Here is a 72,089-nt window from a genome sequence, read left to right as displayed (position 1 = left end):
ATTGAAATATGTTGGAGTTTCTTAAGAGTTGTCTAGAGTAATTTCTCTTAAAATAACTTAGAAAAATGAGTGTCATCTTTTACAACAACTATGGGGTTAGCCCATAATCAATACAGCACTTTATGACATTCAAGAACAGGTAAAACTGATCTGTGGGGATATAAATCATAATAGTGGTTGCCAGGATAGATGGGGCAGCGATAAAATGGAAAGGAACCCTAGTGAACTTCCTAGCGTGATAGCATATTCTATTTTTCTTTTTTTTTTAAGTCTTTTTTTAAAAGTCTTTTTTTTTTTTAAAGATTTTTATTTGAGAGAGAGAGTGAGAGAGAGCATGAGAGGAGAGAGGGTCAGAGGGAGAAGCAGACTCCCCGCTGAGCGGGGAACCCGATGCGGGACCCGATCCCGGGACTCCGGGACCATGACCTGAGCCGAAGGCAGTCGCCCAACCGACTGAGCCACTCAGGCACCCCGTATTCTATTTTTCAACTGGAATTTTGGTTACATGGATACATGCATTTGTCAAAACTCATCAAACTGTCACTGTCACTGTATGTAATTATCCCTCTATAGAGTACATAAAAAGAATATAATAACTCTGGGCAGTGATATAAAGAGAAAAAGGAATGATTTTCTATGATGACTTGACAGTAATTAAATAAAGTTAACATAGTCAAGGAATCAGAGAAAAGCAGAGGCTCAGAGTTTAAAATTACCAGTGCTCTCGAAGTAGATTTAGAGAAAAGTATGTCTCACCAACACCATCGAGTTGTTAATTTCCCATCAGCAAAGTTTTCCCTGTTGCAGAGAAAGGGCATCATTACCTTATACCCAAGTATCAGTGGTTTACAAACTTCCATGCACATAAATATCACCTTGGGTGCTTGCTAAAAATGCAGTTTCTGGGTCCATACCTGGAGATTCTGATAAGGTAAATCTAGGTTAGTGTCTAGGAATCTGCATTTAATAAACACCCTTGGTAGTTTGATGTAGGAAGTCCATGAACCTACACTTTGATCAAACACTTCATTTGAGAATCAAATCATAAAACTAGCTACTACTTCCTCTAATTTCAGGCTCTCCAGGCAATCTTCTGATAATAAAGCATTTTTCCATGCCTTCACAGAAAAAAATGTTGCTTCCACCAACACATGTATTCCATCTGACATGACAGTACTTTCTCATTCTAAATATTAAACAGGCATTGGTTTTGTATCTCAGTTTGATGAGCTTGGTAAATATGGTTTGCCCCTTTTAAATGGATGTGTTTGCCATGTGATATTGAAAATCCATGCTTCTTGAATTGTGAGAAAGAGAAATACAATTTGTGCCAAATTTACTGAGATAAAGGGTATTTCCAAAATTTCCTCTTTAAAGAAATTCTATGCTTGACATTGTTACAGTGGCCATTTTTTTTTAATTAATAAACTTTATTTTGGGGGCACCTGGGTGCCTCAGTCAGTTCAGTGTCTGCCTTGTGATTTTGGCTCAGGTCATGCTCTTGTGGTTCATGAGATAGAGCCCCACAGCAGGCTCTGTGCTCAGTGGGGAGTCTACTTGGGATTCTCTACCTCTCCCTCTGCCCCTCCTCCAACTCATGCATGTGCACACATGCACTCTCTCTCTCTCAAGTAAATAAATCTTTAAAAAGATAAACTTTATTTTTTAGAGCAATTTTAGGTTCACAGCAAAATTAAGTAGGAAGTACAGAGAATTCCCATATATCCTCTATCTTCCACCCTAACACCACCTTTCCCACAATGGACCTTCTGTACCATGGTTGTACATTTGTTATGTTCCATGATACTACAATGATACATTATTATCACCCAAAATTCATAGTATAAATTAGGGTCCAGGCCACCTTGTACATTTTATGGGTTCTGACAAATGTCACGTTCTTTTAAGCAATTGAACTTAAGAATAAACGTGTAAATTAATAGTTTCATTTTAAACCTAATTCTATGGATTTTTCAAAGATTCATGTTGTGGCTTTCTGATTCTAAATAAATGTTCATTATTGACATTTTGGAAAGTGGGCACATTTAAAAAAATTACCAGTTATTCTCCTACTCTAGGCTAAGCACTATGAATATTCTAATTTTTTTAAGTCATTATTCTGTCTTTAGGTACATGTATTTATTGTGGTGGTAATGGTTGTTATTTCTTTACAAAACGGGATTACACTATATAAAGATCTCCTAACATTGTATCATTATATCATATTTTAACAGTAGTAACTTTCCTCTGATTTTATTTTTCTTCTTAGCATTTCTCACCACCTTACATAATATACTTGCCTATTTATTTTCTGTCATCTCCTGAATGACTGTTCCAGGGGAGTAGTTGTTCCATAAGAGAGTTCTGTTCACTGTGAAAACCCAGTACCTATAATAGTGCCTGACACACATTATTTACACATATTTACAGAGTGAATGAATAAATGAATGAGTGGCATTTCATTGTCAGTAAATATGCTCCAAAATCATGACTTTCAATGACTAAGCAATTTTAACAAATGTATACAACATAATTTGTTTAAACATTCTTCTAGCATTCAACAGTAGGGCTACATTCACCTTCCAATTCTTATAATTGTAATTCACAATGATATGTAAATATTAATTGTAAAAGGGAGTTCATATTTCTGAATATTTCCTTAGGAATAATACCTAGAAATAAAGTTATTATGTCAAAAATTATAAAAAAAATCTTAAAGACCTTTTCACATATTGCCAGCTTCTAAGAGTGTGTAGGGGACAAGAATATGCCACCCCAAAATATGCCACTTTGGCATAAGGATTATTTTGAGCTGGAGGCAAATGAGAATTGACAGATGCAGAAAGAAATCTACCCAGAGCCTCCCTTATCTGACTAAAAGTAGGAACTTCTGAGAAATGAGTACTGCCATAACTCTCCTCTCCCAGGGAAGTTTTATAGCCCTGAAAAAGACAGAAAGCCAACACTGAGATGGACCTGCACAAACAAACCTACTCCATTAGTTTCCCCCAAACGTTACCTTCCCATAGTATGCCACCCTAAGAAGCCTATAACCCTTTTCCTTTATCTTGTCACTTCTCTAGGAATTTATTGTGCTTTTCTAAGATGCTATACAAGCCCAAGTTCTAACCACCCCTTTGAGTTATCATCACTGAGTTCTCCTATGTATATATGCAATGCAGGTGTTATTAAATTCTTCTGTTTCTCAAAAAAAAAAAAAAAAAAATTCTTCTGTTTCTCTCTTGTTAATCTGCCTTTGGTTGGTCTAATCTGCAGGGCCCTAGCCAATGAACCTAAGATGGATAGAGGAAAAAAGCTATTTTTCTTCCCATCAGTGTAAAAGAGGAAGTCGCCAGGACTTTTAAAGGCTTAGATTCAAATGGCACAGCATCACTCTCACTGATCTACTGGCTAAAATCCTGCTTTTGATGTGGCAGGGGACTATACAAGGATGTAGTGCCAACAAGCCTTGTTCATTGGGAACATTTTTATGTAACTATTACATCACCCTTTTTGGTTTTCCAGAGTTCTTATGGCTTTTCTTTTAATCGGATTATTTCAAAAAGATTTGGAGGAGAGAAAAAAATAGTGAATTCTTCGTTTTAATTCACCATCTTCAAAGTAGAAGTTGAGTATGTGCTTTGAAAATGGCTATGTACATTATTTCAGGGTATTTATATCATTCTCTTTTTATATATATGTATTTATATCATTCTCTTTTTATATTGTGTAATACAACATTTACAATAATCCTCATTCTCCAATCCTGTCAATATCACTTAATTGAAAAAAATATTTTTTCTTTGACAATGAAATCCCTTAGAATAAGTATATTCAATTCCATAATTCAATAAACATTTTTTAAGTGCCTATTATGAGCTGGTCCTACAATTAAGGTGCCGGGTAATATTTTCAATTCAATAGTCAGTAACTACAAAGCATTTATTTTTTTAAAGTGCATTGAACTCTTGTTAAATGCATGGTACTGAGGGATATAAAGGATTATAAGACACAGCACTCTTCAAGGGGCTTTGCAATATGGAAAATTATCAAATGTAATAAAAGTGAACATCTAGTATCCACATGCAAAAGAAGGAAACTGGCCCCTCCATAACACGATATACAAATTTGACTCAAAATGGATCAAAGACCTAAACATAAGATCTAAAACTATAAAACTTTTGGAAGAAAACATAGGGGAAAACTTCATGACATTGGAATTGACAACAATTTCTTGGACAAGACACCGTAAGCACAGGCTACAAAAGGAAAAATAGACAGACTGGACTTCATGAAAATTAAAGAGCTTTGTGCATCAAAGTACACTACTATGATCTGAATATTTGTGTCCCGTCAAAATTCACATGTTGAAATCCGAACCCCCAAGGTGATGGCATGAGGAGGTGAGGCCTCTGGGTGGTGATTAGGGCATCAGGGCAGAGCCCTCATGAATGAGATTACTGCCCTTATAAAAGGGACTCCAGAGAGAGCCCTCATCCCTTCCATGTGAGGACACAGTGAATGAAAAGACTGCAATCTATAAACCAGGAAGTGGGCTCTAACCATGCACCGAATCTTCCAGTACCTTGATCTTGGACTCTCCAGCCTACAGAACTGTGGGAAATAAATGTCTTTTGTTTATAAACTGCCCAGTTGACAGTATTTTGTTATCGTGGCCTGAATAGCCTAAGACAGATACTATTAACAGAACTAAAAGGCAACTCACAGAATAGGAGAAAATATTTCCAGATCACATATCTGACTAAGGATTAACAACCAGAATACATACAGAACACCTAGAATTCAACAACAAAAAACACTCCAATTCAAAAATGGGCAAAGGAATTGAATAGACCTTTCTCCAAAAAAGGTACACAAATGGCCATGAAGCACACAAAAAGATGCTCAGCAGGATTTGAATTCTTGAGAGGCAGAAGTGATTTGCCCACCACATTGGCAAAAAAAGGAAATTACAGAGCCTATTAAGTGTTGGCTGGGGTCAGAGGAAAGTGGTCATCTCAAACAGTGTTGATGGGAACATACATTGACATGGCAATGTGGACAGAATTTTGGTAGGACCTATTAAAAATACACAATCTCTACAACCCAACAACTTTACTTCTTTGCATTTTTCACAGAAAAATTCTTTTTTTTTTCTTTTTTAGATTTTATTTATTTATTTGACAGAGAGAGAGACAGCAAAAGAGAGAACACAAGCAGAGGGAGTGGGAGAGGGAGAAGCAGGCTTCCCGCCGAGCAGGGAACCTGATGCTGGACTCCATCCCAGGACGCTGGGATCAGGACCTGAGCCGAAGGCAGACGTTTAACGACTGAGCCACCCAGGCACCCCTCACAGAAAAATTCTTAGACATGTGCACAGAGGAGGGAAACTGAAGCACAGGAAAATTAAGTAACTTGATCAGAGTCATCTCATAATTGACCTGAAGGTTAAAAGTCAATCTATTAGGCATTTAGAAAAACACCTGGGCACATAATAAGCACTACTAATTGTATTTTTTCCACGAATTTTCTGTATAAACCTTTCATGCTTTTGCTTACTTGGATCACAATGCTTTTCTTTCCAATTTGTGAGTAATTTATATATTAAGGATGGTAAATTTGTCACATGTTGGAAATATTTTCCAGTTGGTTGCATGCTTGTTATTCTGTTTACATTGTTATTACATGATGAGGTCAGGAAATCTTTATGTAGTCAATTCTATTAATTATATATAATTATATATATGTCTACATATAATTAAATATATAACTAGTTTATATATCAACTAGAAACTATAAAACCAATTTCATAAAACAATAAATACACAAGAAAAGAGTCAGTGCGACAATTGCTATCTAAACTTCAAACACTTTGGGTCCTGGGGCTCTTCTTAATATATAGTGTAACAACTCTGCAAAACACAAGCGGGCATATATTGCAAAACCAGAAATAATCAACATGGGTCCATGGAAAAGGAACGCACACTTTCCATTTAAAGTTTAAAAAAGATGTTTTTTAAATGGTTTAAATAGAGTTTCTTCAGAGAAGCCCATAGAATTGTATTAATTTATTCATAGTTTCCTTTATGACAAGATAACATTCTAATTCTAATACAATTTTCAGGACATTTGGCCAATACATAGACTAGATAACTGGCTGTGGAAGAGAGAGCTGAAAAGATGCTGAGTCCCTGTGTCCATCTCCCACCCCACTCAGAGTTAATCAAGCTTCACTGCCTTCCTGGAGCCTGCCCCAATCCCAGCACATCACACAGCAACTTGCTTGTTTCTCCTAGTAATCTCTTGAGGGCAGAGACAGCCCGAACTAGGTAGGGCCTGGCATATAACTGCTTCCCAATGAATACTGGAGGATAAATGATAATAAACTAATTAACAAATAAACATGATTTCAACAAAAAGCCAGCTATGATTTTTAGCTCCAAAGACAAGTCAGGTATACTTGAAATAAACCCATGAATTAAAATCAACTTTAGCTGGAAATGAAAAAGCCTGTCAAATGAGAAACAGAATGTTGAGCTGGGAAAAATGAGAAAACAAAAGTACCAAAACTGTTTAAACATATTGGACTTTAGCAAAAGATCTATTTCACAATTTATTGCTAACAGTTTTCCTAGTCTTGCAAAATTAATGAGAAAATCAGCTCAAATGAGAAAAAGGAATGTTGGGGTTGTGTAAATGATACTGTTTAAACATAAAACATGTGAATGCCAGGCCTTTGCCCCAGTGGCTGGATGACTACACCATTAAATCAACTTTTCAAGTCATAGATAGCTAGGCTGAGGAAAGTAGTTTTGGAGGTATTCATGCAGAGTGTATGAGAACTGAAATTTGAGAAGTTAAGAACCAGCTATATTGCTAAATGGCTTTCCAAAAGGTTGTAAACTCACTAGCAAACTATGGAAACATGTCTCCCACACACTTTTGGTATTTGGGGAGGTTACGGATTCTTAGTTGCTAATTTTAATACAAAAGTATCACCTTGTTTTAATTTGCTTTTATTCATGGGTAGCTCATTTTTCCTTTCATTATTAATTGAGTTCTGTTTCTGTTTCCAGGCACTTTTCCTGGTGCTTAAAATATGTGAGGGGGCAAAGCAGACCAAGAGCCCTGTCTTCTCCCCTGTCTGCAGGGGAGACAGACACTACACAAGAAACACAACAGATAAATAAAGTAGCATGTTAGAAGACAGTAAGTTTAATAGGGGAAAAAAGGAAAGCAGGGTAAGGAGCATGAGAATGCTGGATGGGGAAGTGTGGGGCATTTTGTCATATTAATAAGTAGGATAAAGGGGTCGGGTTAGGTTTCACTGAGAAGGTGAAATTCAAAGACTGGAGGAGGTGAAGGAGAGGGTTTATCTATCTACAGAGGAGTGTTTCAGGGAGACAACAAAAGACCAGGGCGGGAGTGGACCTGGGCAGTTCAAGGGACAGTAAGGAGTCCAGTGCAACTGGAACACAGTGAACTTGGGGAAATGTGTAGCTAACAAAGTCAGGAAAGTAATGAACAGGAAGAAGGGCATTGTAAAGACTTGGGATTTTACTGATTGAAGTGGGGAACCATTACAGGGTTTTGCGTGTAAATGAACTCATCTGGCTACTGTATTTAGAATAGACTTTAAGGATGCAAGTGTAGAAATATGATGGGCACATGAATGGAGTGACCATGGTGGTAGAGACGGAGACTAGGCAGTCTCTTGGCATGAAATCTCAGTAAGGCTGATCTAGTTACCATCACCTCTGAATATCCAAACTGCCAGAAATAGAGACCACTATTGAATTCTCAGTATAGTACTATTCTTTAAATGATCAACCTGCCACTTAGTGGGAAGTTGACTGTGTTGGGCCATTTGCATACTGGAGGGCCAATTTGTTCTCACAAGAATAGACATTTATTCTTGGGGTAGGTTTACATTTCCTGCCAGCAGAGCTTTAGCCTGTATCATCGTACAGGAGTTTACAGAGTACCTGATCCACAGACATGGAACCCCACCCATCATAGCATCCAACCGGGGACCCACTTCACAGTGGAGGTTTGGGAGTGATCCCATGATCATAGGACCTGTTGGTCTTTTCATATACCACCCTTTCCAGAAGAGCCAATCTGAGAGAGCAATGGAATGGCTTGCTGATGGTACAGCTGAAGTACCATGTCTGAGGCAATACTGTGCAGGAGGGTTTCATTCTCCAGGACACAATCTGCACACTGAATCAGAGAACCCTGTAGGGCACTCTGTCCCCAGTAGGAAGACCAGTTGGGTCTAGGAACCAAGGCACAGAAGCAGGAGTAGTTCCATTTACCACTCCCAGTGACCCACTGGGTACCTTTCTGCACCTTTGGAGGGGCACCCTACAGAAGCAATGACCTTGTATCAAGAGCACTACCAACCACAAAGAAGAATAAATTCCCTAACTTCATTCTTTTTGCTCATTCCTATCTCCTGCAGGGACTCCCCAGGAAGGCAGTTGTGGTAGGCCACATATGTCAGCCTTCTTGGAACCAATTGCTGGGCAAAGAGGGAAGAAAGAATGATGGGGAAAAGAATGAAAGCTACCTGGCACCATTCTCTGTAGCAACTTTATTTCTTCTGAGCACTACAGATCCTCTTCATGTGCTTTTTTAAAAAATACCACTTATCACCTGATAGATTAAAAATATCTTTGATTTTTAGTTCATTATCTATTTATCTACTATCCCACGAGAATATAAACTCCATGAGGGCAGGGACTTTGTTTTCTTCCCTATTGTATCCCCAATACCCAGAAGAGTTCCTGGCATGGAGAGTCTCAATAATTATCTGCTGAATGAAGGGCTTGAAGTCTGGCATTTTTGCACTAGTGTTTTCCAAGTCAGCAGTTGCTGCATCTCAGCTTGCTCATCTTCTTCCCTGAAATCATTTCACTGATTTCCAAAAACACAAGCAAAATTACTTGGCTTGTTCCCAAGTACTTGGAACCAATGACTCCCATCCGTCTTTTTATCTTGGCCCAATAGCTCTCAGAGAAGCCCAAGGCCTATCCTACAAGGCCTTGCTCACAAGTATCCTCACCTCGGTGGCCTTTGTGTTGGGAGGGTCAGGGGTGGGGTCCTATCATCTGTCATGTTAACTATGAGACTCTAGGTAAAGGCAACTACGTCTAACAAGGAGGCATAGAGCCGGTCCAACCTGAGCTATTGGGCCAAGAGTGGTTATGTCTGGCATACAGTTTTACCAGAAATTAAAAGAAAACAAAAACAACTTTTTATCCGAACACCATACTTTAGAAAATGTATCAGGTGAGTCTTTCAATTGGCATTTAAAATCTACTGTTCCTACAACTATTTGGGAGGATACGCTCTTGTACACATCTAGAATATGTCTAAAGACACTCAAAACAATTATTATTTCTAGGAAGTGGGCAGGGGGATTTATTTTCAATCGATCCCTTTTCTATACTGTTTATTTATTTATTTTGCCGTGAGCAAAAGATTTTTAAAAAAATATACACTAATATATGGAGAGGCATCTCTCACCCCCCTTTTTCTGCAGATGGATAATAGCAGTTGTAGCAGAAAAAGGTTTTAATATTATAACAAATAAAGGTATAACAAAATACATTTAATATTATAAAAATAAATTCTAATTTAATTATAATAAATGAATTAAATTTATAATAAAACTATAATAAATTATAAAATGGTTTCAGATAGTTTCTTACAACTGTTTAAATTTCAACTAAATTGACTCATTTTAATTAAAGTGACTTCATTATTTTTTCAGCCAATGTATATTAAGCATTCACATTGTGCTAGACTCTAAAGATACCATTCTGAACAAGATTGACACAACACTTGGCCTCATGGAGCTTCCAACTGAGTTGAGGATTCAGTCAACATACACTACTGAACACCTGTGTTCCACGCACTGATCTAGGTGCCTGGGAAAGAGCTGTAAGGCAAGTCCTTTAATCTCTCCTCTCCCCACAAAGCAGAGATGGGAACTGAGTAGTAATGTGAGATAGACCATAAACAAGTTGAAAAATAATAATTTCAGGTAGATCCATGAAAAAATTTAAGCCAGGGTAATGTTACACCTATCTCATGGAGTTTTGTGGGGGCTCAAGTGAGACTGTCCTTGTAAAGTGGATAGTGCCTCACCTAAAGAGTTAATATTTATCATTTATCATTTCAGTTATTAGAAAAGTTCTCTCTAAGGAAGTAAAATATGACCTGGAATTTGAAAGATGGAAAGGAGTTAGCCATTCAAAGATGTAGGAAGAGAGAGTTTCAAGTTGAAGTGACCTCAACTGCAAAGTCCCACAGGTTAGAACCAGCTTGGCCTGTCTGAGGTACGAAAGAAAGGGGGGTGCAGAGGGATGACAGTGAATAAGAGGGAGAGAGAAGAAAAGAGGTGAAGCCAGACAATTTGGCAGGAGCCAGATCATGTGTACTCTTCAAAGCCAGGTAAAGAGTTTGAACTGTATTCTAAAGTGTAATTAGGTATTAAGAATAGATGTGACATGATTTGAATTATGGTTGAAAAAGACTACTCTGACTGCTGGGGAGGCTGCTGGAGGGGAAAAGAGTAGAAGCGGAGAGACCAGTTGGGAGGCAGGTGATAATGATGGATTAGCCTAGGGTTGGTGAATTAGAAATGGTGAAAATGGCTGAATTTGGGATATATTTTGGAGAATAAAATTGACAGGACTCGATAATGGATTACATGTGGTGGGTGAGGAAATAGGAACAGAGGAGAGATTTACCACAGATGATGACTAGATTTCTGGTCTGAGCACCTGGGTAGATGGTGGTGCCATGAACTAAAATGGGGGAAAACTGGTAAAGGGGCAGGTTTCATGGGGAAGAGAGGTCCAGAGAAAAATCAATGGTTCTGTTGGGCCATGGTAGGCTTCAGCGCTTGTTACACTCTAAGTGAAGGTATTGTATAGGTAACTGGCTAACTCTATCTACAGCTAAGGCGACAGGTCCAGGCTGGAGGTATTTCAAAACAAAGGACAAGATGAGATCACCTGGTGACCAACAGTAGATATACAGAAATGCAGAGGGCAGAGGATTAGATATTGAATTACAATACAGGGACATCTGTTAGTGGAGAGGGAAGTTGGTCAGGGAAAGTTCCATGGAAGGATTATATCTGAGCTCTTAAATACAGGAAAAACCAAGCAGTGACACTGTATCAGTCAGGATGATGGCACAGAGATGTAATTGGCAATTGGTCACATGGTTAGTGATCTAACTGTAACTTTCCTTTATACTTGAACCACCTTATGTCAAATGGTACCTTATTAAGAGGCAGAATAGCCCAGCACCTAGGAGCACATGCTCTACAGTCATTCTGCTTGGGTTAAAATGCTGGATCTGTCACTTACTAGGTGGGTGACTCCAGGCACATTACTCAGCATCTCTGTGTTCCACTTTTTTTTATCTGTAAATGGGCATACTACAAATAACTAACTCTTTATGCGATTCTATGTTCCTTGTCCTTACATACATTATTCAATACCCCCCACCAATAATCAATGGAGTTGAGTGCTATTATTATTCCTACCTTACTGATGAGGAACTGGAAACACATTTACCATTCCACTAATATTTATTGTGTGCTTGCTGCCAGGCACGTTTTTCCATGCTAGAGATACATCGGTTAACACATCAAAATCCTCGACTTTGTCCAGCTTCAGTCTGGGGCTTCGAGGAAAAGATGACAAAGATAATAAATATCTGTATTATATGGTAACTGGAGGATGATAAATGCTATGGAAATAACAGAATAGGATAATGGAGCTAGGGAAGCTGCGGTTTTAAGCCGAGGATCAGGGTAGACTTCACTGAGAAGGTGACATTTGAGCAAAGATTTGAAGGAGTTGAGACAGTGAGCCACCCAGCCATCTGGGTAAAGAGGACTCAGAAGCGGGTACAGCAAGTGCAAAGGCAGGCCTTTAGGCGGGAGCAAGTGCCTAGTACCCATCAACAACCCCAAGAGCCAGGGAGAGGAGGGAGATGCGGTGAGAGGCTGGGGCTATGTATCCAGTTCCAAAAACTGTGACCTTGACTTCTCGGTGACAGGAGCCACTGGACAGTTCTGTCCACGAAGGAGTGAGAGAACTTGACCTCCTCTGTGCGTCCTTCTACTTAGGCCCAAGGTCCACCTAGGCAGTCCGGCACTGGGGTCTGCACTCTCAGGAGTAGAGAATCAGAGTCGCCACCACAAAGGCTCATCCACACAGAAAGCTCCCGGTAAGCGCCGGCCCAGGACCGTGGTTACCACGAGCCTTTCTCTTAAAGCCCGCCCCAACCTACCGCCCTCCAGTTCCCCAGCTCCAGACTTCGGCATCCACTTAGCGCGGTCTCCACTTTGCGCTTCCCCGGCTACGGGTTGCGCAACTCAGGCAGTCGGGAGGAGTCTGGACGTAGGCGGAGCAGTGGCAGGCGGGAGAACGCCCCGGCTGCAGACGCCACAAGGAAGCCCCGAGAGCCCTCCAGACGCCCACTGACTGCGTCTGCGCACGCCCGATCCAGGCCACCGACATTCCAGAGCCGCAATCCGCCCCGCCCCAATTCCGGGGCGGAGTTCTTGGCCGCGCCTGCGTACAGCCTCGCCGCACCCTACGCCTGCGCGCTTCGCTAGCTCGTTCCCATCCCCCAGATTTTTTTCGGGTGGGGGAGGGGGCGCGTCTCGGCGAGTCACGTTGATGGCGGCCACCAGCCTGTGGTGAGCTAGCGGATTCTCTGCTTGTCTCGCAGAGCCCCTCGTGCCTCCTGCAGACTCAGTGGCCGGCGCCGGGCGCGTGAGGAAGCACGGCGGCCAGAACTCGCGAGGGAGGCCGCAGTCGCGGAGGGAGCGGCGCGGCCTGGGCCCAGGGCTGGGGGAGAGGCCGCTCCGCAGGGCGAATGTGACAAGCCCCCACCCCCACCGCCTTCCTCCCGAGTGCGCGAGGAGCGCGGGCGACCCCGGGGCCCCGCCAGGCCACAGACCCCGCCCAGCGGCCAGCACCCGGAGCAGGCCCGGCAGCGGAGCTGCGCCCTGGCACGATGCTGGTCACTCTGAAGACCCTCCAGCAGCAGACCTTCAAGATCGACATCGACCCCGACGAGACGGTGCGAGCGGCGGGGAGCGTGGGGCCGGGAGGGGCGGAGGCGGCCGCGCGCGGGCCGCGGGGAGCGCGAGGGGCCCGCCGGGCCTGGGCGGGGGGCGGCGCGGCGGTTCTGTGCCCTGGGCCCGGGCCTCAGCCCCGAGCAGGGCCCGGCAGCGCGGCCGAGCGGGGAGAGCCCTCAGCACCCCCAGGAGTGCGCGGCGAGCGTAGGGCTTGGGCCCCGGGCGCTGAATAAGGCCTGCCGGCTCTGGGCACGGGCAGGGCCCGGGGTCCCGGCTCTGGCGGCGTGCGGCCCACCCGAGCCTTCGGAGTTGCCCGCGGGCTTTGTGGCAGTAGTAAGGGAAGCGGTGGCCGGACGCCGAAGCCCTGGGTGGCAGATGGCGTGGAGCACACGGCCGCGGGGCACAGGAGGCCTGGACCTGAGAAGCTCTCGGTAGTGGGGCCGGGGGGGAGGGGAGGTCAAGGCTTCCTCGGTGATGGAGTCCGCCTTTATGGGTCCTTAGGTGCGGGAGGGAGATGTAGGCGTCGTCACTACTCCTGAGTGGACCCGGTTAGGAGCTAAAGTCTAGGAGGTGGTAACTGGAGAGAATGAGCTTTAAAAAAAGAGCAGGTTCCGTCAGCCCCAGAGTGAAAGGTGAGTGGTGAGTGGAGAGGGGTGTTGAAAATGAATTATTTGCCCCCTCCTCCCCAGAATTGGTGACCCTTTCATTCGCATATACTATCTTGAATCCTGTAGCCGCAGTTCTCCCGCCACCGAGCCCACACTCATACGTAGATGGCACTTCCAGGCCTCTTCGGTGGTGAAGATTTTTTGTGTGTTAGAGCCCTTCATATCCAGGCTCAAACTCACCTTCAGATTAAAGACTCCTCTTGTGTTAGAAGTCCTGTAATGTAGGTACTTACCCTGCATTCTTCCCCCAGCACCCAAATAATAGCATTTCAGGGGAGAAAAAAAGAAAATAAAAACTTTGAATCTTTTCTGCAGTTAAACCCTCGAACACTTCAAAAGTCCACGTGGTAGATTTTCGTGCCATCTTCTGTATTTGTGACTGCAAAAAGAGCCACTGTGTTGAAGTCAGTACAACTTTATGCCAAGAATCTAAATATGCCACCGGTGTAAATCTGCTTTTCTTTTGGAATTGTGATTCTGTACATCATTAAGATTGTCATGTTTAGTTTAAGCCAGCTGCTTTCTCCTCATCTATTTTAAAAAATAGTTGATTCTGGGGGCGCCTGGGTGGCTCAGTCAGTTAAGCGTCTGCCTTCGGCTCAGGTCATGATCCCAGGGTCCTGGGATCGAGCCCCGCATCGGGCTCCCTGCTCAGCAGGGAGCCTGCTTCTCCCTCTCCCACTCCCCCTGCTTGAGTTCCCTCTCTCACTGTGTCTCTGTCAAATAAATAAATAAAATCTTTTAAAAAAATAAAAAATAGTTGATTCTGGTTTTGGTGGAGATCAGGGGTCTTGGTGTTGAATAGATCTGTGACTTATTTGCTTTGTACCTACCTGCCTTTCAGAGATGTGAGGATTAAATGGTATTTAATTGGTGGTCAGTAAATGAAATCAGTCGATAACGAACAGATACCTTTGGGTGAGGATATAGTGTTAGGTTTTACCTGTCTCATTTAATCTGAAGTTTTGTGCCTCTTCAGTTATTTAAGAAACATAGTTCCCAATCTTTTTGGAACTGTGGCACAAAATAATTTTATTGCAAGAATATGTGAAAGTATGCTTTGTGATAAGTTCTTAAAGGTACAGGAGATACCAATTATAGATGAGAAACTTTTCAGTGTTGTCAGAAGTAATTGACAATGCCCTGTGGATTGATGTAATTAATAGAAGTCAGATTTTTCTTGAATTTTTCTTTATTGCCAAGCGTGTACTAATAAGTTAAAGGATGAAAGATTAAAGTGCAACTGTTTAATGTTCCCTCAGACAAAACTTTTCATAAAACGTCTATTTGGCTTTGGTTCTTTGCAGTAATATTGGTGCGGCAGGAACTTTCCCAGCTTACAATATTCAGAATTAACTCCAGAATTATTGAAACCTAAAGGAGTTTTTGTAAATACCTGTGGGTTTATTGAAGTTATGCAGTAACTTTTCTACATTTCCGCTGAATGTTCTATGATACTTGGATAGCTCTTTAGGCACTTTGTGCATTGATTATCTTAGAGCCAATATTGTATTTGTATATACTCAATATATTTGTTGTTTAGTAGTTTTTTTCCAAGGAATGTCTTGAGTTACATGATTTATAAATATACTTCTAAAAGTGTGTGTTCAGAAAGAACATTGTTACAGAGAGTGGCTTCAGCTTCTTGTTCCTATTTGTCTAAATATATTTTTGTTCTTATTTATATAAATATAAAAACTACTAACATTGTTAGTCTGGAGCAAGAAATGAAGACAGGAGCATTTACATTAAAATGACTTGTTGGATTTCTTTCTTTTTTTTTTTTAAGATTTTATTTTTAAATAATGTCTACACCCAATGTGGGGCTCTAACTTGAAACCCGGAGATCAAGAGTCCTGTGCTCTACGGGCTGAGCTAACCAGCCGCCCCTTGTAGGATTTCATTTTACTGGACTTAAATTTCAGAGATGTTTATAGTGGGGTTTTTTGTTTTGCTTTTAAGGTTGTATTTATTTATTTGAGAGAGAGAATGAGAGAGAGAGCACATGAGAGGGGGGAGGGTCAGAGGGAGAAGCTGACTCCCTGCTGAGCAGGGAGCCCAATGCGGGACTCCATCCTGGGACTCCATCCTGGGACTCCATCCTGGGACTCCATCCTGGGACTCAGGATCATGACCTGAGCGGAAGGCAGTTGCTTAACCAACTGAGCCACCCAGGCGCCCTTTAGTGGTTTTTTTAGTATCTATTTTGGTTACAGTATTTAGGTAAAATTTCTGTAAGAAAAGAAATAATTAAAGTTATAATAATATAAGGAGACTCTAAGTATCCTGTTGTGAAAATTTATTGTGAAAACTAGGTAACCAAGTATGTTAGAAATAGATCTAAAATAAAGGGGAGAAAATAGGATTTTAGTGAGACCTGTAGGGAGATCCACATAAAGTGAAGAACAGTTTTTGCTCTCAGAGACCTTGATTTTGGCTCCTCAAAGTTTTGTCCTTGTTTGATTTTTACCTAGAAGGAACTAAAAAATTAAGTAATTTGAAATGGCCAGCATAGAAACTCGTGAGCTTGAGATGAGCAGGATCAAAAATGAATGCAAGAAAAGACTAAGATAAGAGGAATCATGGGAGTGATTCATTTGTTGAACATGTATATGTTTAGCTGTCTTTTGAGTGTCAGCACTGGAGGAATACGGGCACATGTGGAATGTGGTGGGTCTTTTGGGAACCTTATTGACCTAGTTCTCAAAAGCTATAGAGTAGATGTACAAAGTGGGGAAAGCCGTGGAATTTGTATTTGCTTTAGTTTTTGAATGCTTAAAGTCCTCTCCCCCTTTTTCAGATACCAAAATTTTCTTAACACTTACTAGCCATTTTGTATCATTTACTTGACCATTCCCATGCACCACCTTTAGTGTAATCAGTGCAGGTCTTTTTACTGTTACGATAGTAATCTGTCTCCTCTTATAGTCAAACAGTACAGAAACAAAATGAGAAGGTTGGATGGGAAGACCATTGCTAAAAGAGAATATTCTTAATTGTGTGGTTTTATTTTAAAGATATTTTTTATTTAAAAAATTGGAGAAATTTAATCTATATAAAGCATTTTTTGATGTCTAATAGACTACTACTTGAATAAAATTTTAAAAATTCTGAAAGTTGGTGATGTGATGGATGGACATATAGAGGAAAATGGAGTACACTTTTTTTTTAAAGTTCAAATCCAAAGGCACTTAATTTTGTTTTGCGGTTACTTCAACCCTTAATTAAGAACAAATATATTAAAAAACAAAAATTGAGATGATTGTAGTACATTGCAGGTTTTATTGTATCACTAAAAATGATAAGAAAGTTATGTGATAGTCATATAATTTTTCAATATGCTAACCCTTGTCACTGTAGTGTGCTTTCAATAAGTGGAAGAACAATGCTAAGTGTGAGATTAGACTTTAAATGAAGAAGCTGAAATGCAATTATAATAGTACATAAGTGACATCAAAGCTGTTGTTGGTATATGTTGGAAATTTTGGATAAAAGAACTGTAAAGATATAGTTTTAATTGTTATAGATAGCACATTTAGTGTACTGTAATGTGTAAAGAAATACTTGCTTTGTGGTTTATTTGTATAATATTGGTGATTATACTGTAAAATATTGTTTAGTACTTGTTCTGTATATGGTATTTGTTAGCCATCATTTATTAGCAACTTGTTCCTGTTGTGGTTTATTGTATTTTAATATAGTTGTGCTGGAGATAGTACTTTATTTTAGAAGTTTCCTAGATTATTAATACATTAAGAGTGATAAATGTATTAAAATACTGTATTACGGGGGCATCTGGGTGGCCAAGTCTGTTGAGGGTCTGACTCTTGGTTTTGGCTCAGGTCATGATCTCAGGGTTTGGGATGGAGCACCAAGTTGGGCACTGTACTCAGCGGGGAGTCTGCTTGAGATGCTCTCTCTCTTTAAAGTAAATAAATAAATCTTTAAAAAACTGTATCACAGAGATGAAATGAAGGTTTCTTGGCATATTGGTAAAGCATAATACGGGAAGTACCTGGAAAATCAGATACGGTTTCTGCCAGACTTTTGCTCTTCCTATACCTGACACATAGTGGGCATTAATAAACATCTTTTGAATGAATTGAATGCATTCTTTTAGTGATCCCTCAATATTTGCATGTTGATTTTTATTTAATATTTGTTGAGTACTTACTAAACTTTCCTACTGTCACGGTGCATATGTTACAATGGAATCAATCCGTTAAAAAAACAAATTTTAATAATCAGATAATGCTAAGAGCTATGTAGAGAATTGAAATAGGGTGAGGTAATGTGATAGTGTATGACTGGGTGGCTACTTTTAAATTGACTAGTCACTGAAGGCCTTTTTGAATACAGTGACATTTAAACTGATATCTGAATAATAATAAGTACTCAGATGGGGAAGAGTGTTTTCTGTAGGGAAAGACCTTTAAGAGTGTGTTTTGGGACTCAAAAAAGGCTTGTATTGCTAATCTAGTAAGTGAGGGAAAAGAGAGGTAATAGATCAGAGTTAGGCAAGGGGGGGGTTTCAAGGTAAAATAAGCCTTTGGGGAATTTTAAGCAGAGGAGAAAAATTTCTTCTTTGATTTTAAAGGTTACTTTGACTACTGTATGGGAAATGGATAATAGGATGAGCAAGAGGGATAGCAGCGAGACCAGTTAGGCTTATATAGTAGTCTTAAACAGTCAAGGCTTTAACTAGGGAAGTAGGAGCCACAGATATGAAGAAAAATGGATGGATTTGAGATGTGCTTGGGAGCATAGAGTTGAGAGAGTTTTTGATGGGTTGGAGTGGGGAAAATTGAGAAATTGAAGATTAAGCCTAGATTTTGGTTGTATAAATTGTGTGAATACTTACGATCTTTCCTGAGATGTGGAGGGCTGGGAAGGGAGCAGGTTTGGGGTTGTGGTGGGAACTCAAGACTTAAGTCTAAGATGCCTATTACGTGTTCAAATAAAGATGACAAGGAGATTTGTTAACGAATCTCAATTCCAGAGAGAAGTTTGAGTTGGAGATAGAGCCCTGACGGTAGGCAGCCTGTGTGGTTGACTTCAGTCCATGGGACCAGATGAGATCATCTAGCAATCTTTTTCAGTGTCCATTGCTTGTGTAATTTGAACCCTAAATTATCCACTATATGTAATTAATTGTATTCTACTAGAATTGAAGAACCATGGTGAGAATGTAGCTGGGTAATAGGATGGGGCCTGAGGTTGAAGCCTGGATTTGGAGCTTGAGTAGTGAAGAGGTCAGTCAAGGAACAATCTTTGAGGTAGGAAGAATCCAAGAAAAGAAAATGTTTCAAGGAGAAGGAAAGGATCAAATGTGTCTACTGCTTGAGAATTCAAGAGACATGCCCTTTGGTTTTGACAGCTTGGAGATTATTAGTTACCCTGACAAGTAATTTCCATGGAATGGTGGAGCCAAAAGTTAATGTTTAAGTGGATTGAGGAATGAATGGGAGATGAGGAAATGTAGATAGTAACTATGGACATATATTAGTTATCTTGACATTGTCATTTTCCCTGATGTAGCTGCTTTTATCTTTGTGTTTAAAACATGTGACAATGATCACAATTCTGATCTTCACAGCATGTGATAGACATTGTTTAAAAAAGACATCCACACCAGAATTGTGGAAAATAATGTATTAGTGTATGTTCTAAAAAAAAGAAATGAATGCCAGTGTGATTAGTAACTTGCTGCCATCACACAGTCAGTGGCTTCGGTAGTTTCAGTATCTATGAAGGATGGTTTTGCTCATACCCTGGTCTTGTATTCCTTAATCTCTCATCCAGTGATATTTCCTTCTACACTACCTCAATTATTCAGTCCCATGACTGGTAACTAGATCTTATTGCTAGTAACTGTAGCTATTCCCCCATTCCCAGTAATCTGTTTTTAGTAACCTACTTTACCTTTCTTCTGATTCCAGTTCTAATGAGACCTATAATTCTTTTGATCCACACTTCTTTTTGCTGGCCCTCCCTTCATGTTATTGCTTCCACTCTTGCCCGGCTAAAAGAGGGTCAGTGATTATAATCACTCTCTTGCAAGGGTCAGCATAGCACGTCTCTTGAGCCAGGCTGCCTGAGTTTCAATCCTGGCTGTAGCACTTGCTCTGTGACCTTGGGCAAGTTACCCAATAATGCGTCTGTTTCCTCATCTTAAAATGAGAGTACTGCCACTGGAAGTACTAACCTCACATGGTTGTTTGGAAGGTTTTACGAGTTTGAGAGCATACACATAAAACCGTGACCATGCTTGACAACATGGTCCCAATCTCACTTCATTGTTTTTTCTTGGAAAACCCCAAATGTGATTAAATTCAGTTTTGTTTGTACTTGCACTTGTGTAGCTAGAAGACAAACACATAGCCACATTGATTTGTCTCACTTAAAGTTCATGAACATTAACTGTAATTGGGTCCTTTGTACTGCCTGTTAAGTGTACTTCACAAGTGTACACTTTACTAGTCCATCCATTCACTCTTCCACTGTCATAAGCAGATTTCATTGAATGTCCTCATTTTCAGCCGATAACCCTAGCTTTTAGATTTTATTGAGATTTTAGATTTTATTGAGAATATAGAAACAGTCAGGACAGAACTTTTGCAGAGTCCTACCAGAACTTCCTACTTCCTATAGTCCCCTTTTGTTGGGGGTTGGTATCTATTAGGGGTGGTGCTAAGGCTGGCGCCTCTGCTTTTCCACTATACCCTGTACTTGGTCGTCTGTGAAGGACCTCACTCCATCTGTTCTTTTCTCTTCTGCCTCATTGATTTTTCCATTCTAGAATATTCAGACATTTTCATCTTAAACCCCCCCACCTTGTCTCCGTATCCCTCTTTGGCTACTACCTCATTTCCCTGCTGCTCTTCATAGCAAAACTTAAGGGTAGCTCTTGAGTCTGTTTACTTGTTTTTACATCTTGCTCGCATTCAAATACATCACACTATGGCCAACCTAGGGGTGAGTTTTTTCCCATTTTGTATTTGTCCTGTGTCCTTGAGCACTTAAATCTTTTTTCTCCATAGTAAAATAGGAGTAATAGTAATTTGCCTGCCTTTTTGAGTTGGTGTGAAAATCAAATGAGATCATGGATCTGAAAATTTTTAGTGAATTGTGAAATTAAAAATAAAAGTATGCAATTTTTTTAAACAAATCCTGCTTTTTCAACGGTTTTCCATTATTTCGATCAATGCTTTCACTATCTTAAAAAGGTTTGTATAGATGTGGTTTCCTCTCATTGTGTCAACTTGATATAATCAGCAATTTCAGTTTTTTAAGAGTGATCTGCCTTTTTTTAGTTTGGAAATTGTGAGATGATTTGATAGGTAATGTATAAAATTTCTGTTACTTTTGGAAAGAAATGTGCTAAAATTGAGCCTGTCATAGCACAGAATCCTGCTGAAGGACATCACACCATCTGGTCCCTGTAAGTTTGGATAAATTCCTTATGTAGTGTCTCCAAGAGCTAATTTTATAACTCAGTGAACTTTATAAACCCTTTAAACATTACATAAACCTTTTCTAGCAGAGGAGGTAGACTGGCTACAAATGACTAATATATATGAACAGATCCTAAATACTTCAACAGGTGGATAAAAATTGTGTCTCTCCCTCTCCTTTCCCCCTCAAACTTTTGGTTGAATTAGGTAGGTGGCTTTTTTTGTAGTGTGTTAGATCCATTCTCTGCCTATCTAGAAACTTTAAAAGTTATAGGTATCTTGAGATTTCTACTTCTCTACTTAGTTTTCAAAGTCTGTGTCTGTTTTTATCTTGTTGAAATCATACTGTTAAGAATATATTTTGGGATAGATTAAATTGGCATGAATAGCTTGGCTTAGGAGCCTAAATATCATAGTTTCTATGGGAAAAATAGATTCTGGATTTCAAATAGCATTTTTTTCAAAGATTATTTGTTAAGTTTATTTATTAGAGAGAGAGCAGAGTGAGATAGAACATAAAGTGGTGGGGAGGGGCAGAGGGAGCGGGAGAAGCGAGTTCCATGCTGAGTAGGGAGCCTGACAAGGATCATGACCCCTGCTGAAGGCAAAGGCTTAACTGACTGAGCCACCCATACGCCCCTCAGAGTATATTTTAAAATCATAGCCTTTTGGATCATAATCATAATTTGAGAATTGATGGCTTTTATTTACTGTCTACTCATTATTAATACTGTACTCTCAGTAATAAAAAAATCTCTTTTGCTACATTTTTCCATTCCGTGGGTCTAGTGGGAAGATTTTTCCTGTTGCACTAGAGTCAGCTGATTCTTTATAATCAATTCTATTTTTAGAATTAGCGGGAGACTACTTTGGGGGAGGAATCCAGGAAATACTCCGTGGTGCCTGCCACTTTCTCAAATGGAAGTATGCCACCCAAGGAATCCCCCCCCAAAAAAACAAAAAATGCATTGCCCACAGTGTAAATCTGTGAAACCCTTTTGCTTTGGGACTCTCCTTTTGCTAATGGCTAATTGCCAAATTTTGGTTGCTCTTATTATTTTTCAAAAATTTAGCTAGGTATTAGACTACTGCCTCAGACCTTTCTCTTTTTATTTTTCTTTTTTAAGTAATCTCGGTGCCCAGCGTGGGGCTCAAACTCAAGACCCTGAGATCAAGAGTCACATGCTGTACCAAGTGAGCCAGCCAGGCGCCCCAGACTTTGCTTTTTTAATGATGACTCCTCCCAAAATTACAGTGTATTCTTTTTTTTTTCTTAAGATTTTATTTATTTATTTGAAATAGAGCAAGCTAGGGAGAGAGGACAAGCAGGGGGAAGGGGCAGAGGGAGAAGCAGACTCCCCACTGAGCAGGGAGCCTGGTGTGGGTGGGGCTTGAACCCAGGACCCGGGGATCATGACCTGAGCTGAAGGCAGATGCTTAACCAACTGAGCCACCCAGGCACCCCAAAATTGCAGTGTATTCTTGTATAATATTAGTAAGCAGTGGTTGAGAGACAGGGTGCAATGATTTTTTTTTTAAACTTTTAAAATTTTCCCTTAAATTACTAAAATAATCCAGGCTTGTTAGAGTTAGTAAAGTGTATAAAAAAGCAGGCGGCTTTATGCTCCTGGTCCAGATAACCTCTATGGACTCTATATGCTGCTAGACATTTTTTTAATGTACGTGTAACACATAAACATAACTACACTGTGTTTTTTAAAAATCAACTAGCTTTTGCCCTTTAAAGATAATTATAGATGTCATTTATTCATATATGCATGCATTCAGTGAATACCTTGCATGTATAGCGATTGTTCTTGCATTGTATTCAAATGAATGCCTGTACAATCATGTATTTTACCATTGAAGGTTTAGGGTTTTCAGTATTATAAACAGTAGTGTGGTACACATATTTTGTTCATGTATCTTTGAAGTATTTGTGTGAACATGTCTTTAGCATTGATTTCTAGATGTAGAATTGTTGGATCAAAGGCGTCAGTTTGCTTCAAAATTGCCTGCCTGCATCAGTGCTCATAAATAATCAACTTCCACATGAGTAACTAGCCAGTGTTCAAATAAGAGATGTAGCACAGATTAAATGAGTTAAATATTGTGAAGCTCTTCATATACTGCCTGGCATGTGGTAAGAACATGGCACCCATGAGCTGTTAGTCATTCAGTCTCTGTATTTCAGGGCTACCCATTAAAGCTTGCATAATTTTTTTTTTACTACTTAATAACAGTAATAAGGAACAATATAGTTAGAGCAGAAATAAGGAAAATATACTGTAACATTGAGGAAGCTGGGTTATCATATGAATATTCAGTTGCTAACCTAATCAACAAGCTGTAGTCCTAGAAATCTTGTGCAAAAGTGCTGTGTAAGAGGACTGAGGTCCAAAACATTATGTTACTATCATGGGGATATAATTTGTAAGACATTTTGATATCTGAAACATACAACTTAAATTTGTTGAATGGAAAAGACTACTTTTAATGGTTATGGGCCTGAACTAGGGTACTGCCAGGGGATGCAATGTAATATTCGCAGGGGGAAATAATTAGATAGTAAGTTGGAACCACTGGATGAATGATTTGATGTGAGGAATGTGGAAGAGACAAGCTCCTCATGGGAATGGGATGAAAAAGGATAACTGATCAGCTTTTGTGTTGGCACTTTTTAATAGACTATTATTATTAATTGTGATTGTCTCCCTTTTGGGGGGAAAAAAGCCATATCAGCCATGTTTAATGTTAGATAAAGAATATGTTTTTCTTTTGAAATGCACATAATTTCATAAGAGAAGTATGCGGCTAGGAAAAAAGTTTGGTTTCTTGATAACAATGCTTTGTTGATGGTTGGGTTGATGATAAACTCATTCTTTAGGGGGACGTAAACAGCAAAATGAAAGTTTAGCAAAATGAAAGGATAGCCTTCGTTATTTATTGGGACTGTGGTGATCAATTCTAGATCCATCCTGTTTACTACTTAAAGAAATAGCGCTGGCATGGGGCTCAGCACAGTTAGAGGAGTCATAACTGCATCTGTTGGTGGTCATAACTTTCCCAAGACAAGCCATGTGCAGAGGTGCTACGTCTTCTTTTTTTGCCACATCCAGAAAGAAGACCTTTCTTTTTTTTTTTTTTTAAGATTTTATTTATTCATTTGAGACACAGAGAGAGAGAGAGCATGAGCAGGGAGAGAGGCAGAGGCAGAAGAAGAAGCAGGCTCCCCGCTGAGCCAGGAGCCCGATGCGGGGCTTGATCCCAGGACCCTGGGATCATGACCCGAGCGGAAGGCAGACGCTTAACCATCTGAGCCAGCCAGGCGCCCCAAGACCTTTCTTAATAAGCTGTTTTAAAGTGTGTTCAATTTGATCAGGTTAGGATTTAGACTAGACTAGTCTGTAGGCCATCTTTCAGCAAATATATTATGGTTGAAATGCCTATGGGATAGAGTTAGGTATGCATGGCTCAAGTTGAGAGGGCTAAGAAGTGACACCTGGATGGTTCTTAAAACTAAAGGAGATGGATTATCTGGGAAGTTTCCATAGAACAAAAGGCAGCCTTGGGTATAATCCTGAGGAGCACTTAAAGGGCTAGCAGAGGAAGAGGATTTCACAAAGCCGTGAACAGAGAGAAAGGAGGAAATCCAGAAGAGAACCTTACAGAAGCCAAAGGGAAGCACTGTGAACAGGAGAAACAGGTTCAGTACTGTTTAATGTGACCAGTCAAGTAAGGTAAGGAAGGACTAAGAAGTGTCTGGTTATGATTTTTGCTGAATTTGGTGATAACTGGTAAGAGCAGGCTTATGGAATCCTGGGGATGGGGAGAAAATAAGCAGCAGAATGAGAATAAAGTGCATTCTTTTGTCAGCAAGTAATAGGTACGGTGTTACCAGTAAGTTCTAGAGTGTGTGTAGTTAATTTTTTGAAAAATGCGTGAGACTAAGGGGAGGAGAGTGTAGCTGACAAGAGATATGGGGAGTTGGGAAGTTTTTTTGTTTTTTAAGATTTTATTTATTTGACAGAGAGAGACACAGCGAGAGCAGGAACACAGCAGGGGGAGTGGGAGAGGGAGAAGCAGGCTTCCCGCGGAGCAGGGAGCCAGACGCGGGGCTTGATCCCAGGACCCTGGGATCATGACCTGAGCTGAAGGCAGCCACTTAACCGACTGAGCCACCCAGGTACCCCAGTTGGGAAGTTTTTGTTTTGTTTTTAAGATGATAGAAAATTGGGTCTGTGGGGCTTGATTCCAGAGTCCTGGGATCATGACCTGAGCCGAAGGCAGATGCTTAACTGACTGAGCCACCCGGGCGCCCCTAAACACTTATAGTATTAGTCTGTGATTACTTTTTTAGCCAAATTATATAGATAGTGATGTCTGTAGAGTTCTCATTGTTATATTCTTAATACTCTTTGACCACCGATTTGGTTTCTTTGGAGCAAAACAATTGGAGGTGTTTGTTATTGTTGTTCTGCTTTTTTTTAGTCAGACATGATTAGTCCAATGTACCATCATGCTTCACACGCAGCATGGGGCTCAAACTCACCACCCTGAGATCAAGAGTCACATGCTCTACCAACTGAACCAGCCAGACACCCCAGCAGAACTCTTTAATGTTTGGCTTAATAGAAGATAGGAAGCTTCTCACCTGCTTCTGCATTCAGTCTTTTGTGGAATCACATGCTGTGTAACCTCTGGAAAACTCAAGTATATACTTGTGAGAAAATTAGAATGGAAAAAGGCAAATAATGTCTTTGACCTTGCAGACCACCTGGTAAGGTCTTACGAACCTTTATGGCTCCCTGACCATACCTAGAGAATCATTGCTCTAGGCGTTAGCATCCATAGCAGTGCAGGGATTTAATGAAATGATCTTTAAAATTTATCTTAGAAATTTGGATAGTATCTTTTATTTCCTGCTCTTATTATGAAGTGCTAGTTGAATGTATAGGTAAAATCAGAACTGTCAACATTAATTTAAAGCAAGGGCCAACTGTAGAGTTATTGAAGCTGTGAAGTCTTTGTACTTCTTTATTCTGAAGCACACATAGCAGAGAGTTTACCATATGATAAAGAACATTAAATGAAATTGAATAAGGCCATGGAATTTATAGCTTGAGTTTACTGATGTTGAGATCTCTGAGTGCTTTTTTTTTAAAGTTGTTACTTGTGTTCATTTAACCTTTGAAATTCAGAACAATAGAAAATAGTGGACTTGGATTCTTGTGATGGATTTCTACTTTGGGGAGCATCAGAATAGTGGTGATGCTGTTCACTCATTTCAGGAAGATCAGTGCAGCAAGTGCAGCAATTTATATGGTGTGTGCAAAATAACTCTGCTTTAAAGCTTGAAGTCAGAAAGCTGTTTTGGGTTTCAGCTACTACGTAGTAGCTGTGTGACCTGGGGAGGAGATTTAACCTCTCTTCTCATCTATAACATTGAGTGGATGATATTCCCATTTGTCCCAGAGTTTTAAGAATTACTTGAAATTGTGTATGTTAATGTACTTAAAGCTGTAGAAGCATTATCGTCTTTTTTTCTTTTGGAAGATACATTGTTGCTTTTTAATTGTACAAAGGGACCTTCTCTTTATATCTCAGAGGGTTTTTCATCTAAAGCTCAGAACTATCAACTTAGACAGTTTTCAGAAGTATTCTGGGAAATTGAAGGAAATGGAATTTTCCCCTTTGATTCTTGTGTCTTTAATGAAACTAGTACTCTCTCTTTGTATCCCTATCAGGCAGTCTTTCCCCTAAAGCTCAGAACTATCAACTTAGACACTTTTTAGAAGTATTCTCGGAAATAGAAGGAATAGAATTTTCCCTCTTGATTCTTGTGCCTTTCAAGTAATGAAACTGGTACCATTATGTCTTCTTGCCTCTTTTACTCCTCTACCACCCTGTTTTCTGATCAGTGTCAAGAAATTGATTGGACTCATTTTCAAAATACCTTATAATGAGCCTATTGTCACATAATTTTAGGAATCAAAGAGACCATAAAGATCATCTGTTTCAGTCCCTCATACTTTGTAGATGAGACTGATACTTGAGAGAAACCGAGCTACTTGTTTAAGATCATTTAAGTGGTACCCTGGTCCTCGGCCAAGGCTGAACTTTGGAACCACCTGTAAAGCTTTAAAAAAAAATACAGATGGTCACGCCACATCCCCAGAAATTGTTTTAATTGGTCTTTATGAAGCCCCCTTGGGTGTGATTATAATGAAACGTATCCCACTTTTAAAGTGAATCATTTGCCATTTAACATTCATATTTAACTTCTATTATTATTGTAGAAGTGACTATTTCATTTCTTAGGCCTTTGAGGTTAGAGAGTGTTTCTTTACTTTTTTACTCTGTGGGAAATAAGCCCATAAAGTATAATGAGAATCAGAACTTTCTGATGTTGAAATCTTTATTTTGAATGGATTTATTAAGTCAACTGGTAAAGTTTTTTCTTTTAATCTGTGTATGTCTAGCATCTGTGATAAAACAAAGTTTATACCTATTATGCCTAGCGATATGTATTAAGAATGAGTCTTTTAATATAATACTGTAAAGACAGGATCTTTAAGTTTTTGGAAATATTAATAATTAATATGCATAAAATTTTACCTTGCATTGTTTATTCAAATTCTGGATTGTCATTTGTTGTTTAGACTTTCTGGAAAAAAATCTTTGTTTTTCCTGTAGGTGAAGGCACTGAAAGAGAAGATTGAATCTGAAAAGGGGAAAGATGCCTTTCCTGTAGCAGGTCAAAAATTAATTTATGCAGGTATGAATTAAATATTGTAAGTAATATGCCATCTTCTTGCTTACAGTGACAGTCTTTGGTTTTAGAAATTGTCATCTTACAAATTGTGTATACAAATTGAGTCTGTCAGAAATATATACGGTGTTTGTGTTTGATATCTTTTAGTCAAATGTTAGTGCCTTTTTACCTGATTATATTTCCGTTTATATTTATCTTGGCTGATTAATGTTTTTCTTTGAGGAAAGTATTCATTGATAGAATTGACATTGGTGATTATTTTAACTTCAGTTAATGCGTAAGACAAAGGTTATGGGGATTCAAATAATGTGTTCTTTTTTTCTTAATGTACTAGGCAAAATCCTCAATGATGATACTGCTCTAAAAGAATATAAAATTGATGAGAAAAACTTTGTGGTGGTTATGGTGACAAAAGTAAGTTTGAGCCTTGTTCTGTATATCTTTATGCATGTGAGGGTTTTTGGTTTTTTGGGTGTTTTTTTTTAAAATAGTGATCCCAACTGTGTATACAGTTTGTGCACATCCATATGGCAGGTACTTAAACTGTTATTTAAAGATTTTAACAGTCTACTTTGGGTCAGCCATAAAGTTAATTATTTTATACGTTTATAGCTTAAACATAATTTTAAATGAAACAGTTGATAAAATGTCATGTAAAAATTGTTAAGTTTTGCTGGAGTAGTAAAATCAGTAATTATGTAATTTAAAGTGTGACTCTTAGTAATTGAGTAAATAGTTCTTATTTTGTGTTTTTAATAAGGGTGCCTTAAAGGGACTTGCTAAATTATGTACTAGATCTGACTGACTCCTCAGGCAGAAAAGGCATGTAAACTCATAATTTCAGTGATATTCCTTAGTTGAGGAGGGGTAGATTTTTAGATGCTAAAAAAGGAAAAGGCAGCTGAAGAAATGATAGAATGATTGTTGTGAGAAAGGTTTTGGTTTGGTGGTATTTTTTAGAGGGGAGGGGCAGGAGAGAGAATCTTAAAGTAGGCTTTCTGCCCAGCACAGAGCTGGACGTGGGGCTCAATCTCAGGACTCTGAGATTATTACAAACCAGAATTCGGACACTTAACCAACCAACTGAGCCACCCAGGCGCCCCTTGAGAAAGTTTTTTAAAGGGAATTTTTTGTGACTTGCTGGATTTAAATATATTTGGGACAGTTTATAAAAGTCAGAGTTTTTCTCTAAAGCAGAGAGTGAATTTGGGTTCTTTCAGAGGTTCTGTTATATTTTTGTTTAAAGATACATAAGCATGCAGTGGAGAGTTAAATAGGGATGTGGTGGTATTCATGACATGAATTTTTAGAATTGAGTTGTAGTCTGAGAAGAACAGTGATACTTGTGACACTGAAAATAAGTTTAAATAAGTAATTGGAAAACAGTTTATCAAAGACTGAAAGAATAAATGAGGATTTTTTTTAAGTTTAAGGTAATATATGCATAGAAAATAGTTGAACAAGTAAATTTTAATTAACTGCATATTTTTGTCCTGAGAAAAAGCAGCTAAACATAGGTGTTGGATTTAAAAGTTTTAATCCATTAAGAACCATAGTGATTTTGTTATATTAAAGCACTTATTCTCACTAAATGTTAAACTTTACATATTGAGGAACAGAATCATGTGAGGAAACTTTGTCTCAGTCTAGTATTTTTAATTGTGATAAAATACACATAACACAAAATTTACCAGTTTAACCATTTTTAATTGTACAGTTCAGTGGCATTAAGTACATTCATATTCTACAACCATCATCACCATCCTCTCTAGAACTCTATACCCACTAAATGGTAACTCCCATTTCCTTCGCCCCCCAGTCCCTGGTAACCACCATTCTACTTTCTGAGTTTAACTACATACTTCATATAAGTGGAATCATACAGTGTTTTCCTTGTGTGACTGGCTTATTTCCCTTAGCATAATGTCTTCCAGGTTCATCCATGTTGTAGCTACATGCCAGAATTTGTGTCCTTTTAGGGCTGAATAATATTCCATTGTCTCTTCTAGTTTTATCATGTATAGTACATAATGGAAAATGTGGTAGCCACATATTTGGATATGTATGTTATTGGTCTTATTTCCTTTAGTATTATAATAACCTTGATTATTTAGAACATAGCTAAGAATTATGCAGGATAGGTCTCAGAATAGATCCATGCATTTGAAGAATAGCTACTTAGAGCCAAGCCTTTTCTTATTTTACATAGGATTCTAATGATATTTCCGGTTATTTTATTTTCAAGTTAATAGAAGCCAGCTATTAGAAGGGGAAAAATTAGGCATTATGGAAGCAATGAGAAATGACCGTATTATAAAGAAGAGACGGGAAAAAGCTATTTAGATCAAAAGTAGGCAGAAAAACTTCAAAAAGTAGATGGGTTTGATACCATTTAGAATGAGGCTTAAATAGCTCTATGGCAACAGAGACCTTGAGGGCGTGGAATGTGACTGTTTATATTGATCACAAGTAATCTTAAGGGAAATAATAAATGAGCATAGTAATGCATTTAAATTTCATTTCATCTAGATTGGAGTTTTAGAACATTAATAATTTGCAGAGTATTGGCAGTTTAAAAGTTACAGGGCTAAACACAGGTCTCTTAGAATAAAGAAAGGAGGGAATGAACGCTGCTAGTGTTTCTTTTAATTCCCCTGCCCTACCTTGCACAAGCCATGCTTTCTCCCGTGTGCTCTATACCAGCGCAAATCAAACAAGAAAGTTATTTTGGTGACGCTTTTAAATGACAATAAATACTTGAAAATTATAACCAAGGAACTTAAAGTGTAATGTTTGGGGATAGTGGGACAGTAATTTTATGGTTCTTGTTCTCAGTACACATTCTGTATATTTCTGAGTAGTGGCTGATTATGGTTCTTTTTCATATTAACTTGATAACAAAGACTGACACTATTAGCTAAAGCTAATTAAGGTTGATAGATAATATATACGCTGTCACTGGCTTTGAAAGAGTAACGTTAAGTAGTGATTCAGATGGCTAATATTGATCACTTATTATGTTACTTTATGAAATTATTTTCAAGTTTGTGTTAGTGTTACGTTTGTAGCCTCCTGTAACTATACAGTCTACTTAGAGATCAGGTAATGTATTTTATCATAATCCATTGTTTTACTTTTTTAATGTGTTTAGCCCAAAGCAGTGACAACACCAGCACCAGCTACAACCCAGCAGTCAAATCCTGCCACCACTACCACAGTTAGCTCCTCCACAGCTCCAGCTGTGGCTCAGGCCCCAGCCCCTGCTCCCACTCTGGCTCCCACTCCTTCCCCTGCATCCGTCACTCCAGCACCAACGACAGCATCTTCTGAACCTGCACCTACTAGTGCAGCGCAACCAGAGAAGCCTGCAGAAAAGCCAGCAGAGACACCAGTGGCTACGAGTCCAACAGCAACTGACAGGTAAGACCTGCAACCTAGGAAATCATATCTCAACACAAGTTCATGACAAGAACTTGACGCGAGTATTTATTTTGATGATTGTTTTGATCAAACTTTGTTTCTGCTACGTTAAACTTTTTCTAACCATTGAACTGTGACTAAAACAGCATGCTTGTGCCTGTTTAAATTTCCATAATCCAGATTTGTATACTCTGCACTTTTTTTTCCCCAGGGGGGAGGGGAAAGAGGGTCAAAGTCATTATTCATTTTGTGTAGAAAAATTAAGAAATACAAATGACTTATAAGAATAAAAATAACTTGCTCTTTTATTATAGTTTGACAATATAAATAACTTGACCTTGACCCCTAACATTATTTATATTTTGATCCATATTCTTTTCTGATCATTGTCATTTATATTGTGAATATCCTTCCATGCCACTAAATATTTCCAGTTGCTGCGTAGCATTGTGTTTGGATCTAACATTTGTTGGCACTTAACCTTAGAAAAATAACATCTTTGGGTATTTTCCTCATCTGTAAAATATGGATGACATGGGGCGCCTGGGGCTCAGTTGTTAAGCGTCTGCCTTCGGCTCAGGTCATGGTCCTAGGGTCCTGGGATCGAGCCCCACATCAGGCTCCCTGCTCAGCAGGAAGCCTGCTTCTCCCTCTCCCACTCCCCCTGCTTGTGTTCCCTCTCTCACTGTTTCTCTCTCTGTCAAATAAATAAATTTAAAAAAATGTGGATGACAGTAGGACATATCTCTTAGAGTTGTTATATCTATCTCTTGTTATACCTATCTCTTAGAGTTGTTACATCTATCTCTTGTTATATCCTATCTCTTACAGTTGTTATATGGTTGTTAAATAATGGATGTTAAATAATGGATGAAAGTTGTTAAATAATGGATGTATAGGACCAGTCTCTTAGAGTTGTTATATCTATCTCTTGTTATATCCTATCTCTTAGAGTTGTTATAATTATTAAATGAAATAATGGATGTAAAGGCTGTGAAATAGCACATGTTCACAGCAGTTAAGTATCAACTATTATGCATAGTAACCTACCTTTTGTTGAACATATGGATTGTTTGACTTTTCCACTGTTTTAGCTATATTTTTGTGAACTTTTGTAGAAATTTAAATTTTACCAGTGTAGATCTTTAAAACAAAAGGTGCAGGATATTTGAGGAGCAAGAAATACTTTCTTGTGGGAAGTTGGCAGGATTATCGAGTAGTTTATGACAAAGGTTTTTTTCCCCCCAAGGATAAATAAAATAACCAAAACAAGTGCTTTGGTTCTCTTGGGTGGACTCATATAGAGAATTTCTCCTTTATCTGAGAACATGGGTTGTATTTAGTCCAGTGTGCACTGGCACTGGAGCTGTTTGTCTTTTGTGACTTCAGTACAACTTGGGACCTCAGTGGCAGTAGTTAGAGTCCTTGGAATCAGAACCAGATGGAGTAGAGATTATACAGGAATTGGAAACACTGATAGGAAAGCATGTTTGTGATAAAGACAACAATGATTAGAAAAAAATTAGTTAGGATCCTTCATTTTAGTGTTTGCCTTTATGTCTGGTTACTGTGTCTGACCCAGTCCACAGTGTTTGGAGGGGTTTGAGTCATCTGATTAATTGGTCACTTAGGGCCTCTTTCCAGGGAATTGATTCCCTGTGAGGAGAGCATAGGCTCAGGTAATAAAATACTTCCCCTATGCCTGCTTGCTGAACTTCGCTTTAGGCATTCTGAGACACTGTTGCCTAACTTGATGCTTATCCCATGTGTATTTAGAAATGCATTCAACACTCTTACCTAGTGGGAGACAACCTAGACTCAGGTTAAGCTGTTATATCAAAAGGTTGTTCATCAGTTCTGTGTATGGGAGGGAACTGAACAAATTTAACACGTTGGTTTTCCAGATCATATGAATATTGTAACTGTAATTAAATATGTCTTCATTCAGGTCAGTATAGTTTATTTTCTTAAATGTTTTCAGCTCTTTGAAAAGTTCATAGTGAGAATTTCAGAATTGATCAATAATTTTAATGTGCTAATATGATCTATCCAAATTTCTTTATTATCTCTTTAAAATTTCTTTCTGGGGGTACAGTTCCATTTACCCATTCTCAAGAGTCAGTATTACATTTTCAGACCTATAAAGGTTGCATAAATCAGTAGATGGTCAGTGATAGAGCAGACACTAGAGTTACTTACTTGGTTTGGCCTTACACACCAACTGCTTATTTTTATGTCCCCAAATTATTACCTTAGAGAAGGATAACACGGGAAAAGGAAGGATGAGAGAAGCTCAGAAAACTGGCTGCTTAAATGTGCCTTCATCCTTTCATCTGTATTGTACAACGTGGAGTGTCCTATAAAGCACGAAACTTAGTGAGATAATTGTTGATAGACATGTTGGTATAAATTTGAGGGACATCAGAAAGTTTATTCATCACCACTGGCCTGACATTTCAGTAGGCATTTGTGTCTTTAGGCCAATTTTGTTCTTTAAAAACCACCAATTACAATGCAAATTCTACTTGTTTATCTTTATCTTAGAGAAACTGCCCATGTACACAAGACTACGTTATTTATAGTTAAAGGCAAATTGGAACCAACCTCAGTACATTAGTAAGGGAATGACTTGACCTGTAATTTATTCATATTAGAGAGCAGTGCTACTCAAAGTGTTGGTAAGCAGCATCAGCGTTAGTGAGAGTTTCTTTGAAATTAAACCCCTGACCTAAATCAGAATTATCTGGGGGCGGATCCCAGAAATCTGTATTTTAACAAGCTCTCCTGGTAAATTCTTGGGCTTCCTAAAGTTTGAGAAGCCCTAATGTCCAATATTACCGGCCAGTTAAAGTATGTAGTATGTATCATATTGAGTGAATGTGGTTTCAAGGCTTTGTTATCAAGTGAGAAAAAGAGATTACAAAACAATATGGGAAATAACCATAAACCAAGCAAAAGCTACAAAACAACATCATATATTTTCTTTTCTATGGCTGTGTATAGTAATGTGTAGAAGAACAGTAGCAACGGGACAGCACACTGATAACTGCAGATGGGGAAGGAGAAGTGGTGAGGTGGAATCAAGGTTGAAGAATTGTGGTTCAGCCATACCCCACTCTTATCTGAGATATGTAAAAAGAAATTTCAAAGCAGTGTGCAAAACAGCACAAATTATCCTGTAAGAGAACTGGAATGAAGGAGATTAATCCTGCCAGGTAGTAAAGTGTATTATACGTGGTGGTAATGATTGCAATAATTTACAATGGCTCTTACTAGAAACACTGCTTAGGTAAATAGATGGTAGTCTAGAAACAGACCAGAATACATACCTGGGACCTAACGTAAGATAAAGATGTAATTTCAAACCACTGTGGGGAAGATGCTGTTGGGATTAATGCCTAGCCAGATGGAAAAGGGGAAGATGGATCACTTACCTTATACTCAGAAAAATAAATTCTAGATAAAGAATCAACATAAAAGGAAACCGTAAACTAGAGAAAATGGGAAAAATAAAAATCTTAATCAAAAAAGTCATAAAAGGAATAATTGATAAATTTGACTGCAGAAAGAATTTAAAAGTTGAGAACCAAACTAAAAATTCCCTATGAAGAGCTTGATTTGGTCAATTAAGTTGAATACTGTGTGTCTGTGGGGAAAATATGAGGTCATTGTTATGCTAACATGAGATAATTAAGTTAAATAAAACACACCCAAAGGTAAGGCATAGTCATTGTTATATAGAAACTGGTAGTAGTGATTGTTCCCTGGGTAGGGATCTTGGGCAGGAGAATTATTTTTTCTATATATAATTTTTTCAAAGTTTTGTCTTCTATATAAGTTAGCTTTACTATCTAGTTAATGAAGATAATTTAAAAATTACACCAGAAAATTAGTTTAATCATACTGGTTGTTATGATGCCAGGCACTTTGCTAAACACTTTACCAGCAGTAACCCTACATACAGAACTTTGGGATACATGGATATTACTGTTTACTTCATTGTATTGATGAAGAAACTGAGGATTAGAAAATAATTTATGAATTCAAACTTAGATATATCTCTTGCTCTTCCTATGCTACAGGTGGGGGGGGGAGTGCAGAGGAAGAAGGAGAGAGACAGTCTTAAACAGGCTGCACACTCAGTGTGGAGCCTGACATGGGGCTCGATCTCACGACCCTGAGATCATAACCTGAGCCGAAATCAAGAGTTGGACGCCTAACTGACTGAGCCACCTAGGCACCCGTACTGTGTTTTATTTGTTAAAATTGGGACAGAGGTATAAGTGTGTGTTGTGTTGTATGTATGTTTTAATCTAAACTGCTAACTGCTACCTTTACTACTTTGTAAATTTCAACTTATTTTTCTTTGGCCTACTCTTCATGGTCTTTCATAATCTTGTTTTTGTCTACTTTGTTTTCCAGACTCATCTTCTGCAGTTGCCCAACAGAAACTTAGTCCTTTTAAATTGGTTTACTTTCGGTTACAACTTGGATTTTATCACACCTCTCCGTTTTTTGCTTTTGCCATGTTCCTTGACTTGAATGTCTTCTTTCAGCTCCTGTGTTGAAAACTTAACCTATAAGACCTAACTGAATTCTGTTATGTAAAGATTTCCCAGGCCTTTCCAGCCTAATGTGGTTTCTACTTCGGCTGTTTATTGTGTACAGGTTTCCCCCACTATTGGAAAGTAGAGCATTCCTGTGAAACCTTTTGTAAGCTGAAGTGGCATAAAGCAAAGAAGCAATTACCATAAACTTATGTGGAAAAAGTTTTGATCATTCCCAGACCCATAAAATAACCTCTCAGGCTTTTCAGATACCTTAGAACACACCTTGGTAATGGAGGCACAAAATAAATTTAGATGAAGCACAGATGCTCACAGACACAGCTCAGAATTGATGCTGAGATGCTAAGTACAGTTCTGGGGAAGGAGCTTGGGGGCTGCTTTTGCTTCTCAGGGTGTGTGCCTCTATAAAGGCTTGCCGCAAAACAAATGAAACACTACTTTCACTTTTCTCATAAAAGCAGAAATCCTTTTCAGAGAAAATTCTCTTCAGATTTCTTCTAGTTAATGAAGACGGGTAGATCTTTTGTAAAAGCAAAATGTGGTGGAATGTGAACTTTGGAAAATGGAGGATACTAGTATTGTTTGGTATTTCTTCTATTGTGACTTGACTTACAGATTATTTAACCTATCATTGTAAATTCTTTTAGGGAAATAGTTGTGCATTATCTTTTTTTGTATTCCTTAAATGGTAAGCATTCTGTTCAATTGTTATTTTATGTCGTTGGACATTTAAAATGATGCATTTGCAGAACAGTATGAATATAAAGATGGAAAATTCTTCACAAGCCATGAATGTTATGGAAAAAGCTTTGGGGTTTAATGTAGAAGATGGTTTAAACACTGTAGCCAGACCTTTACATTTAATTAAAATCAAACAATCTCTTTAAAATTTGGACAGTTAACTAAACTAAGGTTTATATACTTTCTGATACACAGTTTTCTAAAAACCTTTTGCAGTACATCAGGAGATTCTTCTCGGTCGAACCTTTTTGAAGATGCAACAAGTGCACTTGGTAAGTATCTACATTGTAAATAACCTTATAAGAGATAGGGAAGAGGTTCAAATTTCACTTTTCTAGATCATGAAAATGTGTTCATTTTCATGGTTGCTTATAATCAAGCTGTTAAATGATTTAGATAATTATTCGATTAATGTTACTAAAGACTGAGTTAATGTGTTATATATTGAATCCTTTAAATTGTACTATTAGAGTTAAGCATATTCTTTGGGTTAAAGCAGATAATTTTCCAAATGTGAATTTTAAACAAGGTCTTAACAAAGTTTGAACTGTGTACAGGTTTATTACAAAATGTTTGTGAAATGGGTATAAAATGTTACTAAATCTGTCTTACACTTTATCTTTATTCCAGTTTGAAGCCCTTTCGCGTCCCATCTCTGTCTTGTTGCTTGTATGGTACTTGGAGTGAACCCCATCTTTAACTATTGGATATTGCTTTTTCATCTCCCCTTCACACTTAGTCTGTCAAAATCAGTTTTGTTTTTTTTCACTATTTTCCTCAAGAGAGCCTCACTAGCTCTCTCTTGTGTTGTCCATTGTCTCTAGTTTTCCTATGAGTCATTTGCCCTTGTACTATTACTATCTGAAGAGTATCAAACTGCTTATAGGCATTTCTTTTTGAGTTTTATAATTTAATTAGGAGGCATGATTTTAGGAGGTGTAGCTTGATGACTAGGTGTGGGAGCTCTGTACTCTGACAGCCTGTTAGTCTGTACCATGACTTACCAGCCATTGTTAAACCATGATCACAATAAACCTTTCTCATGGAGTTATTGTGAGAATTAAATGAGAAACATCATGTCAAAATAGTGTAGTTCAGATACTCCACAGCTCTTAATTTTGTTTATGTTGATGCTGATTTCTGTACCTGGGAACTAGATTACTGAAAGGGTATTGGCACTCAAGTGACTTTGTGCTAGAATCATATGAATGGGTAATTAAGAAATAAAAATACATTAACAAGTCCTTTATGGAAGGGGAAAGGAAAAGTCATTACTCTAAAGTCATTACTCTAAATAAGATAAAAAATACATTTCCTCAATGATACTTAGTTTTTTTAAAATATACTTTCATAGCTATTAAATGCCTTTATTGAAAATTTTGCAGAAAAAATTAATCATTCACCTGTACCAGGGAAATGGTGATGCAAAATGACAGGGTCCCTTTCACAGTTGAACTTTTCATTCAGACGGGGGAAATGAAGGGTGAAACAAAGTAAATTGCAAATCATGATTAATGATTTTAAGGAAACTAATGGCTTCCATAAAGAAAAACGGAAGGTACCTATACTTAGGATAGTTAGGTAATACATCTCTGAGATGTATTCTCAGTTTAAATTGAGAACTGGAGCCTGTGAAGGAACTGACCCTCAGAGAAGCCGTGTGTGTGTGTGTGTGTGTAAGTGTGTAAAGGTTCTGGAACTGGTTCTAAAAGGTATGACTTGTGAAGTGAACTGGAAAACATCAGCTTGGTTGGAGTGTGGAGTACAGAGATTGTTGAATATTGGGAGCCCGAAATGAGATGAGGTTTTCTTTTTAAAAAGCTTGCTTTTCCGGCTGGCAGAATAGATTATAGGCTTGGGGGCAGGAGAGGAAGTAGAGTGTAATCCAGATGAGAGATTGTTGTGGCCTGGTCTTCAGTGAAGGCAGTGGACAAAGAGGGAAGTAGGTAGTTTTGCACTGTAATTCAGAGATAGGACCTAGCAGATACGCTGGTAGATGAGGTGTGGAAGGGAAGGGAGAGGGAACTTGGCAGTCACCAGGGTTCCTGGCTCTTGTGCTTGGGTGGATAGAGGTGCTAGTTATTGAAAGGGAGAAGTCAGATAATGGTGGGGTACATCTGAGGGGGAAATCTTTTGAGATTCAAAGTCATGTATCAGTATTGACTAAGGAGTGGGTGGAATGTGAGAAGTGGACACAGCCTGTGCAGATAGCTATGGCTGGAAAGGGAAGGCAGCAGACAGATGGACCAGTTCCTGAAAGAGGAATTGAGATGCGACCAAGGGGGTAGGCTTCTGTTTTTAGGATGACATTCTCAGGTATAGTTAACTGCTGATCAGGATAATTAAGTGGACAGTGAAGGATGGGAGGTGGACAAGAGAGAGGATAACTAAAGCGTCCAGTTCTTTGAGGAGACAAGAAAGGGAATGGTACCCAGAAAAGAAGTAAAAGAAAAGATGGCTTAAGTGACGTAAGTTTAGTGTAGAGAGTTGGCTTTCTTTTGGACTGTTGTCTGTGGTCTGCCATTTCTGTAAGAGAGAGTTTGGTTTGGAGACAGCGTGTGGGAAATGACTTCCTGGGATAGTAGTGCTTGGGGCATTGCACCAGCTCTCTATGGTATATGAAAGTCTGACTTTCCTGCTTCTAACCTCCTTTTTTCCTCTGCTTTGATAATAAAAGATGTCAAAGGAAAACTGAAGTTGTTAAATAGAATCGATTGCCTGAAACGTCCCTCCTACTTGTTTTTAAAAATTAGTTCATCTGTCTCTTCCAGGTTGCCTTCTCTGACCTGCTAATTCTGTTCTATATTTATCATACATTTGTATCTGATGTTTTTATTGTACTTATTAAACATACTGTGTTAGTTTTCTGTTGCTACTATTATTAATATGTTACCACAAACTTCCTGGTAGGAAACAACAGATTTATTATCTTAAGGCACAGTAGTTAGGAGTCTAACATAGTCCTCACTGGACTAAAATCAAGGGGCTACCATCCTTTCTGTACATTCTAGGGGGAGAATCTGTGTCCTTTCAGTGCTTCTGGAGGCTGCCCGCCTTCCTTGGCTTAGAGCCCCTTCTTCTGTCATCAAAGGCAGCAGCATAGCATCTGTGACCTTGCTTCTTTCCTCTTGTCCTAACATCTGTTTCTCTGACCCTCCCATCTGTTTTCCTTCTACTTTTAAAGACCCTTGTGATTACACTGGGCCTACACAGATAATCTGGGATAATTTCCCTATCTGAAAGTCAGCTGATGAGCAACCTTAATTCCACTTTGCCTTGTAACCTATCATATTTATAGATTCCGGGGATTGGCAGGGGGGCATTATTCCACCTACCACATACATGTTGTAGTTTGTACTGTTACTCATCTTTGTACCCCTAGTCCTGTAGTGCCTGAAACATTACATACATATACACTCAAGAAATATGCGGGAAATGCATATTTATTAAATGTTTCCTTTCTTTCCCTTCCTCCCACCCCACACACCTTTTCTTAGTGACAGGTCAGTCTTATGAGAATATGGTAACTGAGATCATGTCAATGGGATATGAACGAGAGCAAGTGATTGCAGCCCTGAGAGCCAGTTTCAACAACCCCGACAGAGCAGTGGAGTATCTTTTAATGGTGAGAAATATTTCACTTTATTTATTGTAGTTTAACACCAAAATATCAAAGATTTTTAAGGAACAATAACAATTCACAGGAGAATGAGAATATATGCTAGTAATTTACGTAATGTTTTTATTTTTCTTAGTTTGTTAATATTTTGTGTTGGTAAAATGTAACCTCTTCCAAAAGATTTTGATGTGATTTTTAGTTAGGAAACAACATAGCTAAATGAGTTGTAAAATTGGCTCTCTATTTGCTACCCCATTCTTGTTATCCTCAAAGGATGACAGTTTGTGTGTTTGGAGAGTAGAAGGGGACAGATTTTTTAAATCTAATCTACCATTTTAGTAGCTTTTTTGATGGCCAGCATACTCCTGAGTGTACTTTTTTTTTTTAAGATTTTAATTTTATTTTATTTGACAGAGAACACAAGCAGGGGGAGCTGCAGGCAAAGGAGAGGGAGAAGCAGGCTTCCCACTGCAGGGAGCCTGAATGCAGGACTCAATCCCAGGACCTGGGGATCATGACCTGAGCCAAAGGCAGATGCTTAACCAACTGAGCACCCCTCCTGCTTGTACTGTTGAGGGCAAAAGTATCAAGTTGGAAGCCCAAGCCTAATTTTACTTGTCTTGTACTGTGTACATTTTTGTAATTAGTCGGCAACTTTGAAAAATGAAGAGATTTCACTTACAAATTCAGATAGCTAAGAAAAAGAAAAAAACTGACATCCTAAATAAAAACTTGGTAGAGGGGGGTGCCTGAGTGGCTCAGTTAGTTAAGCGTCCGACTGTTGATCTCAGATCGGGTTTCAGTCTTAGGGTGGTTGTGAGTTCAGGCTCTGAGTTGGGCTCCATGCTGGGCATGGAGCCTATGTAAAAAATAAAAACTTGGAAGATTAATTAATTAACTAATTCAGAGAGCTGGTTTGTCTGGACAACTTGGATTCTGGATTTTTGTAAGGGTTTAGGAAAAATTTTAGATCATAGACTCTTTAATTCATTGTCTTCCCATCCATTCCCCGTTACCTGACATAACATCATTGCATTTAATTCAGTGTATGATGTTATTTGCCTGGTTCCATTGGCATTTGAGTTGTTAGCTTATTTATTGTCAGTAGTAGTCAAGGGATTCTCAGAAACATTTGTTTCTAATGCCTGCAGCCATTACCCTTAATGTGGCTCATTATGCGTAATTCTTTATATGTTTATGATTTTGACTTCTGATTTATTGGGAAATGGAAGCATTTACCATTATCATCTCTTACCCAAATGTAATATTTCCTTCTTCATTCTCTTCCTTCACAGTCTATGTGGATTTCATAAAGACTTTTTTGTATATGAAAAGTCTTGTAAATCATGCATCAGTATAGTGTTCCAGAAGTCTCAGTGCAGTTTTAAATTATAACTTCAGAAGACAAATGCTGTAAACTTAGAAAATATTGAAATATTTAAGGTTTAAGGTTCTTATTTTTGAATAATCAATGTTAATTTTTTGTATGTGATACTTTCTGGAGGATGCTTTCTCAGAACCATGGATCAATAGAGGAGATCCTTCTTACTTGGCCATTGTTGCCACCTGCTCTGTTTCCATTAGATTTTTTTTCCCCGACGTTCAGTTCAGAACTGTACATGCATCAAAACCTGTTTCTTTGGACAATTTTAAAACTAGGGCTACAAATGCAAACCTTTCTATGAGAGCTGGTGAGTTTCTATGAAATTCAAAAGTTAGAGTAATATCTAGCATAAAAACCAAATACGTCCAATTTTAACAAGGTTTGTATTGATATTTTAAAAATTTTTAATAGCTTTTTAAAAATGTACATTACTACTTATATACAAACTTAGATCTTTGATGTTAGATATAATGTGTTGCTATATGTAAACATTGTTTTATGCATGTTTTAAATTACAAATCTCTTTATACCTTAGATCTGCACTGTCTAGTAAAATAGCTATTAAGTACTATTCAGGACAAGTAGCTATTTGAATTTAAAAAAATGAAAAGTATATTAAAAATTAGTTTCTTTAGTAGCCACATTTCAAGTTCTCAGTAGCTACATGAGATTAATGAGTATTTTATTAGCACAGATACAGAATATTTTTGTCATAATGGAAAATTCTGCTGGACAGTGCTGCCTTACATTATTGCAGTATGGGTTCTTCTAGACCACACTCACGTGATTTCTAATGTAATTCGAATATATGCAGCTTTCAGATAAGTCTTAATCCTTTACTTTTAATAGAAGCAGACATCTGTTTGATGCTTTTGTAAATTAGACAAGCACGTTAAATAGATCAATAAATCTTTTACTTTGTATAGTATTGAACTAACTTTGAATGACAAGCTATTTTAAAGCAGGGAAATTGTATTGTAGGGGATACCCGGAGATAGAGAGAGTCAGGCTGTGGTGGACACCCCTCCTGCGGTCAGCACTGGGGCTCCTCCGTCTTCGGTGGCGGCCGCTGCGGCGACTACGACGGCGTCAACAACCACAGCGAGCCCTGGAGGTTAGAGTGGCCTGGGGCGGTGTGGGGCACAGTCCTGAGTTTCTCGTGTGAGCTGAGGCTTTTTCCTGGAGCATCTGAAGGACTCTTCACACAAGTTCTCTATCCATTGATGTTAGAGAAGGACCTAAAACAAATTCTCTTGAGGGGCTATTGCATACCTTCTCACTGAGACCTTGGCGCCATAGTTTGGGCAAAGGGCACATTCTGTTCAGCCCGTTCTGAGGAAGAGATGCTTCCCAGTTCGCGTTTTGTGTTAACATTCTGAAGCGATTCAGAACGTTTGCTCACCTTGTCTCTTCTCTCTCCCTGTGAATGTCATAAAGTATGTGTCATTTCAAAGCCAGGACAGTCTTAGTGGCTGTTATACAACCAAAGAAATAAAGCACTGAGAAGTTTGAAGACTTGGGTCTAGAGGTGAAACCCAATCTTGAATCCACCTCTCTTTACTGGTCGGCACCCACCCGTCCATTGCTGAAGGTGTGACTACAGAGGAGGCCCCGGAGCCTGTGGGGGCCCAGGAATTACTTCATTCTCCTTCAGTCCCTGTTCTGTGTTCAGTAGTAATAAAGTAATTTAAACTGATAATTTTGAAGAGGCCCTTCTTTGATGCTTTTCCTAGCTCTACTTAATGACTGTCAGCTCTAGTTGACAACAAGCCCTGAGCATTTTGTGTACAGTCTCCCAGAGGACAGGCTTTCATTTCTATGGGATTGGCATAAAAATGGGAAGAAGAGGCCACTGCTTTGGTTCAGATACAGACTGTTGTCCCATTTAGCAGCCCTTAGTGGGTTAATTTAGTTTCTGAATCTCATTTTCTTCATCTGTAAAACCAGTGTCACAGAAGGAAGGGTACTTCTCATACTCATGTGGCCATTTTAATTTGGATAGTTTAGGAAATAACATCTAAAAAATTCTCATAATTCATTAGCAACCTCAAAAACATAATTATATGCAATTTTTGGTTTCACGTAGTATAATCAGACAACCACCACTATGCCCAAAAGTTGCAAGTTCTATCTTACTTGGCATCCTTAATATTTATTATTGTCATGGGATTTTGGACTAAAGAGTTCTAAATGTATTAGTACTAGATTGATTTATAGTTTATTTTTTTTAAAGATTATTTATTTATTTGACAGAGCGTGTGCTCACAAGCAGGGAGAGGGGGGAGAGGGAGAAGCAGGCTTCTTGCTGAGCAGGGAGCCCCATGCGGGACTCCATCCCAGGACCCTGAGATCATGACCTGAACTGAAGACACTTAACGACTGAGCCATCCAGGCGCCCCTACTTACAGCATATTTATCTCAAGCTTTTATAGATTATAAATGTTTGAAGTTTAATGGTAATAACCAAAATTGTCTTTCTAATAGTAATTTAAATTTGTATTAATAAAAATTCTTCTGATCTGCATATCTGAACTCTTTTAAATATTATCTTTCATTTATTTGGTTTAGAATTTCTCAGGAATTCAAGCTCAGATCGTTTTTGTTTTGGGGTTTTGTTTTTTTCCTTAAAGGTTGGGGTTGTATTATAGGTGGAGTTTTTGGTTTTGTTAGTTCTAGGTAGATATTTTTCTTAGGAACAGTGTTAGTACTTTTTATTTTGATAGAGTGCATGCAGGTCATAAATTCTCATTATTTGATGATATTGACTGCCCGGGACAATTATAGGAAAACTTCATTCTTTCAGTGTTCTGTACCTCTCTACCTTTGCTAATAGGAGTAATTTCTATAGTATAAGACTTGCACGTTTGTACGGTTGAAAGATTTTTGTCATTATTTACTTCATTTTTATATACATCTGCGAACTCACCATATTTTTTACTTGTCAGTGTTTGCTGTCTAATATTATGATTGAACCAGCTCTTTGTATATGTAATTGCTGCGTTTGTTTAAAAATGTTTATGTGTTTTTTAGGACATCCCCTTGAATTTTTACGGAATCAGCCTCAGTTTCAACAGATGAGACAAATTATTCAACAGAATCCTTCCCTGCTTCCAGCATTGCTACAACAGATAGGTCGGGAAAATCCTCAATTACTGCAGGTAACTATTTAATCAGAGTTAATTTCAAAAGTGGGTTTGTAGAGTATATCATACTTTTTTTAAAGTCCATGTGTACTCCCTTCCCTTCCACAAGTTCTATAAACTCTTCTTCCGAGCTGCACTCAATAGAATATGCTATAGATTAGATGTACTAAAAAAGGGTCGGGGGGGAGGTTAATTTAAGTTGGTCAAATAATAATTTGGGGAAACACTTTATTAAAGAATTGGAGAAACTCTTTATCAAAGAAACCATTTATAAAATCTTTTTTTAGTGGAGCATTGCCTCTTAGAGACATACCCATGGGCTTATTTAATGCTCAAGTCATGAAGTATTTTGAGTTTTATACAGCGTTGTACTACCTACTAGTGTGGAAGATATAGAAGTTTTGTTTCTTTTTATAGTCCCCAAGTAGTTTTTTAACATTGATTTGGGGGGACGGGACGCATTTATGAAAGAGAATTTGAATTCTCTTATTTCTTCACTGTTTGCCTCACTGAAAAACACCAAGTTTCTTTAATAGTATATAAGAAATCACATCCTTCCAAAGATTAAATAACTCAGAATCAGTCTAAAAATAAGGCAGTTATAACAAAATTCTAGCTTTCTCTCCTATTTGTATTTAGAATTCTTAGTTTCCTGAAGATACTTTATATCATTGTATTGTTGTTGTTGTTTTTTTTCCTGTCCTTCAAATTACCACAGCAAATTAGCCAGCACCAGGAGCATTTTATTCAGATGTTAAATGAACCAGTTCAAGAAGCTGGTGGTCAAGGAGGAGGGGGTGGAGGTGGCAGTGGAGGAATTGCAGAAGCCGGAAGTGGTCATATGAACTACATTCAAGTAACGCCTCAGGAAAAAGAAGCTATAGAAAGGGTGAGTTGAAGTAAAACTGAAAATTTAGTTCCGTAGTCAACTAGCCACATTTCAGATGCTCAGTAGTCACACGGGGCTACTGGCTGCTGCGTTAGGTAGCACATCTGCCACTGGAGATAGTTCTATTGGACAGAACCAAATACAGCACTGTCCTCTAAGGATTGCTGTAAAGACTGTGTATTTTCATCCCTGCTCTCACATCTTGGCCTTTGTGCTAGTCAAGGGACTAATAATGCATGCCAGTCAGCTTTATAAGATAGTTATAAACATATTTTAAAAATTAAAAATTTCATTTATGTCTTAAAATTTATGCAGAAAATGACCTGAGGGGAACCTGGGTGGCTCAGTCGGTTAAGCATCTGCCTTCAGCCCGGGTCATGATGCCAGGGTCCTGGGATCAAGCCCTGTGTCGGTGGCGGGCTCCCTGCTCAGCGGGGAGCCTGCTTCTCCCTCTCCCTCTGCTGCTCCCCCTACCTGTGCTCTCTTGCTCTCTTTCTTTCGGATAAATAAATAAAAATCTTTAAAAGAAGGAAAATGATCTTAAAGTGAAGGCCTAACTCAAGATTATCCATTTTTAAAATTTTACTATCACTAAAATGTAGTATGTATATGAATTATATATAAAAAATATGTACATTGAACATCAGAACCTGATAACGTGATTCTGTTTCCATCTTACTAGGTCAACCAGTTCTCGTGAGGCACTGCAGTAACTTAGTTTATATGATATACTCTGACAAGTCATTCGTTTTTCTCTGGGCTCCATTGTTAATATTTGTAAATAGGGAATCACAGTACTTGCCCTGTCTTATCTTTTGAAGTGTTTTGAGATGGAAATCTGTTAAAGTTCATTTTAACTTAATATTTAGAAAATCATCTGAAAGATAATTTGTCCATATTTATGATATAAACATTTCAAGTGTTCAAGGTTTATAATTACGTATTTCTTAAAAGATATTTTATAATGCTAATATTTTTCCCCTTCAAATAAGGGAAGTGAGTGAATGACACTTGCCTCAATTCTATAGCTTTTTTTTTTTTTTTTTTTTTAATGGTTAGGGGTATCTGTTCTTGATTTCTGTTTTGGAGAAGAAATTTTTTTCTTTTGTTGCTTGCGCCTTTGGTGTCTTACTAAGAGAAGTTGCCTAATCCACGGTCAAAGATTTACTCCTATCTTTTGTCTGAGGAGTTTTATAACTCTTGTTGTATTTAGGTCTGTGATCTATTTTGAGTAACTTTTTGTTTATAGTGTGAGATGTAGGAGTCTAACTTCATATTTTTTGCTTGTGGATATCCAGCACCATTTACTGAAAATTCTACTCTTTTTCCATTAAATTGTCTTGGCATCCTTTTGAAAATCAACTGGCCATAATTGTGAAGGTCTACTGGGCTTTCAGTTCTGTTCCATTGATCTATATGTTTATCTTATGCCACTACCTCACGGTCTTGATTAATGTGGCTTTTTGTAGTAAGTTTTGAAATCTCTGGTTTTCTTTTCTCAAGATTGTTTTGGCTCTTCTGGATCCCTTGCATTTCTATATCAATTTTAGAATCCACTTGTCTGATTTCTGTAAGAAAAGTGAAACAGAAAACTGGGATTTTAATACTGTGTTTTTTCTGCAGATCAGTTTGGAGAGTATTGCCATGTTAGCAGTATTAAGTCTCACCAAACCATGAACATGAGATGCCTTTCCATTTTTTTTTTATAATTTCAGAAATGTTCTATAGTCTTTGGTTTGTGCTTCTTTTGTTAAATTTATTCCTCAGTATTTTTATTCTTTTTGATGCTGTTATCAGTGGAAATGTTTTCTTAATTTCATTTTTGGATTGTTCATTGCTAGCTGTATAGAAATACAGCTTAATTTTATGTGTTGATGCTACATCTTGCAACCTTCCTGAACTCATTTATTCTGATAATTTGTGTGTGTTTCTTAGGATTTCCTAATTGTAGAATATCATTTGCAAGTAGTTTTAATTCTTTTCCAGTATGGATGCCTTGCCTTCTCTTCTCTTCTCTCCTCTTTTTCTTTTCCTTTCTTCCCTTCTCTTCTCTTCTCTTTCTCCCTCTTTTTTTTTTTTTTTTAAAGATTTTATTTATTTGTCAGAGAGCGTGCACAAGCAGAGGGGGAACGGCAGGCAGAAGGCAAAGCAGGCTCCCCACTGACAAGGAGCCCGATGCCGGCCCAGAACTCTGGGATCATGACCTGAGCTTAAGGTCTGACTGAGTGAGCCATCCCGGTGTCCCTCTTTGTCTCTTTCTGTCTCTCTCTCTCTCTCTCTCTCTCTCTCTCTCTCTCTCTCTCGCACTCTCACCTAATCGTCCTGTTTGCAGCCTTCTGTGTATATGTATTGTTGAATAGAAGTAGTGAGAGCCAACATCTTTGTCTTGTCCCTGATCTTAGGAGAAGGCAGTAAGTCTTTCACCATTAAGTATGATGTTAGCTCTGGGTTTTACTAGATTTAGGTTCCCTTTATCAGTCTGAGGGAGTTCCTTTCTGTTCTAGTTTATTGAGTGTTTTTATTACAAAAGGGTATTGATTTTGTCAGATGGTTTTTATGTGTTGAGATGATTGTGTGGTTTTGTTCCTTTTTTGTTAATATGCTTTATTAATAACATTGATTGATTTTTGTATGTTGGACCAGCCTTGCATTCCTAGGATAAATCCCGCTTGATTGTGGTGGATAGTCCTTTTTGTATGTTGCTGGATTTGGTCTGCCAATGTTTGTTGACGATTTCTACATCTGTATTCATAAGGAATATTGGTCTGTAGCTTTTTGTGTATGTGATGATTTTGTCTGGTTGGGTGTCAGTAATATTGGCCTCATTAGAAAATGAGTTAGAAAGTGTATTCCCCTCTTTTCTGTTGGTTGGAAGAGCTTATGATGAATAGTTTTAATTCATCCAACAGTTGGTAGAATTCACCAGTAAAATTCTCTGGGCCTGGCTTCTCTTTTGGGGAAATTTTGTGATTACTAATTCAGCCTCTTCATTTGTTACAGGGCTATTCAGATTTTCTGTTTCTTGAGTCAGTTTTAGTGATTTTGTCTTTCTAGGAATTTGTATTTCATCAGCGTTATCTAATTTGATGGCATACAATTGTTCACAGTATTTTCCTAAAATAGTTTTTATTTCTCTAAAAAATAGTAGTGTTCCCACACTTCTGATGTTAGTAATTTGAATCCTCCGATTTTTTTTTTCACCTGTTTGTTCACCTAAAACATTTGTCAGTATTGTTGCTCTGAAGAAAAAAGAACCAACTTCTGGTTTTACTGATTGTATTTTTCTAGTCTCTATTTTACTTATTTTCTCTCTAACCCTTATTCTTTTTCTTCTTCTGCTTGCTTTGGATTCTGTTTCCTCTTTTTTTCTCATTTCTTAAACTAAAACCTTAGATTATCTATTTAAGATCTTACTATAGATAGTTACAGCTATAAATTTCCCTCAGAGGACTGCTACAGCAGCATCCTATAAGTTTTAGTGCATTTGGCAGTGTTTTCATTCATCTCAAGTATTTTCTAATTTCCTTTGTGATTCCTTCTTTCATCCATTGGTTAAGGATTATGTTAACTTCCACATATTTTGAATTTCCCAAATTTCCTTCTGTTGCTGATTTCAGAGTTCATTGTGTTGTGGTCAGAGAATGAATGTACTTCGCACAATTTTAATCCTCTTAAATGTATTGAGTTCTGTGGGCTGACATCGTCTTTATGGAGAATGTTTGATACATACTTGAAAAGGACGTGTGATCTTCTGTTAAGTGTTCCGTAAATGTCTTTTAGGTCAAGTTGGTTCATAATGTGGCTCAAATCAGCTTTCTTGTCAGTCTTCTGCCTGGTCGTTCTGTCCAGCATTGAATGTGGGGATAGCGAAGTCTCCCAACTACTGTAGAATCACCAGAACCTTCAGTTCTGTCAGTTTTTGTTTCATGTGTTTCAGGGTTCTCTTGTAACATGTGTTTATAACAAAGTCTTACTGGTGGTTAATCATCATAAAATGTCTTTGTTTTTAGTAACAGTTTTTAATCTTAATGTGTATTTTGTCTGATATTAATGTAGCTACTCCAGCTTTCTTTTTCCATCCTTTTACTTTCAGCATATTTGTGTCTTTGAATCTAAAGTGTGTGCCTTATAGAAGCATATAGTTGGATCGTCCCCTGTCTACCTTTTGCTTCAGCTAGCCCAGCTTTAATCTGGATAAGACCTAGGTAACAAAGTCATTTTTGAGTTTTATCTTCTCCTTTCATGAATCATGCTGAATTGAAACTTAAGGTCATTTCTTGGTATAATAGTCTAATGCAGGTGGTTTAGACAGTTGAACAGAGGCTTCATAAAAAATACTTGGTTGACAAATACATAGTACCTAGTGAATTAGATAATTGACCTGAGTGCTTAAAGACTTTTAAAAGCAGTGATTTTGGAGTCACAGTAATAGACTAGGAAAACAAAACTAAGTGGCTGGTATCACCATTTAAAGTGCTGTAAAAAGGAAGCAGATATAAATAGAACACCATATGTCTTGATCTCAAAATATATCATGTAATATTAATAATTGATCACCCATTTTTCTAGTATGTGAAGTGTTTCAAAAGGTGAGGAGATGGAGAGTGATAGTTGACCTGACTGACCTTCTTTACAAGTAATTGGATGAAGTTGTTAAACTCCTCTCCTGTTGCTCTCCTCTTTATCTTTGCCCCCCTTACATAGTAAAAACTGTTTGATTTACACGTTTCTGTAGGCTCTAGGGTCATTTATTTTTAAACCATCATAGTCAGCAACTAATTTTTAGTGTCAGTGCCAATGAGTGTTAGCAGAGTAGCTGTTCGTCTCATAGCTTTAACTAGGAACAGAATGTGATGGGTGGTTGATAAAGGGGTCTAGGCTCCATCTAGCCGCTTGGGTTGGACAGTGAATCCGTACTCAGGCAGGCATGTGTTCACCTAACGTCTTCAAGAGTTTTGTCGTGCCTTTCGTATTTTCAGTGCTGATCTGCCCCTATTGCTGTGCTGAAACCCATGTGTAAAGTTTTCTCTCTTTTCTTCCAGCTAAAGGCACTAGGATTTCCTGAAGGACTTGTGATACAAGCGTATTTTGCTTGTGAGAAGAATGAGAACTTGGCTGCCAATTTTCTTCTACAGCAAAACTTTGATGAAGATTGAAAGGGACTTTTTTTTTATCTCACACTTCACACCAGTGCATTACACTAACTTTGTTCACTGGATTGTCTGGGATGACTTGGGCTCATATCCACAATACTTGGTATAAGGTAGTAGATTGTTGGGGGTGGGGAGGGAGGGATCTAGGATATAGGGCAGGGATAAATACAGTGCATGTCTGCTTCAATTAGCAGATGCCGCAAATCCACACAGTGTGTAAAATACTATACAACCAAAAATCAGCTTTTGCAGGTCTTTATTTCTTCTATAAAACAGTAGGTAATTTTTCCTAGGTTTCACTCTTTTTAGTGTACTAGATCCAGAAATTTAGTGTAATGCCCTGCTTTATATTTCTTTGACTTAACTTTGGTTTCAGAAAGAATCTTTGCTACCTAGAATTTACAGTCTCTATTTCATGGCAACACTGGATAATGGCTTTGTGAAATTGAAAAAATTTTGGAGCAACTGTAAGCAGAAATGCCAAATTATTGATGGTTATTGTTGCTGCTTCAAATACGTATTGAATTAATGTGTAAGAAAGCCCATTCTTTCATGTTAAATACTTGGGGTGGGGGAGGAAGAAGGGGAACCTTTTCTTAAAATGAAAATAATTACTGCTATTTTAAAATTTCTTGATCATCGAATGTGAGACCCTTCTAACATGATTTGAGAAGCTGTACAAGTATAGGCAGAGTTATTTTCCTGTTTACATTTTTTTTTTTGGTTTGTTTTGGGAAGCAATTGGTAGTTGTCTAATTACTGTTTACTTCATTGTTATATTGCAGTAAAAGTTTTAAAGCCACCATTGCATGTTTGCTTTTGATGTATCCCTTTGTAAAATTAGCACTTTGGGGCCAATGGAGAAATGCAGCATTCACTCTCCCTCTCTTCCCCATCCCTCTGCAGAAATGTGTTTGTCAGTAAGTCGTGAGTTCAAATTGCTGCCTTTTTTTAAACCCACAAAATGCTGATTCAGTTCAAAAGTAATGCAAATGTTCCAAAACTGGGTTTCTGATATTTGTGTTTTTCCTTATTAGATAAGAATGTATGACCATTAAAGTCATTAGGATTATATTACTTTCAAAAAGAGGAGGTGGACAAAAGTATAATCCAGCATCTTTTATTGCATTGGAAAGACTGGCGGAATCTTCTGGAAGGGTTGGGAGATGTAGCTGGAAAAGTACTTTGGAAAATATACAATCAAGAATATCTCATGGCATATTAAAAAAAATCTTAATAGCAGTGTTGGCTTTTATTTGGATTTTTTTCAACTCTGTTTTTTATTAGAATCTCCTTCATTGGCATTACTATTTGATCGTAAAGAGGGGGAATATGTCTACTTGTTCAGTTTTTCAGATCTTTTTTCCTCAATATAAACAAGACTGTTTAAAGGAATTATTTTTTCCCCTACCATCTGATACTGAGTAAATGAATTTGCACAGATTTCTCCCTGCGTAATGTCTTGCAATAATCCTTAGCAAAGTTTGGGGATGACTTTTAAGCTTTCACGTCATGCACTCGTACCTGTCTCTCACGAAAATAAATGAGACCATGGTTTCTCCCCACAGTGTTATCATGTAGTTTAATCTTCATATGTATACTCCTTAAACACGGCACACCTTTGGACTTTGTATTACCTGTATGTTTTATAATGGATCATGCAAAATGTCTCAGGAGAATAAAATGAGCATTTGTAAATATGTTCATCCTTCAAGGCAGAGCAATGAGTTGGGAAGAGGGTGGCATTTCTGGTCGAATAATGGAATATTTTCATTTATTTTATGTCATTCTGTCTGCTACCTAATTGCTCAGCATAGCGAAAACTGGAAAAAAGGAAAAAAAAAAAAAAACAACACAAAAAAACCCCAGCAGCAGCCTCTTTTCTCTGGAAAGTGACAGCAGAAGTTGGTGGCATGGAGTTTTTGTCCTCAGACAACAAAACCACAAATAGTGGGATTAATCATTACAAGAAAACAGTTGAGGCCAAGTTTTGATCATTCTTTACCTTGTTCTATCGCTGTGAAAAATATAGGCTTTTTGTGACCTTTTACTGTTATCTTTTAATTTACAAACAGTTTTGGTAAATCTCAATGTAATTGGCTCTTTGATTTTGGAATTTTTACGTTTGAGGTATTCTGTCATCTATTTCTTGAAATATTTTTATTGTTTAGTTGCTCTGTGGAAAATGTGAGGAAGCTTAATTTTATATTTGTTAAATTCTTACTGCCATCCTTTAGTCAAATATGTCTTTACATTGTTTAAAAATACTGAAGTGTTCCACCATATAATTTTTTCCTGTACTACATGGCTAGGATTCTAGAGAATTAATTATAAAATATTTTCAATATATTCACCATTGCATTTCTCATTTTTTAAAATGATCCTTTTGCCATATAGAATCTTAGATTGAGAGTTGACGATGCCTCTGTCACCCATAGTTCTGTTTTCTTCAGTGATTGGCATGTAGGGGGCCAGGTGCTAGGTCAGTTACATTGGGTCTCCTGTTTTTCTCCATCAACACATCAACACAGCTGGAATACTTGATGGACCATAAGTCAAGGTTCAAAAGGGCTTTTAGAAATTTTAGTTCAATTCCCATTTTTCCCATGGTCTTGTATTATAGCAGCCAGCTTAATAAGACTGGTACAAAATATTCAACCAAAATTAAGCCGTTTCAGGGTGTAAGAACTTCCTGACCAAGTCTGTTCTGGTGAGTCCCTTAGCCATGAGGCTTGGGTACATGTCCTTTTAGTTGACCTCCCATGTCCATTTTGTTCTACTTTGATCTTCTAGGCCAGGGGCTGGCAAACTTCAGTCCTATGAGCTACCAACGGTCTTTACATTTTTAAGGGTTTTCAAAAAAGGATTTTATGATGGGAAGATGATTCAAATTTCAGTGTCTGTAGATTTATTGAAACACAGCCATGCTCACTTGTTTACGTATTGCCTGTAGCTATACTTCTGGGCTGCGGAGGTTTGCCGTCGAATAGTTGGAGCTGAGACTGAGACCTACGAAGCCCAAATAATTACTGTCTGGCTCTTTCCAGAAAAAGTTAGCCACCCCTGTTGTAAACTGTGACTTGCCCACCCTGTATCAAAGTATATGATGCTTTCTCTTGCTTTTTTGGCATCTTGGCCTCTTGACTTTGGGTCTTAGCTTCAGTTTGGATTACTTGTGACCATCACAGGTTCTTTCCAGAGGAGTGGTATCAAGCAGTGTGTTCCATATGTGCTTGCCTCACATGTATGTGGGGGCTTAGGGTACCACCTTGAAATTCATTGCTGTTGCTGCGCTATTTCTTGCGCTTAAAGTCAGAGAATGCCATTCAGCACTAAACACACTCAGAAGCACACAGCATGGCGATGAATACATCTGGGAATCTGGGCCCTAGGATCAGAGTTCAGACAGCTGGAGGAAGCACCTTAACTACGGCTGGAAGAAGAGAGTGGGTAGAACCCCGGAGGGGGAGTATAGCTGCTGGACCTGTTTGGGTGGCAGACTAGTTTCCGGAACGGTGTGTGGGTCTTTTGGGAATGGGAGGGTGGGAGGGGCGGTGACAGGGAGAGAAGGCCTGGGCTTGCTAGGAAAAAGATCAAGCGCTGAAGCAGTGTTTGGGGAACCACGGGGACGGTGGTGGTGACAAGTTGGCTGTAAAAGGCATTTCATGATGTTCAGTATGGAAAGCAATGGTCCCCCGGGGAGGGTTTTCAGTGGAGAGGAGGCTGGATGACCAAAGAAACATCAGTGGTGACAGGTTTGCTTCATGTGCATGGTGCTGCCAATTCCAGAATGACGAGACCAGGTCTCTGCCATTGAGTTTGAAATTCTATGACATTTAACTAGTAATGAATTCTTTTACCAGGTGTAGCAGAACTTGTCTTCCAGGAGCACAGATGAGAAAATAGCCATCCTAGACTTGGGGCCTACAAAGAGACCACTTAAACTTTGTTTTCCATTCTTCTTGACCTAGGCCCTCATCCTTTCCCAGCTGGCTTGCTATGAGTTATTGATGTTGAGAGTGCGTAATCCCTTCCCAGGCGACGAGGTGGTCTTCAGAGTACTTGGGGAAGTTGATCTCAACCCTGGCTGCCTCTCAAGCAGCCTTGTCTTTTTCCCCAGTGTTTTGGACAACTATTAATGTTGGCCGTGACAAGAACATTGGGAGGCTTTATCTTTTGTGCTAGCTCTCCACACTTGATCTTAGCCAATGGGCCTTCCGCATGGAAGCCTGTGGAACTGACAGCTTCCGTCTCTTTAACAAAGTCCACAGTTGTCTCAAAACTGCTCCTAAAAGTTCGGCAGTAAGTTCTAGAAGCCAGTCTGGGTTTTAATTTGCCAGCAATAGCGGATTAGGAGAATACTTGATAAATTATTCAAAAGTGATTGACTACAAACTGGATGAGAATGATTGGGGCTGGTGATGCTATGCCTTGGAACAGCTGAGGTGGAGGTCTTGAACGATGTTAGGAACCCTTGAGTGATTTTTGCAACTTTTAGGAGGTTTTTTGGGGGGTGGGAGGGGGTTCAAATTTCTTTTTTGGTCAATTAGGCCTACCTGTGCTGGTTTGATAGCAGTTTTGCTAATTTTTATTTTGTCTCCAGTTCTAAGGAAATTAAAGTTCAGTAGTTTCATATTTTTAACTTAGGTGTTAAAATTTTTAGACCGTGTTTGCATTTTTGCAAAGAGCGTTAACAGCTTTTCACCCCTAAACAATTTCACACTTACAGAAAAGTCCCAGGGACAATACAAAGTGCTCCCAATTACCCCCGAACCCATTTCAGTGTGCGGGTGTCCCAGGAAGTATCTTTGTAGCAAAGGGACCGGATCCAGGATAACAAACCACATTTGTACCTTCCTTAGTCCTTACTTGGTCTTCATGACCTTAGCTTTTTATTTTAACATTACAGGACTGTTGTCTTCTAGGATGGCCCTCAATTTATGTTTGGTGTTTCCTCATGACTGGGCTCCAGTTCTGTGGTTTTGGAAGAAATACAGAAGTGCTGCTGTGCGTTTTTTTGCTGCATCCCGTGAGGGCACAGGGTGTCAGCTTGTCCCACTTCTGGTTCACTCTGATTATTCAAGGAAGGTGGTGTCTGCCCAGCTTCTCCACTGAACAGTTGTTACTCACTGTCCTTTTGTACTTAGTGTTTTATGATAAGGTATTTTGAGACAGATTATCTTATTTCTCATGAAAATTGGGCCCATTAATTTGAGTATCCATTGATTTCTTGCCTGAATTACTACTAAGATGGTTGCCAAGTGATTTTCAGACTGCATAATTTCTTGTACATTTATTAGCAATCTCCTGGATTCTGGCATTCTTTCCCCCGCTCACAATCTGCATGGGTATGGGCTCAGATTGCTGTTTTATTCAGTGGTATATAATCCATTAGTGTTGCAGTTTTGATGCATACGTTGTCCCAGCCTTTGCCTTCTGAGGGCTGCCTTCTGTGCTTGGCCTGCTCTCATCACTCTTTCGAGTCCTTCCTTGCTTTGTGCCACAGTATTGTGTTCCAGGCTCTCGTCCTCCCTGTGCCCCAGCCCTGGAATTGGCCATTTCTTCAAGGAGCCCTGGTTCCCTTCCAGGGAGATTGTATTTAGAAACCACAACTTGGTGCTAGGTGTGCCCCTTGCTACTGGAGTCTCACTGCTCCCAGGTCTTCTGGGCAGGTAGACCCGTGGAAAGTAAGTATACAAGTGTGCACACACAGTTGCGTCTGAATTTCCGTATCTGCATATAAATACTGATAAGTTCACACTGGTACTTTCCATTGCAGTCCAGCACCACAGGACCCAGTCTAGCTTCTCACTGCCCATGGTCTGCTTTCTTGGACAGGGAGAAACTTGGCTCTCCTCATGCTCCGTGTGTAACCCATCTCCTTAGGCACTCAGGCTGCCTTTCTCGTTTGGGTGCCAAGCCGTTAGCTGTGCAGCCACTTCTTTGCACAGCTGGAACATGAGTATTTTAAGTGTTATTTTTCACTGGACTTAAATAGAATTGATAACACAGATAAGTTCTGAATTCAGCACTCCAGTAATAGCACCTGTCTACTCTGGAGAAGGCCTTATTTGTTCCCATTGTTGGGCCACCGGATCCATCTCTAAATGCCCTGGGAGTTTAAATGCTCATGGAGTTTAAATGCTGGGTGAATTTTCCCAGTTTCTTCTACTTGGGACCAATGTGCGTTCTGGGTGCCGGTAACGCTCAGGGAGCCTGCAGGAGCCAGCTGGGGGAGAGGAGGGCTCTTCGTGGTCTCCAGTCCCCCCGCCCCCATGAATTGTGCTCTGTCCCGTGTCTGTCTCGGCACAGGGCTGCTTTCCTGATTCATACATTCAGCAAATATATATCTGAAACTTTATAAGGCCCCTCTTCCTGGAAACCCGTGCCTCTCATCTCTGTATCCCCAGAACCTGGTGTAGGGCTAGACCAAAGGAGATGCCCAGTCAATATCAGATACACATGGGCCGTGAACACATAGTCGGGACGTCTGTCATCTCTCCTGGGGCTCTGGGCCCTCCTGTGCCTTCTGCCACCCCTTCTGTTCTAAAAGCTAAGAAGTTGAGGGACAGTGAACAGTATCCTCAAGGCTGCTGTCTTGTGTCCTCACCCCAGGGACCTTTGCAGCAGATTCTGGAAGACTGACATAATCCAGTGAGCTGGCTGGTTGTAGACACAGCGGCAGCTGGTGACACATTCCAGATGGGTCTCCATCTGAGACTTAGGGGGAGAGCAGACCAACGCTGCACTCTCCAGAATCCCAGGCCAAGGCCAGGTCAGAGGGACTTGGGGGTCAAGACCTGGACTGATAAGGCCTGGCTTTCTGCCTTCACACCCCGCCCCAGCTGTGTGACGTCAGCCATGCCTCTCTCCCTCTGGGTCTGGTTTCCTCATCCATCAAATCGAACCTGCCTCGAGTGAGAGGCTGGATGGGAGGGTACCCTTACCAAGGCTAGGCCTGTGTTCTGATGTGGGTGCTGACTGCCCATCCTTCAGTCTGGAAGAAGCTCGCCACCTCTCTCCAACGATGAGAAGGTTGCCACGAGAGGACTGAGCGTGGCTAAGTTATTTCCGATAGCGCTGAGTGTGTCTGATTCGGTGCCTTTGTCTTCCCTGCTTTAGTGGTCTCACTATATTCACACGAGGCCGGTGGGCTTCCCACTAGGCTGGGCAGCACAGCTCAAACACTTGGCATTTCAGGCACGGAAAGATGTCATTTCCATGAACTGTTTCTGAGCAATGCTGAATTTTTGCTGTCAGTTTCCAGGCCAAGCAATTGGCGTTACATCTCATCTCCAGATTAAATTTGGCAGAGAACGTAGCCAACCTGCCTGACAAAATGGCGACTGCGCCTCTCACACGTCCCTGGCGACTCTCTTCTCCATGTTTTCTTTCCATTTCCCCTGACAGTCTTTCCAACCTGCCAGAGGCAGAGGAACTCAGATTTGGAAGGGGTCTGTGGGTGCCTTCCAGTGATGAAGCACAGTGCCTCATTCATGCCTGACCTCCAGCCTCCACTTGAATACTTCCAGTGATGTGGCACTTACTGTCGTCTCAGACTCCTTAGATTTCAGACACTCTAGTGGTTGTCAAACCCCTCTGCTTCTCAGCAGAGGCCAGACTCAGGCTCTAGTCCCTTCTGCCAATCATTCTGTCAACCTTTCAGGTCTTTAAGAGTGATTGTCTCTCCCTGACCACCTCTCACCCTCTGGCCAAGTCTTGTAGATGCTGAAAAAAATCCTTCACTTGGAATGAATTATGTAAAGTCCCTTCCCCATCCTGATGAACAAAATACTCCAGGGAGGGTCTGAGCAGTATGAACTCTAGGAGGAGCTCTCGCCTCCCTTGTTCTGTGCGTGATACCTCTATTAATGCAGCCTGATTTTGAGGTTGCTGGTTTAACAGCCACATCACACCATAGCAGCTATGCTAACATACCGGAGTTTTCAAGGTTTCCATTCATCTGGAGTCCACATCTGATCTCTGTTACAGAAGCAAAAGCAGCCTGCCACAAACTCACATGTATTTCCTAGCTCCTGAACAAATGCTGTTTTTACAAAGTCCTTTTCTGGCCCCAAAGGAGAGAGAAGAAGTCCAGGTGTCTTGCCCTGTGCTAAGTGCTTTATTTGCACTAGGATTGTTGCCATTTTACAGGTGGGCCAACTGAGGTCAATCAGACCAACGTGGCAGAGCCAGGAGGCACACCGATGTCGATTGGCTCCCAAATCACCCTAGGTGCCTCACGTTTGTCTCTTCCTCTTTGTGTCCAAGAGTTCTTCCTGTGACGATGTTTTGTTTTGTTTTGTTTTGATTCCTCCTCGCTGTTCAGACAGCTCTTCGCTCCTCTGGGGACCTGCCTGGCTGTTGCTGGGCCAGCAGTTCTTACCGGGTGGCTTGTGGGCCACTCCCAGGGGGTGTCTGTGAGGTCAGAAGTACTTTTAGAACAGCCCTAAGACTCTGCTTGCTGCTTGCACTCCCACCCTCTGAGGCCTGTAGGGGAGTTTGCCCGAGGCTGTATGAACTGGGATAGGAAAGGAGCAGAGGTGGCCGTCTGATGGGCCTCTCTCTCGAGCCAGACCAACAAGGAGGTTTGCAAAAACCAAACACAACACCATTCTTCTCACTCACTGTTTAAAAATAATTATTTTTCATGAAGACTTTTTAAAAATTTTAACATGTGGGTTTCTCTTAAATAAATTAATATTTTTTAGATTTCTCAACTTTAATTTCTGATCAAGTACATACTGATAGAACCCACATGAACAAAAAATCTTGGGCTTCTCAACAATTTTTAAGAGGGAAAAGAGGTCCTGGAAAGTTTGAGAACTGCTCTAGGTGATGGTTTTTCCACTTTTGACCAGTTCAGTGACCCAGAAAACACTGGGAAGGTGCCTGGGGCACTGGTGAAGTTTGCCTCTTGTCTGCTGGAGACACAGTTGGGATATCAGACACCTGGAACTTTCTGAGGCCCTTCTGCCGTACTGCCCTCCATTCCTACTTTCAGGATAACAAGCACGAAACTCTTCTGCTTGACTTCCCACATCCTTTTCAGTCCAGGCTGCTCCAGTTTACACCTTCACCTTGTCTCCTTGCCTCTCTACCACATACAGCAGGACCTCATCACCCACGCCTTTTCACACTTCTACACCTTTACATATGCTGGGCTCTTTCTGCTTAGAAATTCTCCCATGTTCCTCTCTCCTCATGGGAACTCCTATTCAATCTGCAAAACCCATGTCACTGTTACATGCTCTGCGAAGGCTTCCCTGCCCAGGAGCCAGGGGAGGCCTGCCCCCTTGTTCTACTCTCTGATCATGTAGCACACAAAAGGTGCCTAGCTGAGCATAATTGTTTATTTGCACATTGGCTTTTTGGACATTGTTTCCCAAAGCCAAAAGCAAAACTTGCCATACCAATCGGTGGCAGTAGGAGCTCAGCACCAATGGCTAACAAGGGAACTGTGAGGAATTGTGCTTTGAAGGCTTGGGTATGGGGTTGGGATGGGAGGAGGGCGGCTCTGACATTGTAAAGGAAAAGTAAAATGAAAAGCCCAGGTGAGTGACGGGGAAAAGCCAGGACCTGACAGAGAGTAGGCTGGAAAGGTGAATGCCCGCCACCATGCCCTGACATGCCCCCTTGTGGTGAGGGAGAGCCGTGCAGTGTTTCAGGTGGGAGGGCGAAGTGGGGCACGCCAGGCAGGTGAGGAAGACCCAGCACCTCTGGGTCATGGAAAAGTCGAGGCGAGCTGTGGGGACTCCATCCAGAGGGAGGAGGGGAAGAGGCCAGGCTAGAAAATCCAGCCCTTCTGGACTTCTACTGCCCACGCCATGCAGGGCAATGGAGGGAAGGGAACCAAACCTCCAGGCAGGACCCTGGGCACTAAGCTTTATCTGCACTGACTCACTGAGTCCTCTTCGAGAACTGCCTGGCAGATGAGGAAGCCGAGGCTCCGAGAGAGTGAGCATCTGCCAAGTTCTCATTAGAATGTAGCCGAGGGAGACTGGGAGCTCACACCTGGCTCCAGGCCACCCCCGAGTCCCCCTTTATGCCAACTTTCTGTCTATACAAGTGTTGAGGGTGGGGAGACTGCGGTTTTCTTCTCTGGAGTTGCTCTTGGACCTTCGCCCTCCTGCGACATGGATGGAGGGAGAGGCACATGGAAAGCCCACGGATTTTAAGTCAGATGGGTCTTTTTTTTTTTCCTTCCAATGTGTATTACTGTACATGGAGCGGTGTGGGGGTGGAGGAGCCCCTCTCTTTAGAAAAATCAGCCTGGGGGCGCCTGGGTGGCTCAGTCGTTAAGCGTCTGCCTTTGGCTCAGGTCATGATCCCAGGGTCCTGGGATCGAGCCTCGCATCGGGCTCCCTGCTCCACGGGAAGCCTGCTTCTCCCTCTCCCTCTTCCCCTGCTTGTGTTCCCTCTCTTGCTGTCTCTCTCTCTGTCAAATAAATAAATAAAATCTTTTTTAAAAAAGAAGAAAGAGAAACCAGCCTGTTCACCTTCAAAACCCATCCAGAGACAGCTGGTGCAGTGAGTGCTGGGTCTTCTGGCCCCTCTGAGGGGCTATGAATCACCTGAAGCTCCCTGCTCCGTGCTGGCTGTCCCTGCCCCAGTCCAGGAGCCACCTTCCAACTGGAGGTGGAATGGCCCTCATGTGACTGTGGATTCTTCAAGCAGAGGCCCCTACAGCCCCCAGGCAGAGGAAGGTGCCTGGAAGAAGTGAACTGACAACATTTCCAAAGGGCCATTCTTTTCCTGTGGCCTGGAATGCTTTTACAACCTTTTTGTGTCCCTTTCTTAATGACTTTACAGAACTAATCATCTCAAACTACACAATGCAATTCTGAGTAACGTTGGACTTGCACGAACCCCAGCAACTGACTGAGGCCTCATAAACTTCCCACTGTGGGCTTGGAACATACACACTACACCGATGGCTGTCTGTCCACCTGTTCTCAGGGCCTTCGGAAAAGGCCTGGCCTCCAGACCTTTGCACAACTGCTCTAGGGTCTTCCTGGGCACTTCTTCCCCTTGCTCTCCCATTCAGCCTTCTAGAAGATTCAGCCCAGATAGCCCCTCCTCCCCAAGCCTCACAAGATCTCCTGACTGGACCAGGAATTTCTCATGATGCCCACACTGGCTAAAGAGTTTCCCACAATCCTCCACCCTGGACCAAGAGTTTCCCACAATGCCCCAGACTGTCATAGGAGCTTCCCGTGATCCCCCATACTGGATGGAGAACCATCTATGACCCACCCCCCCGCTGCTGAATGGAGAGCCTCCTGTGGACTCTCCTGTCACACTTGCCACTGACACAAGCTTTGCCTTTGTCTGATTTTTTTTCCCCCATCACTAGACTCTGCGCTCCTTCAGGGAAGGTCTGTATCTTACTCTAAGTACTCTTTAGTGCCTGGCGTCCAACAGGTGCTCAATACATTTTGGTTGAATAAATGAACATTGCAATGTTCAGGGATTTCAAGTCTCAGGTTAAGGATCACACCCCTGAAGGCTTCCCTGATGCTTGCCTCCCTCCATGAAAACAAACAAACAAACAAACAAACCAGGGAATGGCTTTTATTTTCAAGGTTCCTACAACAGAGGGACGTGGGTTCTGATGGCAGAACTGTGGAAATTTGGGCAAGTAATTTTACTTCTGTAAGCCTTAGTTTCCTCATCTAAAAAATGGGGATTTTTATACTTGCTCTTCAACAATCTGATGAGCAGGACATCACCATGTATGACAGCATCAAGTGTCTGGCATCAAACTGGTGCGCACTGAAAGCATACCTATGTATATAGCCAACCACAGTGTCACTGATACCATTGTCTCTCTCCCCCTGGTGTGGAGCTCCTCATGGCTCTGTCCCTGCTCCAGGGCTGGCTAGAGCTTATTGATGGTTTTGGTGACCTTTCTGTGTTCCCACAGATCTGCTGGGCAGTTAATATTCACTGAGCCTCTAAGACAAAGCCCAGCACGAGGCACCCCCAAGGGCCAGCAGAGAGAATGATTAATAAGGTAGGACCCAAAACCTCCAGAAGGATCACTGTCTGGAAAGGAGCCTCAGGCAAGTTCTCCGGGATCAGAGGAGCTGTTGGTATCTGCCCATGAACAGCCAACTACGAGACTCCAAAGAAAACTCGGGACTTAGAATGAGGAAGGGGCTCTTTCCCAGGGTGGTCCAGAGACTATGGAGGTAGGAGTGATCTCTCTAAGGCCCAGGTCAGGGAAGTGTGGGTGCTGGAAGAGAGGAGTCCTCAGGCAGGAAGAGGCCACACCCCTGCAAGAACTGACCCTTGATTGGCTGCCACTTCACGGCTATAGATGGTCCCAGCCTGTGACCTAGCTACAGCCACCTTCCTGGGGCTTGCCACACATGGCTGGATTTTGACCCCTGCTGGTCCTTCTGGGAGGGCTGTCCTGGGCTGGATTCTCCCGTGGCCGACCTCCAGTGGGTTGACTAGTGTCTCCATATTCGTGTATTGATTCACTTCTTCATTCCTTTATTCACATAGTATTTGTTGAGCACCAAGAGACTGAATGCTAGACTGAGGATGGGGAGAAAAGGGCCTGAACCCTGCCCTGAGGAGTTCTGGGACAGAGCTTTACCAGCCCATAACAAGTACAGTAGCAGGTACCCAATTAGCACAAAGATGGACTTCCAGGGCAGCTGGCAAGAAATCCAGGGATGCTTCATGGAGCGGAGGATGTGTGAGCTGGGTCATAAAGATTTGGTGGTTCACACAGCATGAGACGTGGAGGAAGAGACACTCCAGGTTGAGAGAACTGCTTTTGCAAAGACACAGGTACAAGAAAGGACTGGGCACATTTGGGAAGGGTGAGCTGGTTAGCATGGCTCTGGTGTCCGTCTAAGAGATGGGAGGTTAAGGTAAGACACGGCCAAAGTTAGGCTTTTCAGTGCCATCATGGAGGCTCATGCTTGACTTCAAGGTCAGTGGATGACAAATGGGTTCCATGGACAGGCCCCCCAGCCTACTTCATCAAATCCGTACATATTTACTGAGCACCTACTGGGTGTCAGGCACAGGAGGGAGCTGAACAGATCTACATTTTAGACTTTAAAAGCTACACTTTAGGCAGCTCTTTCTGTCCACGGGTGCCATCCCTGTGCTTTAATAAAATGACTTTTTTACACCAAATAAATAAATAAATGAATAAATTAAAAGTATGCTTCAATAAAGCCACACTTTATTGTTTTTCATTTGGGGCTTCTGCATATGATTCTATTATAGGGGGAAAAAAGAGATTTATCCACTAAAAAGAAACGCAAACACAAGAGTCTGAAGCCTATCCCTTGCTTCATTGCGGAGCCACGGCGGGTTTTATTTTTTCTTGGTGGGTGGTGGCAGGTGGGTGTGTAGTGTTATTTCTTTATTTTGTTTTTAGCAGAGGAGACAGATGTGGTCAGATCTATTTTCAAAAAGATAAAGATAATTCTGAGGTTTCTCAGCCCTCGCTTGCAGCCACAGTACAGGAAGCATGAAGCCCACTTCCCTGAGGGCTGTTTCTCTGGGCCCTGAGCTCAAGGCCGCTTCTCTCTACCCTAGTGGGTGCTCCCAAAGATAAGGCTTCTCATCCTTTGGTTCCAGGAGCCAAAAAGAAATGTTAGTTCCTTCTGGGAAGAAACGTGACCTCCTTTGATGCCAGAAGCATGAAGCCAGTGTCATCAAAATACCCTCCTTCCCAGGGAAAGAGACAACTCTGAGGACAGCCTGGAGGAGTGGAAAGAGCCCAGTCTTTTGAATAATGCAGACATGGGTTCAAATCCTGGCTTGGCCATTTATTAGTCATGTGATCTTGGACAAGTCACTTAGATTGTCTGAGCTTGGGTGTCCTCAACTGTAATGATAATAATTATCACTCACCCTCACCTCACTCACCAGCTATTAAGACATATTACAAAACCAGAGCCAAAGAAGTAGGCATGGGACAAAGCAGAAAATGGAAGAAAACATAACTGTGAAACAGATCTAACAATACATGAGAGCTTGTTGTATGAAAGAAGTGACACCAAGAACGAATGGACAAAGGATGGAATCTGTAGTAAATGGTGCTAGGGAAGCTGACTTCTATCCAGATGAAAATAAAGGCACCTTATTATGTGTGTGGTTCTTCAGTTACCTTTGGTTGACTAAAGACCTGAATGTGAAACTTATAACTGTAGAAACTAATAAAAGGGATTTACAGACCTGGTTGAGCAGGCGGCCCCATCATGGGAGGTGACATCCACCACAACAGGGACTGAAAGGTTTGGCGCAAGGAGCCCAAGAGCCAGGACATCTACCAAAGCTATTGGTAAATCTGTACAGATCTCTGGCTGGACAAACCAGCTCTACCTTCAACCAGTTTGTGCTGAAGAGGTTGTTCATGAGTTGCACTAACTGGTAGCTTCTATTCCTTTCCTAGATGCTCGAGAAGATGAAGCTTGCTGCCAGGAAGACAAAACAACTGGGCTTGTAGGAACTGTAATGGATGATGTGCGTGTCCCAGAGGTCTCCAAACTAAAGGTGTGAGCATGAGCCACATCAAGGCCAGGAACAAGATTGTCACCTTCGACCAGTTGGCCCGGGACTCCCACAAGGGCTGTGGCACCATCCTGTTCTCTGATCCTCAAAAGGGCCCAGAGGTATACAGGCATTTCAGCAAGGCCCTGTGAACCCTACACAGCCCCACCAATCCCTATGAGTGCTCCAAGGACTAGAAGTCCCAGTGCACCAGAGGCCAACTGGCCCACCGTGGCTACAAAAACTAACTTTAGATCCTGCCTTGTTATTAAAAAGATTTTGGATGCTGGAAAAAAAATAAACTGATAAAAGGAATATAAATACCTCTCTTTGCCAAATCTGCAAGAATGAAGACCATTCTGAGCAATCAGACTGTCGACATTCCAGAAAATGTCAACATCACTCTGAAGGGATGCAGTGTTATTGTGAAGGGCCCCGGAGGAGCCCTGTGAAGGGGCTTCAGTCACATCAATGTAGAACTCAGTCTCCTTGGGAAGAAAAAGAAGAGGCTCCTAGCTGACAAATGGTGGGAAAAAGAAAAGGACTGGCTACTGTTCACACTATCTGTAGTCATGAACAGAACATGATCAAGGGCGTGTTATACTGGGCTTCCCTTACCAGATGAGGTCTGGGAATGCTCACTTCTCCATCCAGTGTTGTTATTCAGGAAAATGGTTCTGTTGAAATACATCCACAGGGTTCAGATGAGGCCAGGTGTTGCTTGTTCAGTATCTCAAGCCCAGAAAGATGAGTTAATTCTTGAAGGAAATGACATTGAACTTATATAAAACTCAGCTGCTTTGATTCAGCCAGTCACAGCAGTTAAAAACAAGGATATCAGAAAAGTTTGGGATGGTATCTACATTTCTGAAAAAGGAACAGTTTGGCAGACTGATGAATAAGATCTAAGTCATCTAGCTACAGAAACAGCAAGAGGCCAGATGATTTTTCAGACTTATTTGTGGTATCTTAACGATACAATAAAAGCTGTATTGATTTTTGGTGGAAAAAGGAATGTGAACATTCTTTTAATCTCAGGGAAGGTTAAGGGTTTATTAAAGGAGATTCCAGATGGGGAAGAGGAGGTTGAAGTGGGCCCTGGAGAGTGGGGTGGGGCATATTTGCCTTGCAAATAGAGACCTCAGTATTGTCTCCAGGGGAGGGGAAGGCTGGACCATGCTTCTGGTTCAAAAGGTTCAGAGGAGTCTGGGGAATTGAAGCATTCAGAGGCATCCACCCAGGTGTCCCTAACTCACTGGCCAGGATCCCAGGCCTTTACCTTGGCCTAACAGACTTCCCCTGGTTGGGCAGTCAACTGTCTTTGAAGTTTAGCCGCTCAGACTACTTTAGGCTTGTCCTGAATTCATTCCCCCTTCCCTCTTTGAGGGATGCAAGTTTCCTTGGATGCAATTAAAGAGGCCCTGTGGCTTCCATTCCTGACTTTCCATTATCTGCTTCTCGGCCTCAGCTGTTCATTAGCTTTCTGTAGGGGCATCCATAGTGCTTACTATGGCCATCTAATACTGTGATCTTTAGAGCCACTATTACTCAGCCCCCACCTGACCCCCAAGTCTCCAATGCCTGATGCATTCACTGCCTGCTACCACACTCCACCCACAGCTGCACCATCCAACTCAGCACTGCTACAGTGTGGGGTTTAAGATTTATTTATTTGAGAGAGAGGGAGAGACAGAGTGCAGCGGGGACAGGGAGAGTCTTAAGGAGACTCCCCGCTGAGCACAAGGCCCGACACAGAGCTCGATCCCAGGACCCTGAGATCAGGACCTTTCAGCTGACTGACTGCGCCACCCAGGGCCCCCAACACTGCCACAAGTTTTAACATTGGGAAGCCACCTTGCGCTAGGGCCTGCCTGCGCTTCACCCCCCCCGCCAGTGATGGGGTCCTCCTTGCCAGCTGAGAGGGGCTAGCACAGCTCCCAAGCCCCCATCTAACCACCTGCTTTCTTGGACCACTCCCAGCACCAGCTGCAGCAGGTAAGGTTCTTGGCAAGTAAACAATGAAATGGGGTTTGGATGGGGGTAGGGGCAAGAGGTGGATCAGGAATCAATGCCTGTGAGGAACTGGGCAAGGGAAGTCACCTGTGACGCAGGCCTGACAAGGCCTTGGCTGGTCCCCTGGGAGGCCTGGAGCAAGCCTGGCTGGGCAGAGTTGTCCCCCATCTGGCTGAAGTGGTAGAGTCTTTATACCACCCTTCCCCCCATCACTCAGCCCCCTCATGACCTCATGAAGGGCTGCTCTTTGGGGCTGGGCAGCAAGTCCTTCCTTGAAGGGGGTGCTGGGAGCCTTCCCCATGTCAGCCACAACCCGGGAACGCACTTTACACTTGAAAGCAGACTGTACTGATCATAATAACAGTTAACATTTATTTACAGTGCAGGCTGAGGCTCAGTGTCGTATATCCTCAAAGGCAGGGACCATTATCATCCCCATGCTTGTGGGCACAGATGAAGAAATTGAGGCACAGAGTGCTTGAATGACTCAGTCAAGATTGCATAACATGGGACACAATTGAGACTCATTCCATCTGGAGATGAAAAAAAAAAGTCTAATAAAATTCTTTTTTTTAACTTTTTTTAAAAGATTTTATTTATCTGTCAGAGAGAGAGAGAGAGCGCACAAGCAGGGGGAGTGGCAGACTCCCCACTGAGCAAGGAGCCCGATGCGGGCTCCCTCCCAGGACCAAAGGCAGACGCTTAACCGACTGAGCCACCTAGGCGTCTCAGTTTAATAAAATTCTTTTGGAATTTAAAATTTTCAGGAATAGGTAATACAGAGATCTCCTGAACACCCTTCACCCAGGGTACCCTGATGTGAACATCTTGCACAAACGTGCTACGCTTGTCACAACTGAGAAATTAACACGGGTATATTACCATTAACTAAACCAGAGGCTTTATGTGCTTTCCACTAATATACTTTTACTGTTCCGAGATCAAACCAAGATGCTACCTTGCATTTAGTGTCCCACAGATTTGGACTCTCCAGCATAAACTTTTGACCTGTCCCCTCACCGGCTACCTGCCGTTCCCACAAAGTCTCTGTGGCTATAAACCCCTCAGGGGCCGCTCACTGCCCCAGGTGTGTGTGGGCAGCCCCAGAATGTGACCTGCTGACTGGCTCACTGTTTTCTCTGTGTCTCCTCTCTGCTGGCCTGTGGAGGAAACTCCCGCCTCGGTTCAGTCATGTGCTTGTTTTGATTTCACCCCTCAGAAGTTTCCTGGTGCTCTCCTGTGTGTCTGGAGGCGGGTGCTGTCTCGGAGCTTGCAGCTCCCGGCTCACTACCCCCCTTCTCTCTGATCTGCCCGCTGCCCAGGCTCCCCGGCCCTGCAGGTTTGGTGTGAAGAAAAGAGCGAAGCAGGGGATCCCTGTTCTTGCCCCCACACCATGCAGCCGCCTCACAGACCACATAGCTCCCTGCCGTGTGTCTGCCCTGGGTCCTGGGCCCCACGGGTAGCTGCCCACGGAAGGCACATGACCGTTCTGCTCTGGAATGACAGAGAGAGACCGAGCTCTGCGGGCTGGGAATTGGACAAGATCTGGGTTACTGCCCTCCACTCCCACCTCTGCCACTCACCACTTACTTGGGAGACTTTTGCATGATTCCATGTCCAGTTTTCTCACGGAACCAAGGAGAACAGCATCTTGCTTAGGGGTTAAAGAGGCCACACCGAGGCCCGACGATTTGGGGCTCTGCTGTTTCTCGGCTGTGCGGGCAGGGTCGCGTGTGACTCCCAGTCCTCAGCCCCCTCATCTGTACCGCGGGGAGAATAACACCTACTTTTTAGGGCTTTTGTGAAGATGAAGGGACTCAATAAAGACAAAGCATCCAGAGCCATGCCCGGCATGGACACGCTCTCAACTAATATTAGTTATCGGGTAATTTACATGGATGTTTAGAGAGAATCAAATGAGATCATTATTGGAAAGGTGCGTTGTAAATAGCAGAGCATGCTATAACATGGTTAGTGTTATTATTTTTAAAAATCACTTTATTATATCAGGGGACACAAGTAATCTGTTGGACACTATTGTCTGTCTGGGGAGATTCCCATGGTCAGGACAGCTGGAAAAGGGATGAGTTCACAAAGCCTACAGCCCCTTATGGAGCTCCTATTGTGTGTTACCTAGAATTTTGGGCATGTTTACTTATAGTTTTTCATTTAATCATCACCAAACTGGGATGGCTATTTTTTTTTCTTTTCTTTTCTTTTTTTTTTTTTTTAGACAGAGAAGGGGGAAGGGGAGGGGAGGGGCAGAGGAAGAATCTTAAGCAGGCTCCACACCCAGGGGGGCTCGATCCCACGACCCTGAAACCATGATTTGAGCCAAAATCAAGAGTCAGAGGCTTAACCAACTGAGCCACCCAGGCGCCCCGGGATAGCTATTTTTATCCACATTTAATGGCTGTCTAAACTAAGCCTCAAATATGTCCCGTCCCTCAAGAAGCAGGAATCAGCCTATTTATTTGAAAGCCTCCCATGTTCTGACACTTCTAGGTGCTGGGCCCCTGCTTTAAATGACCCTGCATTCCAGCGGCAGATTCAGTGAACTCTGCATTTCAGTGGCTCTTCCTACTGGCTGGGGACCTGCGTTTGCCCTTCTGTTCTCAGATCCTTCCCGACATTCCCTCGCTCCCTGGTGCGTCCCGGAGGGGCGGCCCTGGAGAAGAGAAGCGACTTTCCCCATCCAGTGCCTGCACCGAAGCACCCAGCAGAAGCCGGCTGTGAGGACTACTGTTACTGCTGCCGTTGCTGTTGTTGTCAGCTGCGCCTGGGTGCAGCCTGGCTCGCAGCTGGGGCCCAGGCAGAGTTCCAGCTGCGGGGATGGGGTCGCCCACAGCGGGGGCTCCCTGAGGGCTGCATGTGTTTGGAAACCTCCTCTCAGAATGCGCTCGCCGTGCCTTCCCTGTGCGCGAGTAATGCCGTAATTGCAGCCTTCCCAGCTGTCGGCCATGGAGACAGCCCAGAAAATGAGGTTGGCTCAGTAAATATTGAACCGAATTATGCAAATGAGCTCCACAAGAGACTCAGCTGCAGAGACAGGGTCTGATTGGTGGGCCCAGCTTGCAGGAGACCCTTCCCCTTCCGCCACCCCCCCCCCCCACCGCTCTATCAGCTAAAGCAGCCCCCTGGGGCCCGTCACAGAGCCTGGGGCTGGGATGGGGCCTGGGGTCACTCCCGCCTGCTCCTGAGGTCCATCAGGAAGGAGGGTTGAACGACTTTGCAGAGGTTAGTGGGGAGTATTGTAATGGGACAGGGCAGGGGGCGGGGAGGGATGGTATTGAGTTCCTGCCACATCCTCACCTCTCTCCAAAAGAGGCTGCTTTGCAAGTAAGTCTTTGAGGGCACATGGGGCAGGCGGGTGTAAGGTGCTGATGCCTCGCTGCTCAGCGTGCCCAGATGCAGATGAGAAGCGGGATGATGGGACCCCCTCTCCAGAGTAAAGCATTTCAGTGGCTCTTCCTACTGGCTGGTCAAGGTCCTAAAACCCCCATGTGACTGAGTTCACTGTGGAGGAAGTAAAGACTCTAGAAACATGGGTGAGGGAGCCGTGTGGGGCAAGTAAAACTCTAAAGCTCTTCTGTAGCCATGGAAAGGCATCCCTGTGGATTAGCAGGGATGAAAATGTGCCTGGCATGTCTGGTGAGAATGGATGTAGGGGAAAAGTTGAGTTTGTGTACATGATGCTCTCTGGCTGAAAGAGCGGAGCAGGTCACAGCAAGGGCCTCTGGGAGAGGAGGGACGGACAGATCCCACTCCTTCCCTGGAGACATGGGATGCCGGCTGCTTGTGTTGCACGGGAACACAAGGAGCCGTCCCTTGAGTCTAGATGCCCGAGGCAAGCATGGAGTGGGAGAAGCAGTCTTCTTCCAGTTCCTTTGTGGGCAATGGTGGGGTTTGAAGTGATGACAGCTGGGGTAGTGCCACTTTGGAAACCCCAGCAGGGGCTGCTCTGTGTGGCCTGTAAGATGATCCCCTGGGGATGGGTCTGGGTGCTCCCAGGGGATCCCCGCCACAGGAACAATGCACGGCCAAAGGCACTGTGGGCATCACCCACCCCTGCAGGAGCTGGAGCGGAAGAATGCGGGAGACGTGTCTGTGAGTTACGTGAGTCAGCCCAGGGACATCTGTCCAGAAGAAGCAAGAGGCTTGCCGTGGGTGGAAAGGGCTCAGCTCCTCTGTCAGCAGGCAAGGGCATTATATTTGTTTCCCACTTCTGCTGCAACAGATCACCGGAAAATGAGCAGCTTCAAATAACACAGATTTGTTACTGTACAGATCTGGAGGTCAGAGTGTCTCGTGGGGCTAAAATCAAGGTGTCAGCGGAGCTGTGTTCCTTTCCAGGGAGCGCAGGGGAGAATCGTTTTTTCCTTGCTTTTTCCATCTCCTAGAAGCCAACCCACATCCCTTGGCTTGCAGCCACATTTTCAGGCCTCTGATTCTGTTGTTGCATGCCCTTCAGCTCCGACACTCCTGTCTGCCGCCTATCAAGACCCTCCTATCAATGTAATCAAGATTACATTGGGCCTACCTGGATTATCACCTTATGTTCAGGTCAGCTGATCAACAATCTTAATTTTATCCTCAACCTTGATTCTCCCTTGCCCTGTAATCTG

At 41.1% G+C, this 72,089-nt stretch overlaps 1 protein-coding gene and 1 pseudogene across 2 annotated transcripts; both read left to right on the top strand.

Annotated features, from left to right (window-relative positions):
* Positions 1–12,647: 12,647 nt before the first annotated feature.
* On the top strand, positions 12,648–53,277 carry RAD23B (RAD23 homolog B, nucleotide excision repair protein). 2 transcript variants are annotated; one of them, XM_025888304.2, is made up of 10 exons: positions 12,650–13,116; positions 27,933–28,014; positions 28,346–28,425; positions 31,163–31,431; positions 36,957–37,012; positions 40,238–40,365; positions 42,725–42,857; positions 44,774–44,901; positions 45,605–45,775; positions 50,818–53,277. In XM_025888304.2, exons 1-10 carry the CDS (start codon positions 13,051–13,053, stop codon positions 50,929–50,931), a joined length of 1,227 nt encoding a protein of 408 aa, XP_025744089.1. In that variant the 5' UTR covers positions 12,650–13,050; the 3' UTR covers positions 50,932–53,277. The 2 variants fall into 2 exon arrangements, with proteins under 2 accessions (XP_025744090.1, XP_025744089.1); XM_025888305.2 differs by lacking the exon at positions 45,605–45,775 and having other exon boundaries at positions 12,648–13,116.
* An 11,882-nt stretch (positions 53,278–65,159) lies between these two features.
* On the top strand, positions 65,160–66,138 carry LOC112836785 (large ribosomal subunit protein eL18-like; annotated as a pseudogene).
* The last annotated feature ends 5,951 nt before the right edge of the window (positions 66,139–72,089 follow it).

Source organism: Callorhinus ursinus, unplaced genomic scaffold, assembly GCF_003265705.2.
Source record: "Callorhinus ursinus isolate GAN/ISIS: 27379988/994484 unplaced genomic scaffold, GSC_fseal_2.0 scaffold24, whole genome shotgun sequence".
NCBI classification, from domain to species: Eukaryota; Metazoa; Chordata; class Mammalia; order Carnivora; family Otariidae; genus Callorhinus; species Callorhinus ursinus.
This window is presented reverse-complemented; position numbering and strand designations above follow the sequence as displayed.

What these genes read in the sequence shown, in the direction of transcription:
- RAD23B (XM_025888304.2), top strand. Translation starts at nt 13,051, where the DNA reads ATGCTGGTCACTCTGAAGACCCTCCAGCAGCAGACCTTCAAGATCGAC. An exon ending in TCAAAAATTAATTTATGCAG is followed by an intron (nt 28,015 to 28,345) that starts GTATGAATTAAA and finishes TTAATGTACTAG; the next exon opens with GCAAAATCCTCAATGATGAT. An exon ending in AAAATCCTCAATTACTGCAG is followed by an intron (nt 44,902 to 45,604) that starts GTAACTATTTAA and finishes AAATTACCACAG; the next exon opens with CAAATTAGCCAGCACCAGGA.